We start from the raw sequence: 72,089 nt of genomic DNA, 5'->3' as shown, positions 1-72,089 counted from the left end.
ACTCTTACTTATTGAAAGGACTACGATAGATCCCCTATACTTGTGTGTCATCAAGACTCTTTTCTGGCGCCATTGCCAGGGAGTGAAGTGCCATTGGTAGGTTGAATTTGGTAAGGAAAAAATTTATATAGTGTGCTGAAATTTACTGTCACTTGTTACCATGGAAGGTAACCCTCTGAGGGGTTTGTTCGGGATATCTTCACCCCGACCAGTAGAGCAAAGAGTTGCTTCTCAACCTACTGAACCTACTGAAAATGAATATGAAAATGAAAATGCTTGCTATGAAGTTCCTCCGGGTATGATAGAAAAACTGCTAGCTAATCCTTTTTAGGAGATGGAACAAAACATCCTGATGAACATCTGATATATGTGGATCAAGTTTGTGGATTATTTAAGCTTGCAGGTGTACCCGGAGATGTTGTTAAGAAGAAGGTCTTCCCCTTATCTTTGAGGGGAGATGCATCGACATGGAATAGGCTATGTGATGATTTGAGGTCTTGGATATACAAATGATTGAAATAGGAATTTCATCAAAAGTTTTATCCTATGCATCTTGTTCATCGTGGTCGCAATTATATATATAATTTTTGGCCTCGCGAAGGAGAAAGCATCGCTCAAGCTTGGGGGAGGCTTAAATCAATGTTATATTCATGCCCCAATCATGAGCTCTCAAGAGAAATGATTATTCAAAAAATTTATGCTCGGCTTTCTGGTAACAATCGCACCATGCTTGATACTTCTTGTGCTGGCTCTTTTATGATGAAGACTATTGAATTCAAATGGGATTTATTGGAAAGAATTAAACGCAACTCTGAAGATTGGGACCTCGACAATGGTAAGGGGTCAGGTAGGACACCTAGTTTTGATTGTGTCAAATCTTTTATGGATACTGATATTTTTCGTAAATTTAGCACTAAATATGGACTTAACTCTGAGATAGTTGCTTCTTTCTATGAATCTTTTGCTGCTTATGTTGATCTCCCCAAGGAGAAGTGGTTTAAATATCATCCTCTCATAGAAGTAAAAGTAGCTGTACCTATTAAAGTTAAATAAAAGACTATCACTTATAGTGATCCTATTGTTCCTACTTCTTATGTTGAGAAACCACCTTTCCCTGTTAGGATAAAGGATCATGCTAAAGCTTCAATTGTGGTTCGTAAAAGCAATATTAAAACATATACACCTCCTGAGCAAGTTAAAGTTGAACCTAATATTGCAATTGTTAAAGATCTCTTGTCTGATAATATTCATGGGCATGTTGTTTATTTCTGTAATGAAACTGCTAGAATTGCTAAAGCCCGTGGTAAAGATAAACCTAGACCTGTGGTAGGCATGCCTATTATTTCTATTAAAATAGGAGATCATTGTTATCATGGTTATGTGATATGGGTGCTAGTGCTAGTGCAATACCTTATTCCTTATACAAAGAAGTTATGCATGATATTGCACCTGCTGAGATGGAAGATATTGATGTCACAATTAAACTTGCCAATAGAGATACTATTTCACCAATGGGAATTGTTAGAGATGTTAAAGTCTTGTGTGGGAAAACTAAATATCCTGCTGATTTTCTTGTTCTTGGTTCACCACAAGATAGCTTTTGTCCCATTATATTTGGTAGACCCTTCTTAAACACTGTTAATGCTACCATATATTCAAAAGAGATGTTGTTACTATCGGTTTAGATGATATGACTCATGAATTTAATTTTTCTAAATTTAGTAGACAACACCGTGAAGAAGAATTACCTAGTAAGGATGAAATTATTGGTCTTGCTTCTATTGCCGTACCTCCTAGAGATCCTTTAGAACAATACTTGCTAGACCATGAAAATGATATGTTTATGAATGAAAGAAGGGAATTAGATGAAGTATTCTTTAAACAGGAACCTATTTTGAAAAATAATTTACCTATTGAAATCCTAGGGGATCCTCCTCCACCCAAGGGTGATCCCGTGTTTGAGCTTAAACCGTTACCTGATACTCTTAAATATGCTTATCTTGATGAGAAAAAGATATATCATGTTATTATTAGTGCTAACCTTTCAGAACATGAAGAAGAGAGATTATTGAAAACTCTGAAGAAGCACTATGTTGATATTGGGTATACTCTTGATGATCTTAAGGGCATTAGTCCCACTCTATGTCAACATAAAATTAATTTGGAAGAAGATGCTAAACCAGTTTGTGATCATCAACGCCGGCTGAATCCTAAAATGAAAGAAGTGGTAAGAAATGAGATACTAAAGCTCCTTGAGGCAGGTATAATTTATCCCGTTGCTGATAGTCAGTGGGTAAGCCCTGTCCATTGTGTCCCTAAGAAGGGAGGTATTACTGTTGTTCCTAATGATAAAGATGAATTGATTCCTCAAAGAATTATTACATGTTATAGGATGGTAATTGATTTCCGCAAATTAAATAAGGCTACTAAAAAGGATCATTACCCCTTACCTTTTATCGATCAATGAATGAAGGTATTGTCTTGGGGCATAAAGTTTCTGAAAGAGGTATTGAAGTTGATAAAGCCAAGGTTGATGCTATTGAAAAGATGCCATGTCCCAAGGACATCAAAGGTATAATAAGTTTCCTTGGTCATGCCGGTTTTTATAGGAAGTTCATTAAGGACTTCTCAAAAATTTCTCGGCCTCTGACTAATTTGTTACAAAAAGATATACCATTTGTTTTTGACGATGATTGTGTAGAAGCATTTGAAATACTTAAGAAATCATTGATCTCTGCACCTATTGTCCAGCCACCTGATTGGAATTTACCCTTTGAAATTATGTGTGATGCTAGTGATTATGCTATAGGTGCTGTTCTAGGACAAAGAGTTGATAAGAAACTAAATGTTATTCAATATGCTAGTAAAACTTTAGACAATGCTCAAAGAAACTATGCTATTGCTGAAAAAGAATTCTTAGCAGTTGTATTTGCTTGTGATAAGTTTAGACCTTTTATTGTTGATTCTAAAGTAACTATTCACACTGACCATGCTGCTATTAAATATCTTATGGAAAAGAAAGATGCTAAACCTAGACTTATTAGATGGGTTCTCTTGCTACAAGAATTTGATTTGCATATTGTTGATAGAAAAGGAGCTGAGAACCTCGTTGTAGACAACTTGTCTAGGTTCGAAAATGTGCTTGATGACCCACTACATATTGATGATAGCTTTCCTAATGAGCAATTAAATGTCATAAATGCTTCTCATACTGGTCCATGGTATGCTGATTATGCTAATTACATTGTTTCTAAGTTTATACCACCTAGTTTCACATACCAGCAAAAGAAAAAGTTCTTCTATGATTTGAGGTATTACTTTTGGGATGACCCACATCTTTATAAAGAAGGAGTAGATGGTGTTATTAGACGTTGTGTACCTGAGCATGAACATGAATAAATCCTACGCAAGTGTCACTCCGAAGCTTATGCAGGACACCATGCTGGAGATAGGAGTGCACATAAGGTACTGCAATCTAGTTTTTATTGGCCTACTCTCTTCAAGGATGCCCGTAAGTTTGTCTTATCTTGTGATGAATGTCAAAGAATTGGTCATATTAGTAGACGTCAAGAAATGCCTATGAATTATTCACTTGTTATTGAACCATTTGATGTTTGGGGCTTTGACTATATGATACGTCCATTTTGCATCATGCTTTTATATCGATATTTATTGCATTATGGGCTGTTATTTCACATTATGTCATAATACTTATGGCTATTCTCTCTTATTTTACAAGGTTTACATAAGGGGGGAGAATGCCGGCAGCTGGAATTCTGGGCTGGAAAAGGAGCAAATATTAGAGACCTATTCTACACAACTCCAAAAGTCCTGAAACTCCACAGAACACCTTATAATAAATAATGAAAAATCCTCGCCAAAGATGAAGACCAGGGGGCCCACACCCTGATCACGAGGGCGGGGGGGGGGGGGCCTAGTGCACGCCCCCTTATATCGTGGGCCCCCTGGTGGCTCTCCGATGACCATCTTCTCCTATATGAAGTCTTTCGTCGAGAAAAAAAGAAGAAGCAACCTTTCAGGAAAAAACTCCACCGCCACGAGGCAGAACCTTGGCGGATCCAATCTAGAGCTCCGGCAGAGCTGTTCTGCCGGGAAACTTCCCTCCCGAAGGGGGAAATCATCGCCATCATCATCACCAATGCTCCTCTCATCGGGAGAGGGCAATCTCCATCAACATCTTCATCAGCACCATCTCATCTCAAAACCCTAGTTCATCTCTTGTATCCAATTCTTGTCTCCAAGTCCGGATTGGTGCTAGTAGGTTGCTAGTAGTGTTAATTACTCCTTGTAGTTGATGCTAGTTGGTTTAATTGGTGGAAGATCATATGTTCAGATCCTATATGCATATTAATACCCCTCGGATTATGAACATGTTTATCCTTTGTGAGTAGTTATGTTTGTTCCTGAGGACAAGGGAGAAGTCTTGCTATTAGTAGTCATGTGAATTTGGTATTGGTTCGATATTTTGATGAGATGCATGTTGTCTAGCCTCTAGTGGTTTTATGTGAACGTCGACTACATAACACTTCACCATTATTTGGGCCTAGAGGAAGGCATTGGGAAGTAATAAGTAGATGATGGGTTGCTTAAACCCTAGTTTATGCATTGCTTCGTAAGGGGCTGATTTGGATCCATATGTTTCATGCTATGGTTAGGTTTACCTTAATACTTTTGTTGTAGTCGCGGATGCTGGCAATAGAGGTTAATCATAAGTGGGATGCTTGTTGAAGTAAGAACAACACCCAAGCACCGGTCCACCCACATGTCATATTATCAAAGTACCGAACGCGAATCATATGAACATGATGAAAACTAGCTTGACGATATTCCCATGTGTCCTCGGGGGCGCTTTTCCTTATATAAGAGTTTGTCTAGGCTTGTCCTTTGCTACAAAAAGGATTGGGCCACCTTGCTGCACTTTATTTACTTTTGTTACTTGTTGCTCCTTACAAATTATCTTATCACAAAACTATCTGTTACCACTTATTTCAGTACTTGCAGAGAATACCTTGCTGAAAACTGTTTATCATTTCCTTCTGCTCCTCATTGCGTTTGACACTCTTACTTATCGAAAGGACTATGACAGATCCCCTATACTTGTGGGTCATCACTATATGGGACCTTTTCCTTCCTCTAATGGTTATACACATATTTTAGTTGATCTTGATTACGTTACTAAGTGGGTAGAAGCTATTCCAACTAGTAGTGCTGATCATAACACCTCTATTAAGATGCTTAAACAAGATATTTTCCAAGATTTGGAGTCCCTAGATATGTAATGACTGATGGTGGTTCACATTTTATTCATGGTGTTTTACATAAAATGCTTGCTAAATATGATGTGAATCATAGAATTGCATCTCCTTATCACCCTCAATCTAGTGGCCAAGTAGAATTGAGTAATAGAGAACTCAAATTAATTTTGCAAAAGACTGTTAATAGGACTAGAAAGAATTGGTCCAAGAAACTTGATGATGCATTATGTGAAGGAAATATGCCCTAGAGGCAATAATAAAGTTATTATTTATTTCCTTATATCATGATAAATGTTTATTATTCATGCTAGAATTGTATTAACCGGAAACATAATACATGTGTGAATACATAGACAAACAGAGTGTCACTAGTATGCCTCTACTTGACTAGCTCGTTGATCAAAGATGGTTAAGTTTCCTAACCATTGACATGGGTTGTCATTTGATTAACGAGATCACACCGTTAGGAGAATGATGTGATTGACTTGACCCATTCCGTTAGCTTGGCACCAGGTCGTTTAGTATGTTGCTATTGCTTTCTTCATGACTTATACATGTTCCTATGACTATGAGATTATGCAACTCCCGTTTACCGAAGGAACACTTTGTGTGCTACCAAACGTCACAACATAACTGGGTGATTATAAAGGTGCTCTAAAGGTGTCTCCGAAGGTACTTGTTCGGTTGGCATATTTCGAGATTAGGATTTGTCACTCCGATTGTCGGAGAGGTATCTCTGGGCCCTCTTGGTAATGCACATCACTTAAGCCTTGCAAGCATTGCAACTAATGAGTTAGTTGCGGGATGATGTATTATAGAATGAGTAAAGAGACTTGCCGGTAACGAGATTGAAACTAGGTATTGAGATACCGACGATCGAATGTCGGGCAAGTAACATACCGATGACAAAGGGAACAACGTATGTTGTTATGCGGTCTGGCCGATAAAGATCTTCATAGAATATGTGGGAGCCAGTATGAACATCCAGGTTCCACTATTAGTTATTGACCAGAGACGTGTCTCGGTCATGTCTACATAGTTCTCGAACCCGTAGGGTCCGCACGCTTAACGTTTCGATGACAGTTATATTATGAGTTTATATGTTTTGATGTACCGAAGGTTGTTTGGAGTCCCGGATGTGATCACGAACATGACGAGGAGTCTCGAAATGGTCGAGACATGAAGATTGATATATTGGAAGCCTATGTTTGGATATCGGAAGTGTTCCGGGTGAAATCGGGATTCTACCGGAGTACCGGGAGGTTACCGGAACCCCCCGGGGACTTAATGGGCCTTAGTGGGCCTTGGTGGAAAGAGAGGAGAGGCGGCCAGGGTATGGGCCGCGCCCCCTCCCCCCTAGTCCGAATAGGACAAGGAGAGGTGGGCGGCAGCCCCCCTTCCTTCTTCTCCTCCACCTCTTTCCCCTCTATATCCTAGTCCAACAAGGAAAAGGGGGGAGTCCTACTCCCGGTAGGAGTAGGACTCCTCCTGGCGCGCCCCTCTCTAGGCCGGCCGCACCCCCTTGCTCCTTTATATACGGGGGCAAGGGGGCATCCCAAAGATACAACAATTGATCGTCTGATCTTTTAGCCGTGTGCGGTGCCCCCCTCCACCATAGTCCACCTCGATAATACTGTAGCGGTGCTTAGGCGAAGCACTGCATCGGTAGAACATCATCATCGTCACCACGCCGTCGTGCTGACGAAACTCATCCCCGACACTTTGCTGGATCGGAGTCCGGGGATCGTCATCGAGCTGAATGTGTGCTAGAACTCGGAGGTGCCGTAGTTTCGGTGCTTGATCGGTCGGGCCATGAAGACGTATGACTACATCAACCGTGTTGTGCTAATGCTTCCACTTTCAGTCTACGAGGGTACGTGGACAACACTCTCCCCTCTCGTTGCTATGCATCACCATGATCTTGCATGTGCGTAGGAATTTTTTTGAAATTACTACGTTTCCCTACAGTGGCATCCGACCCTAGGTTTTATGCGTTGATGTTATATGCATGAGTAGAACACAAGTGAGTTGTGGGCAATATAGGTCATACTGCTTACCAGCATGTCATACTTTGGTTCGGCGGTATTGTTGGATGAAGCGGCCCAGACCGACATTACGCGTACGCTTACGCGAGACTGGTTCTACCGACGTGATTTGCACACAGGTGGCTGGCGGGTGTCAGTTTCTCCAACTTTAGTTGAACCGAGTGTGGCTACGCTCGGTCCTTGAGAAGGTTAAAATAGCACCAATCGTTGTGGTTTTCATGCGTAGGTAAGAACGGTTCTTGCTAAGCCCATAGCAACCACGTAAAATTTGCAACAACAAAGTAGAGGACGTCTAACTTGTTTTTCCAGGGCATGTTGTCATGTGATATGGTCAAGACATGATGCTAAATTTTATTGTATGAGATGATCATGTTTTGTAACCAAGTTATCGGCAACTGGCAGGATCCATATGGTTGTCACTTTAGTGTATGCAATGCAATTGCCCTGTAATGCTTTACTTTATCACTAAGTGGTAGCGATAGTCGTGGAAGCATAAGATTGGCGAGATGACAACGATGCTACGATGGAGATCAAGGTGTCACGCCGGTGATGATGGTGATCATGACGGTGCTTCGGAGATGGAGATCACAAGCACAAGATGATGATGGCCATATCATATCACTTATATTGATTGCATGTGATGTTTATCTTTTATCCATCTTATCTTGCTTTGATTGACGGTAGCATTATAAGATGATCCCTCACAAAATTATCAAAGTATAAGTGTTCTCCCTGAGTATGCATCGTTGCGAAAGTTCTTCGTGCTGAGACACCACGTGATAATCGGGTGTGATAGGCTCTACGTTCAAATACAACAGGTGCAAAATAGTTGCACACGCGGAATACTCAGGTTAAACTTGACAAGCCTAGCATATAACAGATATGGCCTTGGAACACGGAGACCGAAAGGTCGAGCGTGAATCATATAGTAGATATGATCAACATAGTGATGTTCACCATTGAAACTACTCCATCTCGCGTGATGATCGGACATGGTTTAGTTGATATGGATCATGTGATAACTTAGAGGATTAGAGGGATGTCTATCTAAGTGGGAGTTCTTAAGTAATATGATTAATTGAACTTAAATTTATCATGAACTTAGTACCTGATAGTATCTTGCTTGTCTATGTTGATTGTAGATAGATGGCCCGTGCTGTTGTTCTGTTGAATGTTAATGCGTTCCTTGAGAAAGCAAAGTTGAAAGATGATGGTAGCAATTACATGGACTGGGTCCGTAACTTGAGGATTATCCTCATTGCTACTCAGAAGAATTATGTCCTGGAAGCACCGCTAGGTGTACCACCTGCACCAGCAACTGCAGACATTGTGAATGCCTGGCAGACACGTGTTGATGACTACTCGATAGTTCAGTATGCCATGCTTTACGGCTTAGAACCGGGACTTCAACGGCGTTTTGAACGTAGAGCATATGAGATGTTCCAGGAGTTGAAGTGAATATTTCAAAAGAATGCCCGGATTGAGAGATATGAAGTCTCCAATAAGTTCTACAGCTGCAAGATGGAGGAGAATAGTTCTGTCAGTGAGCATATACTCATGATGCCTGGGTATTGCAATCACTTGATTCAACTGGGAGTTAATCTTCCGGGTGATAGCGTCATTGACAGAATTTTCCAATCACTGCCACCAAGCTACAATAGCTTCGTGATGAACTATAATATGCAAGGGATGGATAAGACAATTCCCGAGCTCTTCGCAATGCTAAAGGCAACGGAGGTAGGAATCAAGAAGGAGCATCAAGTGTTGATGGTCAATAAGACCACCAGGTTCAAGAAAAAAGGCAAAGGGAAGAAGAAGGGGAACTTCAAAAAGAACAACAAGCAAGTTGCTGCTCAGGAGAAGAAACCCAAGTCTGGACCTAAGCCTGAGACTGAGTGTTTCTACTGCAAGCAGACTGGTCACTGGAAGCGGAACTTCCCCAAGTATTTGGCGGATAAGAAGGATGGCAAGGTGAACAAAGGTATATGTGATATACATGTTATTGATGTGTACCTTACTAATGCTCGCAGTAGCACCTGGGTATTTGATACTGGTTCTGTTGCTAATATTCGCAACTCAAAATAGGGGCTACGGATTAAGCGAAGATTGGCTAAGGACGAGGTGACGATGCGCATGGGAAATAGTTCCAAAGTTGATGTGATCGCGGTCAGCACGCTACCTCTACATCTACCTTCGGGATTATTATTAGACCTAAATAATTGTTATTTGGTGCCAGCGTTGAGCATGGACATTATATCTGGATCTTGTTTGATGCGAGACGGTTATTCATTTAAATCAGAGAATAATGGTTGTTCTATTTATATGAGTAATATCTTTTATGGTCATGCACCCTTGAAGAGTGGTCTATTTTTGCTAAATCTTGATAGTAGTGATACACATATTCATAATATTGAAACCAAAAGATGCAGAGTTGATAATGATAGTGCAACTTATTTGTGGCACTACCGTTTAGGTCATATCGGAGTAAAGCGCATGAAGAAACTCCATACTGATGGACTTTTGGAACCACTTGATTATGAATCACTTGGTACTTGCGAACCGTGCCTCATGGGCAAGATGACTAAAACGCCGTTCTCCGGAACTATGGAAAGAGCAACAGATTTGTTGGAGATCATACATACAGATGTATGTGGTCCGATGAATGTTGAGGCTCGTGGCGGATATCGTTATTTTCTCACCTTCACAGATGATTTAAGCAGATATGGGTATATCTACTTAATGAAACATAAGTCTGAAACATTTGAAAACTTCAAAGAATTCAGGGTGAAGTTGAAAATCATCGTAACAAGAAAATAAAGTCTCTACGATCTCATCGTGGAGGAGAATATTTGAGTTATGAGTTTGGTCTTCATTTGAAACAATGCGGAATAGTTTCGCAACTCACGCCAACCGGAGCACCACAGCGTAATGGTGTGTCCGAACGTCGTAATCGTACTTTACTAGATATGGTGCGATCTATGATGTCTCTTACTGATTTACCGCTATCATTTTGGGGTTATGCTTTAGAGACAGCCGCATTCATGTTAAATAGGGCACCATCGAAATCCGTTGAGACGACACCTTATGAACTGTGGTTTGGTAAGAAACCAAAGTTGTCGTTTCTGAAAGTTTGGGGCTGCAATACTTATGTGAAAAAGCTTCAACCTGATAAGCTCGAACCCAAATCGGAGAAACGTGTCTTCATAGGATACCCAAAGGAGACTGTTGGGTACACCTTCTATCATAGATCCGAAGGCAAGACTTTTGTTGCTAAATTCGGAGTTTTTCTAGAGAAGGAGTTTCTCTCGAAAGAAGTGAGTGGGAGGAAAGTAGAACTTGATGAGGTAACTGTACCTGCTCCCTTATTGGAAAGTAGTTCATCACAGAAGCCGGTTTCTGCGACACCTACACCAATTAGTGAGGAAGTTAATGATGATGATAATGAAACTTTAGATCAAGTTGTTACTGAACCTCGTAGGTCAGCCAGAGTAAGATCCGCACCAGAGTGGTACGGTAATCCTATTCTAGAAGTTATGTTACTAGACCATGAAGAACCTACGAACTATGAAGAAGCAATGGTGAGCCCAGATTCCGCAAAATGGCTTGAGGCCATGAAATCTGAGATGGGATCCATGTATGAGAACAAAGTGTGGACTTTGGTTGACTTGCCCGTTGATCGGCAAGCAATTGAGAATAAATGGATCTTCAAGAAGAAGACTGATGCTGACGGTAATATTACTGTCTATAAAGCTTGACTTGTTGCAAAAGGTTTTCGACAAGTTCAAGGGATTGACTACGATGAGACCTGCTCACCCGTAGCGATGCTTAAGTCTGTCCGAATCATGTTAGCAATTGCTGCATTTTATGATTATGAAATTTGACAAATGGATGTCAAAACTGCATTCCTGAATGGATTTCTGGAAGAAGAGTTGTATATGATACAACCAGAAGGTTTTGTCGATCCAAAGGGAGCTAACAAAGTGTGCAAGCTGTAGCGATCCATTTATGGACTGGTGCAAGCCTCTTGGAGTTGGAATGAACGCTTTTATAGTGTGATCAAAGCATTTGGTTTTATACAGACTTTTGGAGAAGCCTGTATTTACAAGAAAGTGAGTGGGAGCTGTGTAGCATTTCTAATATTATATGTGGATGACATATTGTTGATTGGAAATGATATAGAATTTCTGGATAGCATAAGAGTTTTTCAATGAAAGACCTCGGTGAAGCTGCTTACATATTGGGCATTAAGATCTATAGAGATAGAGCAAGACTCTTAATTGGACTTTCACAAAGCACATACCTTAACAAAGTTTTGAAGAAGTTCAAAATGGATCAAGCAAAGAAAGGGTTCTTGCCTGTGTTACAAGTTGTGAAGTTGAGTAAGACTCAATGCCCGACCACTGCAGAAGATAGAGAGAAAATGAAAGACGTTCCCTATGCTTCAGCCATAGACTCTATCATGTATGCAATGCTGTGTACCAGACCTGATGTGTGCCTTGCTATAAGTCTAGCAGGGAGGTACCAAAGTAATCCAGGAGTGGATCACTGGACAGCGGTCAAGAACATTCTGAAATACCTGAAAAGGACTAAGGATATGTTTGTCGTTTATGGAGGCGACAAAGAGCTCATCGTAAATTTTTACGTTGATGCAAGCTTTGACACTGATCTGGATTATTCTAAATCGCAAACCGGATACGTGTTTACATTGAACGGTGGAGCTGTCAGTTGGTGTAGTTCTAAACAAAGCGTTGTGTGGGATCTACGTGTGAAGCGGAGTACATAGCTGCTTCGGAAGCAGCAAATGAAGGAGTCTGGATGAAGGAGTTCATATCCGATCTAGGTGTAATACCTAGTGCATCGGGTGCAATGAAAATCTTTTGTGACAATACTAGTGCAATTGCCTTGGCGAAGGAATCCAGATTTCACAAGAGAACCAAGCACATCAAGAGACGCTTCAATTCCATTCGGGATTAGTCCAGGTGGGAGACATATAAATTTGCAAGATACATACGGATCTGAATGTTGCAGACCCGTTGACTAAGCCTCTTCCACGAGCAAAACATGATCAGCACCAAGGCTCCATGGGTGTTAGAATCATTATTGTGTAATCTAGATTATTGACTCTAGTGCAAGTGAGAGACTGAAGGAAATATGCCCTAGAGGCAATAATAAAGTTATTATTTATTTCCTTATATCATGATAAATGTTTATTATTCATGCTAGAATAGTATTAACCGGAAACATAATACATGTGTGAATACATAGACAAACAGAGTGTCACTAGTATGCCTCTACTTGACTAGCTCGTTGATCAAAGATGGTTAAGTTTCCTAACCATTGACATGGGTTGTCATTTGATTAACAGGATCACGCCATTAGGAGAATGATGTGATTGACTTGACCCATTCCGTTAGCTTGGCACCCGATCGTTTAGTATGTTGCTATTGCTTTCTTCATGACTTATACATGTTCCTATGACTATGAGATTATGCAACTCCCGTTTACCGGAGGAACACCTTGTGTGCTACCAAACGTCACAACGTAACTGGGTGATTATAAAGGTGCTCTACAGGTGTCTCCGAAGGTACTTGTTAGGTTGGCATATTTTGAGATTAGGATTTGTCACTCCGACTGTCGGAGAGGTATCTCTGGGCCCTCTCAATAATGCACATCACTTAAGCCTTGCAAACATTGCAACTAATGAGTTAGTTGCGGGATGATGTATTACGGAATGAGTAAAGAGACTTGCCGGTAATGAGATTGAACTAGGTATTGAGATACCAACGATCGAATCTCGGGCAAGTAAGATACCGATGACAAAGGGAACAATGTATGTTGTTATGCGGTCTGACCGATAAAGATCTTCATAGAATATGTGGGAGCCAATATGAGCATCCAGGTTCCGCTATTGGTTATTGACCGGAGACGTGTCTCAGTCATGTCTACATAGTTCTCGAACCCGTAGGGTCCGCACGCTTAACGTTTCGATGACAGTTATATTATGAGTTTATATGTTTTGATGTACCGAAGGTTGTTCGGAGTCCCGGATGTGATCACGGACATGACGAGGAGTCTCGAAATGGTCGAGACATGAAGATTGATACATTGGAAGCCTATGTTTAGATATCGGAAGTCTTCCGGGTGAGTTCGGGATTTTACCAGAGTACTCGAGGGGTTACCGGAACCCCCCGGGAGTTAATGGGTCATAGTGGGCCTTAGTGGACAAGAGGAGAGGCGGCCAGGGCAAGGGCCACGCGCCCCTCCCCCCAGTCCGAATAGGACAAGGAGAGGGGGCGGCGCCCCCCCCTTCCTTCTTCTCCTCCACCTCTTTCCCCCCTCCACTCCTAATCCAACTAGGAAAGGGAGGGATTCCTACTCCCGGTGGGAGTAGGACTCCTCCTGGCGTGCCCCTGTAGGCCGGCCGCACCTCCCCCCTTGCTCCTTTATATACGGGGGCAGGGGGCACCCCAAAGACACAACAATTGATCGTTTGATATTTTAGCCGTGTGCGGTGCCCCCCTCCACCATAGTCCACCTCGATAATACTATAGCGGTGCTTAGGCGAAGCCCTGCATCGGTAGAACATCATCATCTTCACCACGCCGTCGTGCTGACGAAACTCTCCCTCAACACTCGGCTGGATCGGAGTTCGAGGGAAGTCATCGGGCTGAACGTGTGCTGAACTCAGAGGTGCCGTGCGTTCGGTACTTGATTGGTCGGATCCTGAAGACGTACGACTACATCAACCGCGTTGTGCTAACACTTCCGCTTTCGGTCTACAAGGGTACGTGGACAACACTCTCCCCTCTAGTTGCTATGCATCACCATGATCTTGCGTGTGCGTAGGAATTTTTTTGAAATTACTACGTTCCCTAACACCGACGCCCCGACCCTGACAAGCCAAGGTTGTTGGGGGCTGCAGGTCTAAGGATCCAATCACGGCAAGCCAAGGTTGCCAGGGGCTGCAACATCAGATATGTCTTTCTCCCCCACTCTGTGCCCCCGTATGAACCTTGAACGTATAAGGCTTTGCTCACTCTCGTATCATCTTGCTCCCTCTGTCCCATGTCCGAAAACCTTACTTTGGGTCGGAACTTGGTTGTAGTGCGATGGGAAGAGGGCAAGCGAAGGGCCTAAACCTACTCGGCCCCTACCTCTGCCAAGGGCGTGAGTGTAGCCGAGCAATAGAGCAGGAGGACGGCAAGGCCTGTTGCCGGGATACAATGTTTATCTTAAGATAACGAGGACGCGTTCCTCGGTGTGGCCCTCGCCCACGCGCAAACAAAACCCGAAAAACACCCTTCTTTTCATTCATACGTTGTAAACAAGTACAATTCATACGGAATGGGTACACGAGCGAGGGGATTGCAAGGTCTAAATTCTCCCAAGGCCCGTAGGCTTACAAACTAAAAAAAGATAAGTGCCCCGTGATCCCCGTTCTTGCCCTTTTCCTCCCAGGTGCGGCAGGTGAAGGCAAAAAGAGGGGCGATGGGGAATGCGCCGATGGAGAGCTTGACGAGGAAGGCCCTCGGAAGGGCATGTGGCCAAGGAAGGGGCGGCGCGGTCTGTCAGATTCGGCATTCCCCCGCTCGACACCCTCGCCGTCGCTGCCGATGTCCTCCTCGTCACTCCCGCTTGAGGAATATTCTTCGTCATCGGAGGAGCTCTCCACGCAGCACTTTAGGCGAGTTCCAAAGTTTACAAAGACCTTGACAGAGAGCAGGCCGTTCTCCATTAATTTGAAATAGAGAACGAGCCACAGCATCTGGCTATGGATACGAGCAAAAGTCTTCCATACACGACGAAGGTACATGACGTGAGGGGTGGGAAAGTCAACGTCAACCCGCGTGCCGCCGTTCCCGCAGCCCCTCATATGCAACCTCAGGGTCTGGGGCGGATCGAGCTCCATCTCCCGAGAGAATGGAGCAGGGAGATGGAGGCAACGGCGCGGTGCCCGGCGCGGCCTGATGAAGAACTCACGAGGTTGGTCCCCGACATGGCCCTCCATTGGGGGAGGCATCACTGGACCCTACGGGTTTGAGAACTATGTAGACATGACCGAGACACGTCTCTGGTCAATAACCAATAGTGGAACCTGGATGTTCATATTGGCTCCCATATATTCTACGAAGATCTTTATCGGTCGTCCGCATAACAACATACGTTGTTCCCTTTGTCATCGGCATGTTACTTGCCCGAGATTCGATCGTCGGTATCTCAATACCTAGTTTCAATCTTGTTACCGCACGGACATGATGAGGAGTCTCAAAATGGTCAAGACATGAAGATTGATATATTGGAAGCCTATGTTTGGATATCGGAAGTGTTCCGGGTGAAATTGGGATTTTATCGGAGTACCGGGAGGTTACCAGAACCCCTCGGGGGACTTAATGGGCCTTAGTGGGACTTGGTGGAAAGAGAGGAGAGGCTGCCAGGCATGGGCCACGCCCCTGCCCCTAGTCCGAATAGGAGAAGGAGAGGGGGTGGCGCCTGTCGTGGTTCTAACCCTGACAGTGATGTAGGGTTGTAAGTATGGAGAGGCGAGGTCTTAGCTATGGAGAGGTTGTAAGGACGCAAGGTTTACGAGTTCAGGCCCTTCTCGGAAGACGTAAAAGCCTTACGTCTCGGAGCCCGGAGGCGGTCGATTGGATTATGTGTGTATGAGTTACAAAGGTGCGAACCCTTGTCTCGGAGGAGGAGGGTGGCTTATATAGAGTGCGCCAGGACCCCGGCCAGCCCACGTTACGAAGGGTTCAATGTACATTAAGGTAGGGCGTTACTGATAACGCTAGTAATAAAGTGCTATGATGACCATAAAAGCTACTTAATGACCGACCGTTAGCGTGCGGAGTGACTTTAGGTCTCCTGGCCGTCGAGTGGTTGGATCTTGGTCGAGTAATTGCTTCTTGGTCGAATGCCTTGGAGTCTATCGAGTGGAACACCTCCAAGTCGATTGAAAGGTGATTTATTCAAGAGGTGTCCTTGGGTAGGGCAGTTAGGACAGGTCCGTGACCCTACCCTAGGTACATAGCTTCATCATTAGCCCCCGAATGGATCGAGGTTTGAGTGGGGAAGGAGTTGAGGACTTCTCCGACTCGTTTTCTATGCCGTGAGCATATCTTGTTTCGGATCAACGGACCTGAGTGATGACAGCAACTCCCTTTTCAGTCGCCTTGATCCATTCTTAATTCTTTGCCAAGTGAGTTTCTTTACTTGTAAGGCTCCGAGTGACGGTGCGGAGGAGATCTTTGGTCTGACAAGTTATTTGCTGCCCGCGGATTTAGTGGGATCCGAATTTTGGGAAGCGCGCGAGACGGGGGAGGCCGCAGTAATCAGATGAGATAGAGCGGAGCCGCCCCGATCCCCGCGCCACCTTTTTCGCCACATATTGCTCGTGCGGTCGTTACGGGTTTTGACAGAGCCATCTGGGCCTACCTGTCAGCCACTCGGAAGCGGCGTCATATAAGGCGTTGGACAATGCGCCCCATTATCTCTTTTCCTTCTCACGCCTCTTCTCTGCGCTCGCTCTCACTCCAGCGCCACCACGCCACACGCGTCTCGTCGGCGACAATGGTGAAGGAGAAGACAGCGGCTCTGGAGCGGGCAAAGAAGGCGACGGCGAGGTCAAAGGGGAAGGCGACGAGCCGGGGTGGATCTTCCTCGTGGACTGGCCTGTCGAAGGGTTGGATCCAGGGCGACTGGATCCACTTGAGGATCTCCCAAGAAGAACTCGACGACCTGGCCGAGGGAGGGCTGATCCCCTACGACTCGGCGCGGCTTCCGGGGAAGGAATCCGAGCCGCAACCCCAGGAGTGTGAGCGCGTTCTTCTTGCCACCCACGTCGACCGTGGGTTTTCGTTGCCTCCTCATCCTTTCTTCCAAGGGTTTCTGAACTTCTTTGGGGCTCAACTCCACCATTTTACCCCCAACTCAATCGTTTATCTTGCCGCGTTCATTTCCTTGTGTGAGAACTTCTTGGGTTGTCGACCTCACTGGGGTCTTTTCAAGCATATTATCACTTGTCGCTCCCAGACAGTGAAAAAGGCTAATCCTAGTGACGAGAGGACCCAAGTGATCTAGATGTGTGGGGTTCTTGGCATCCAGACGAGGGGAAAAAGCTCCTTTCAGGCCATGATTCTTCCCGATTCAGTTCACGGATGGCAGTCGACCTGGTTCTACTGCAAAGACCAGTCGACGCCAGGGCAATCGACTGGCCTCCCTCCCTTTACCATGGACCGAGTGGAGAAACCCTCCCCTTTGAAGGTGCTCCCGGAGGAGAAGGCGCACGTGAAGGTGTTGGTCAACCGAGTGGTCCAGCTCATTCGTGGCGGGGTCACTGGTATGGATCTCTTGGAGGTCTTCCTTCAGCGGCGCATCCAGCCTCTCCAAGCCCGAGACCACCCGATGTGGATGTATTCGGGTCTAGAAGACTCCACTCGGATCTACCCGGAGGAGGTCGATGACGACACGCTGGAGAAGTGGTTGTCGAGCATTACCGGGAACAAGGACAATCCCAGAGGAGCCAGGAGAGTTCTCCCATTCGACCAGTCGCGTGTGCCAGAGCAGGTCTGATTCTGAGTTTTTGCTTGTAATCCGAATTCACTCGCGCAGCTGTCTGTATTGCGTTGATTGACATTGTTCTCCCTGCTTTCTTTCAGGCCATTACTGAAATGTATTCGATGCCCAACGGGGAGCAAGAGCAAGCTCTGGAAGGCGAGGCGAGTGGTGGAGAAAGTGGCGAGTGGACTTCTGATGGTGAAGGGGATGGTGGAAGTGACGACTCAAGTGATGGGGAAGAAGTCAAGTCGCCTCCTCGCATAGAGAGACGATCCAAGCTTGACCAAGAACGGCCGAGTGCCCGCGACAAGGCAACTGCTCAGGCTGGCCAGTCTTCAAAGCGTCCTCGGGTCTCTTCACCAACCCCGACTGAGAAGGCGCCAAAACACCCCAAAGTTGCAGAGCCGAAGACTCGGAAGGCGCTGCCAAAGATCAAGATCGATATCCCTGTCGCCTCCGCGTGAGTGTCTCTCCTTGTATTCACTCGACGCTCCGCGCTGTTTGTTTTTCTTGTTTTAACTGGACGAACTTTGGAATTGTTAGCGCTGCCACTTCCGGGACCTCAGCTTACAGGGATGATGATGAGGTGATGGAGGATGCGGTCACTTCTAATCCAGGTATGATTTCCGCCATACTATCTTTCTTTGGTCGATTCAACTACATCGTGCATCATTGGGTGACGTGATTTTGGCAATTTGAACATTGCACAGCTCCCAACATTATTGACCTCCCTGATGATGATGAAGAGCCCGAGAGGTCTTTGACGAGGAAGAGTAGGCGAGCTCCTTCAAGTGAGGCGCTACAGTCGACGCCGAGGGCGGAACCAGTCGTTCAGGACACTAGTGACGTAAATCGGGGTTCTGTTACCTTCGTGGAGCCCTTGTCGAGTGCCTTGCCTTCTTCTTCGACTGCTCAGGCCCCTGTCGACCCGCCTTCAGTTTTTGCGACCCATCATGCCCCAGAGGACGAGGTGAATGCTGCTAGGGAAGCCATACGCCAGGCGGGCATTATGATGGAGAAGATGAAGATGGTGCGGGACGCCAGCCAAGCCGCCTATGATGCCAGCTCGGCTCTCCAGAGCAACGTTCAGGTTAGTCGGCTATCTGAAGATTCTTTCCGAAAATCTTTGCGTCTGTACACCCACTGGGTGCGTCGATTGAAGTTTTGGACTAGTGGAGACTACGGTGGACTGCTGGCATCGACTGTAGTCTTTGTATTTTGCCGAATGTATAAACCAAACTAGTAGTTTGTCTCTTCCACTCGACTTCGGCGGGCGGTCGAGTGGGATCAGAACCGGTGGGGGCACGCTAAGTGCACCCACTGGGTGTAGTCCCCGAGACTATGGTGGACTGCTGGCAGTCGACTATATCTGAGTTCTACTTTCTTTTTTTGTCGTTCGCGGGCGGTCGAGTGATAAACCGTGGGGCATAAGTGCCACTTGTAGTCCGAGACTATGTACTCTGTTTGCAGTCGCATAGTCTTAATTATTGCCTTTTTTTGCTGTAACGATAACTCTCCCTTTGATTTCAGAAATCTTGCGATCTTGGAGCTCGCTTTGCTGACTTGAGAAGCAGCAGATTCAACTGAACCTTGATCTGGAGCTGGCCAGGACAGAGCTGCAAAAAGGTCAGAGACAGGCACCGCGGGGTAAGATGATTTTGTCGACTGGTTAGTTTTTAGGCTTGAGTACCTTCTGCTATTCCCGAATCAATCATCATTTCTTTGCGAAAACGAGAGAAGCTCTGGGAAGAAGGATCAGGACTTGGCTGCTGCCCGTAAGGAGGCTGACGACAAGACCGCTCTGGCCGAACAGAAGCTGGCTTCGGTCGGCCAGTTAGAAGAAGAGAATACCAGGCTGAAGACCACTCTGAATGAAGCCAACAGGGAGTGTACACATTGGAAGAAGGATAACCTCAACCTGAACGAAAAGATGGAAGGCATCACTCGCAAGAGGGACGATCTGGAGAGCTACTTGAGGAGCCTCGCCAAGAAGTTGTACATCAAGCTTGAAGGTGCACATTCAGTTCCGACTGGTGTTTTTTTTGTGTCGACTCAGTGTATGAAAATTGACTTATCCTTGGATCGTGAATGCAGAGTTTTGCCAGAACTTTGAAGAGGAGACTGGACGGATCGAACCAGGTTTGGATCCAATCAACTCTCCCGTGAAAGATGAAACTGCCATGAATCTGCTCCGACTGGAATCTCGCATCGACGGTGCCGTGGACTACTTGGCTCGACTGAAGGTCTCCATGTCACGGATCGACCAGGCACTTTGGCCAGAGGCTACGCTCCGAAACGATCTCGAGTCTCTGATGACTCGACTTAACGGAATCCCTGACCGAGTGCAGGAGTGGAAGAAGTCTTCTGCTCGGTGTGGCGCTGATGTGGCTCTGTCCTTGGTTCGTGTCCACTGCAAGGAGGTGCGACAAGACAAGCTGGCAGCAATTAAGGTCGCCAACACCCAGAAGCATGACTTCCGAACCTTTATGGAGACTTTCATCGCTGCAGCCACACGGATAGCCGACGGCGTCGACCTGGATGAGTTCGTCGAGCCTGCCAGCCCTCCTCCCGTGGAGTGAACAAACTCTTATGTCCCACCTTAAATTTACCTCGGAATGCCGAGTGGTTTTTGTAACCGTTAAACTTGGTTGAGCTGGAGGCTCGAGTACCTTGATCTGCGGTCTAGATCCTTTGGATCTTATCTGAACTTGATTTATCGTTGAATATCTTCATGAATTATCTGTCGAGTGGAACTTCTTCTTCACTCAAAATAACTTTGTATTTGTGGTGTAGCTCCGAAGGAGAAGGTAGCAGTCGATTTGCACCTCGTCGTCCTTGCGGATTGGGATGTGTTCCGTACTTAGGCGAGCACTAGGCTGCAGCTAAGCCTCCGAGTGGGAGGTCTGCTCTCCACTCGGTAGGATTTTAAAAACTTAGGCGAGTACTAGACTACAGCTAAGCCCCCGAGTGGGAGGTCTGCTCTCCACTCGGTAGGATTTTTTTCAAACTTAGGCGAGTACTGGACTGCAGCTAAGCCCTCGAGTGGGAGGTCTGCTCTCCACTTGGTAGGATTTTTTCAAACTTAGGCGAGTACTGGACTGCAGCTAAGCCCTCGAGTGGGAGGTCTGCTCTCCACTCGGTAGGATTTTTTCAAACTTAGGCGAGTACTGGACTGTAGCTAAGCCCCCGAGTGGGAGGTCTGCTCACCACTCGGTAGGATTTTTTCAAACTTAGGCGAGTACTGGACTACAGCTAAGCCTCCGAGTGGGAGGTTTGCTCTCCACTCGGTAGGATTTTTAAACACTTAGGCAAGCACTGGGTTGCAGCTAAGCCTCCGAGTGGGAGTCGGGCTCACCACTCGGTAGGATTTTTAAACACTTAGGCGAGCACTGGGCTGCAGCTAAGCCTCCGAGCGGGAGTCCGGCTCGCCACTCGGTAGGATTTTTAAACACTTAGGCGAGCACTGGGCTGCAGCTAAGCCTCCGAGTGGGAGTCTGGCTCGCCACTCGGTAGGAATTTTAAACACTTAGGCGAGCACTGGGCTGCAGCTAAGCCTCCGAGCGGGAGTCCGGCTCGCCACTCGGTAGGATTTTTAAACACTTAGGCGAGCACTGGGCTGCAGCTAAGCCTCCGAGTGGGAGTCTGGCTCGCCACTCGGTAGGAATTTTAAACACTTAGGCGAGCACTGGGCTGCAGCTAAGCCTCCGAGTGGGAGTCTGGCTCACCACTCGGTAGGATTTTTAAGCACTTAGGCGAGCACTGGGCTGCAGCTAAGCCTCCGAGTGGGAGTCTGGCTCACCACTCGGTAGGATTTTTAAACACTTAGGCGAGCACTGGGCTACAGCTAAGCCTCTGAGTGGGAGTCTGGCTCACCACTCGGTAGGATTTTTAAACACTTAGGGGAGCACTGGGCTGTAGCTAAGCCTCCCAGTGGGAGTCTGGCTCACCACTCGGTAGGATTTTTAAACACTTAGGCGAGCACTGGGCTGCAGCTAAGCCTCCGAGTGGGAGTCTGGCTCACCACTCGGTAGGATTTTTAAACACTTAGGCGAGCACTGGGCTGCAGCTAAGCCTCCGAGTGGGAGTCTAGCTCACCACTCGGTAGGATTTTTAAACACTTAGGCGAGCACTGGGCTGCAGCTAAGCCTCCGAGTGGGAGTCTGGCTCACCACTCGGTAGGATTTTTAAACACTTAGGCGAGCACTGGGCTGCAGCTAAGCCTCCGAGTGGGAGTCTGGCTCACCACTCGGTAGGATTTTTAAACACTTAGGCGAGCACTGGGCTGCAGCTAAGCCTCCGAGTGGGAGTCTGGCTCACCACTCGGTAGGTTTTTTTTACAAACTTAGGCGAAACGGATTCGCAGCTAAGCCACCCACTGGGGGATTTCACACGCAAACAAAAGCAACAACAATTATAGGAAAATTTGTAACACTCTTGTCTTTGATAAATAGACTATAGAAGTTTTTCTTATTACATCTCATCCGAGTGAGAATTCAAGTGTGAAAGGGGCGGAGCAGTTCTGCATTCCAAGCTCGTGGCTCATCGATCTGGCGATCGACATTGTAAAGGTGATACGCTCCATTGTGGAGGACTCTGGTAACGATGAAGGGACCTTCCCAAGTAGGAGCGAGCTTGTGTGGTTTCTGTTGATCCACTCAGAGGACCAAATCTCCTTCTTGGAAGGCTCGACTCTTCACATTTCTGGCATGGAATCGACGCAAGTCTTGCTGATAAATGGTCGATCGGATCATAGCCATTTCTCTTTCTTCTTCCAGGAGGTCGACTGCGTCTTGCCGGGCTTGTTCTGCTTCATCTTCGGTATAAAGCTCGACTCGGGGTGCATTGTGAAGTAGATCACTCGGCAGGACTGCTTCCGCTCCGTAAACCAGAAAGAACGGAGTTCTTCCAGTCGACCGATTCGGGGTAGTCCTCAATCCCCACAGAACCGACGGAAGCTCGTCGACCCAAGCGCCTGCTGCGTGCTTGAGATCACGCATCAGCCGAGGCTTTAGTCCTTTGAGAATCAGACCATTTGCCCTTTCTGCTTGTCCATTCGACTGGGGGTGGGCGACCGATGCGTAGTCGACTCATGTGCCTTGAGAGGCGCAAAAAGCTCTGAACTTGTCTGAATCAAAGTTTGACCCATTGTCGGTGATGATGCTATGCGGGACTCCATATCTGAATGTTAACTCTCTGACGAAACTGATAGCAGTGCAAGCATCAAGATTCTTGATAGGCTTAGCTTCAATCCATTTGGTAAACTTGTCGACTGCCACAAGCACATGTGTGAAACCGCTCCTGCCTGTTCTCAATGGGCCAACCATGTCCAGTCCCCAAACAGCGAAGGGCCAGACGAGTGGAATGGTCTTCAGGGCTGATGCAGGCTTGTGCGACATGTTGGAGTAGAACTGGCACCCTTCACACTTGTCGACTATCTCTTTTGCCATTTCATTCGCTCTTGGCCAGTAAAATCCCGCTCGGTATGCTTTAGCCACAATGGTCCGAGAGGACGCATGATGACCACAGGTCCCCGAGTGGATATCATCAAGGATTATCTGACCTTCTTCTGGTGTTATACACTTCTGACCGACTCCAGTCGCGCTTTCTCTATACAACTGTCCCTTTATGACTGTAAAGGCCTTGGATCGACGGACGATCTGTCGAGCCTCTTCTTCGTCCTCCGGGAGTTCCTTTCTCAGGATATACGCGATGTACGGTATCGTCCAGTCAGGGGTGATTGCCAAAACTTCCATGATTAGGTCGACCACTGCCGGAATTTCAACTTCAGTCGGATCTGTGGCACTCTTTGGCTGCGGGGCTTCATCTGTAAAAGGATCTTCTTGGACTGATGGCGAGTGGATGTGTTCCAAAAACACATTGCTGGGGATGGCTTCTCTCTTGGAGCCTATCTTTGCCAAATCATCAGCCGCTTGATTTTTCAGTCGGGGGATGTGATGAAGCTCTAACCCCTCGAATTTCTTCTCTAACTTTCTCACTGCATTGCAATAACCAGTCATAGCTGGACTTCTGACGTCCCATTCTTTCATCACCTGATTAACCACCAAATCTGAGTCGCCATAGACCATGAGGCGACGGACGCCGAGTGAAATGGCCATGCGCAACCCATACAAAAGTGCTTCATATTCTGCTTCGTTATTGGAGGAATCGAAGTGAATCTGGAGAACATATCTGAGCTTATCTCCTCGGGGGGAAACCAATACTACCCCAGCACCGGAACCATTCAACATCTTAGATCCATCGAAGAACATGGTCCAGTGCTCCGAGTGAACTTGAGTCGGAAGTTGCTGTTCGATCCACTCGGCGACGAAATCTGCAATTGCTTGGGACTTGATAGCTTTCTTTGCCTCAAACTTGATATCTAGGGGAAGAAGTTCAATCGCCCATTTGGCCACTCGACCAGTTGCATCTCTGTTGTGCAAAATCTCTGATAGTGGAGCGTCGCTGACGACTGTAATGGAATGATCAGAGAAGTAATGTGCAACCTTCTTCGTGGTCATATAAATCCCATATACAAGCTTCTGGTAATGAGGATATCTTTGCTTTGAAGGAGTCAAAACTTCAGAAACATAATATACTGGGCGCTGAACTTTGAAGGCCTTTCCTTCTTCTTCCCGCTCGACCGTAAGTACTGTACTGACAACTTGTCCTGTGGCTGCAATGTAAATCAGCAAAGGCTCCTTGCTGATTGGGGCAGCAAGCACCGGCTGGGTGGAGAGCAGAGCTTTGAGCTCTGTAAACGCTGCATCAGCTTCTGGAGTCCACTCGAACTTGTCGGACTTCTTCATCAGTCGGTAAAGAGGCAATGCCTTTTCACCGAGGCGAGAGATGAATCGACTTAAAGCGGCCAAGCATCCTGTAAGCTTCTGGACGTCATGCACACGCACAGGACGTTTCATCCGGAGTATAGTACCAATTTTTTCAGGATTGGCGTCGATTCCCCGTTCGGAAACGAGAAAACCGAGTAACTTCCCACCTGGAACTCCGAACGTGCACTTTGACGGATTGAGCTTGATATCATACCTCCTGAGGTTGGCAAAGGTTTCAGCAAGGTCAGTCAGCAGGTCGGAACCCTTCCGTGACTTGACCACAATATCATCCATGTATGCCTCCACATTCCGACTGATTTGAGTGAGCAAACACTTCTGAATCATCCTCATGAACGTGGCTCCGGCATTCTTGAGGCCGAACGGCATGGTGACATAACAGAAGCACCCGAATGGAGTGATGAAAGCTGTTTTGATCTCGTCGGGCCCGTACAGACGGATCTGATGGTACCCGGAATAGGCGTCTAGGAAAGACAAACGCTCACATCCCGCAGTCGAGTCGACTATCTGGTCGATGCGGGGGAGAGGAAAATGATCTTTCGGGCAGGCCCGATTGACATGCTTGAAATCAATGCACATGCGAAGTGACTTGTCCTTCTTGGGGACCATGACAACATTGGCGAGCCACTCGGAGTGGTAAATTTCTCGGATGAACTCCGCTGCTAAGAGCCGAGCCACCTCCTCGCCAATGGCCTTCCTCTTCTGGACGGCGGACCGTCGAAGATGTTCTTTCACAGGTTTAAATTTTGGGTCGACTCGTAGACGGTGCTCAGCCAGCCCCCTGGGAACTCCAGGCATGTCAGCAGGCTTCCATGCGAAGATGTCCCAGTTCTCACGGAGGAACTGGATGAGCGCTTCTTCCTATTTGGAGTCGACCGTCGTTGAGATGTGAGTCGGAGCAGCGTTTGGATCGGTCGGGTGAATGTGAACTGCCTTCGTTTCACCGGACGACTGAAAAGCTGATTCTGAAGCAGGCTTCTTAGCTCGTAGCAACTCACTCGGATCTGCAGTCTTCTGATACTCTTGCAGCTCGACCACCGCCATCTGAGCGTCAGCAATCTTTGAGCCTTTCTGAAAACACTCTTCTGCTTTCTTCCGATTGCCTGTAACAGTGATCACACCTTTGGGACCAGGCATCTTCAATTTGAGATACACATAACATGGTCGAGCCATGAAGCGTGCATAAGCTGGCCTGCCCAAAATAGCGTGATAAGCACTTTGGAAATCCACAACTTCGAATGTCAACTTTTCCTTGCGGTAATTCTTGGAATCACCGAAAACCACATCAAGAGCAATTTGGCCGAGTGACTCGGCTTTCTTCCCAGGAATGACTCCATGGAAACTCATGTTACTGGTGCTGAGCCTGGACATCGGAATGCCCATCCCTTTCAATGTTTCTGCATACAGTATGTTCAAACCGCTGCCTCCATCCATCAGGACTTTGGTCAGTCGAGTGCCTTCGACAACTGGGTCGACCACCAGAGCTTGCCTCCCAGGGGTGGCAATGTGCGTAGGGTGATCAGACTGGTCGAATGTGATGGCAGTCTGGGACCACTTCAGATAATTGGGTGTTGCCGGAGCAACCATATTTACCTCACGGTTAATAACCTTCAGTCGACTTTTGCTCTCAACATCAGCAAAAATCATCAGGGTGGAATTGACCTGGGGGTACCCATCGTCACTATCTTCCTTGTCCTCAACTTTGTCCGACTCCTTTTCCTTATCTTTGGACTGCTTGCCCTGAAACTGCTGGATCAGAAGCCGACACTGTCGAGTGGTATGCTTTGGGTAAATGAGTTTACCCTCTTCATCTTTCTTGGTGTGGATGTGACACGGTAGATCCAAAACATCATTTCCATCTTGGTCTTTAACTTTCTTGGGGTTCCAAGGTCCTTTGGGTTTTCCCTTAAATTTTCCCTGGGTTACGGCCAGGGCCTCCCCAGGAGCGGCTGGCTCGGCTTTCCGCTTCTGTTTCCGACTGGAATTTCCTCCGGTTTCCTGGGCGACTGCTTTATGCTTGCCACTCCGGAGTCGATCCTCATCTTCACCATTAGCGTATTTGGTGGCAATCTCCATCATCCGATTCAGAGACATCTCTCCGGTTCGACCGAACTTCAGATTCAATTCTCTGTACTTAACGCCTTCTTTAAAGGCACAAACTGCTTGATGATCTGGTACATTTTCAACTGTGTGATGCAATGTGATCCACCTCTGGATGTAATCCCTCAGAGTTTCATTCGGTTTCTGCACGCAAGACCGCAATTCCGTAAGGCCTGCAGGTCGCTTGCATGTTCCTTCAAATGTGGTGACAAACACTCGGGAGAGATCCTCCCAAGTGTAAATGCTGCTGGGTGCTAACTGATTCAGCCACGCTCTGGCCGAGCCTTCTAACATGAGAGGCAGGTGCTTCATGGCTACCTCATCGTTCCCACCGCCAATCTGGACAGCCACTCGGTAATCTTCGAGCCAAGTATCGGGCTTGGACTCACCGGTGAACTTACTAACTCCAGTCGCCAACCTGAAGTTGGGAGGAATTACAGCGGCTCTGATGGCTCGACTGAAACACTCCGGCCCTGAAACATGTACTCTGCTACTGGTAGGCGCATCTCTGTCGTGGCCTTCTCGGTGAGCTCTATTCCTGTCGACCAAACCTTGAACGAGAATGGATCTCGCATCAAAGCCTGGTTCCCTGGGGTCGACTGGAATTCTCCGCCCAACACTATGAGGGCGTCTGTCCACCTGCTGTCGAGGCACATATGATCCACTCCTCGGGGGAGGGGTTGGCACTCGACGTCGATCATCACGATCGAATCGGTGATCATACTGCTCATTCCTTCTGTACTGATCACGCCGGTCTCCACGTCCCTCACGCCTCGGAGGCGATCTTGGGCTGTGAGCCGACTGGACTGTATCCGCTGCAACGGATCGACTGTGGATCCTGTTCCGCGACTGAGAAACAGCGGAATTCTGGTCTCCCGCTGCCCGGAGCAACGCTCTGATTTGCAACAAGCCTCTGCCAGCCTCTGACTGGGAGGGCTGAATCGACTCTGCTATACGGGCCGCAGCCGCCAAATTCTGAATCGGAGTACGATATACCTGCGGGGGCGGAAAGAGTTGACGTCGACTGGATTCTGGAGCCCGTTGACGCGCTCGCCCGTCGAGTATTCGCTGGAGATTCTCCAGTCGAGTGCGCTCGGCCAAGTTAGCCAAGCGCGCGTCCTCCAAGGCTCGGGCCTCGGGGGTTTCTCCAACGATAGGAGTGTGGAGTGCATCCATGTTCCGGCGGCGAAGTTCCTCCCGCTGCAACGACGTGAGAGGCTCGGGGAGATACTCCTCGTGAGGACGCGACGGGTCGCCCCCATCCGCGCCTCCGTCAGCGCGGGGGAAACCGGGAGGACTGTGTGGCCCATCGATCACCAGAACCTCTGCAGCTGGGTCACTGCTGTCGCATTCGGATGCGGTCTCTGCGGAGCCAGTCGAACAGGCCGTAGAGGGATTCGTCGGGCTCGATTGCCGCGACTTGTGGGGTGGCCGACTGGCGGGCCACCGCATGCCTCACCCACCTCTGAAGCCTCGACCGACCGGAGCGCTTGCGCCGGCGAGAAACAGGGCGGGGAGATGCCACGGGAGCCGACCGATACTGGGTCGACGGCTGCCGCAGGAGGACACCACGGACGCATGCGCGAAAGTGCGTCGCCCCGCGGACGGGGAGCGCGTCGACGTCGAGTGGAGCCTCCTGAAGCCAAGCGGAGTCGTCGGCGATGAACGTGAGCGCGCCGAGACGGATCTCGCGGCCCTCCACCAAAGCTCCGCCCGAAACCATGATCAAGGAGATCGGAAAAAATCGCAACTTCTCAAACTAGGCGCTAAGACTCCTAGCCCCACGGTGGGCGCCAACTGTCGTGGTTCTAACTCTGACAGTGATGTAGGGGGGTAAGTATGGAGAGGCGAGGTCTTAGCTATGGAGAGGTTGTAAGGACGCAAGGTTTACGAGTTCAGGCCCTTCTCGGAAGAAGTAAAAGCCCTACGTCTCGGAGCCCGGAGGCGGTCGACTGGATTATGTGTGTATGAGTTACAGAGGTGCGAACCCTTGTCTCGGAGGAGGGGGTGGCTTATATAGAGTGCGCCAGGACCCCGGCCAGCCCACGTTACGACGGGTCCAATGTACATTAAGGTAGGGCGTTACTGATAACGCTAGTAATAAAGTGCTATGATGACCATAAAAGCTACTTAATGACCGACCGTTAGCGTGCGGAGTGACTTTAGGTCTCCTGGCCGTCGAGTGGTTGGATCTTGGTCGAGTAATTGCTTCTTGGTCGAATGTCTTCAAGTCTGTCGAGTGGAACACCTCCAAGTCGATTGAAAGGTGATTTATTCTAGAGGTGTCCTTGGGTAGGGCAGTTAGGACAGGTCCGTGAACCTACCCTGGGTACATAGCTTCATCAGCGCCCCCCTTCCTTCTTCTCCTCCACCTCTTTCCCCTCTCTCTCCTAGTCCAACAAGGAAAAGGGGGAGTCCTACTCCCGGTAGGAGTAGGACTCCTCCTGGCGCGCCCCTCTCTAGGCCGGCCGCACCCCCCCTTGCTCCTTTATATACGGGGGCAAGGGGGCACCCCAAAGATACAACAATTGATCATTTGATCTTTTAGCCGTGTGCGGTGCCCCCCTCCACCATAGTCCACCTCGATAATACTGTAGCGGTGCTTAGGCGAAGCCCTGCATCGGTAGAACATCATCATCATCACCACACCGTCGTGCTGACGAAACTCTCCCTCAACACTCGGCTGGATCGGAGTTTGAGGGACGTCATCGGGTTGAACGTGTGCTGAACTCGGAGGTGTCGTACATTCGCTACTTGATCGGTCGGATCATGAAGACGTATGACTACATCAACCGTGTTGTGCTAACGCTTCCGCTTTCGGTCTACGAGGGTACGTGGACAATACTCTCCCCTCTCGTTGCTATGCATCACCATGATCTTGCGTGTGCGTAGGAAAGTTGAAATTACTACATTCCCCAACATTATGGGCCTATAGAACTGCATATAAAAATCCAATGGGTATGTCTCCGTATAAACTGGTCTATGGAAAAGCATGTCACTTTCCTCTCGAACTAGAACACAAGGCTTATTGGGCTATTAAAGAACTTAACTATGATTTTAAACTTGCCGGTGAGAAGAGGTTATTTGATATTAGCTCACTTTATGAATGGAGAACCCAAGCCTACGAAAATGTCAAGTTGTTTAAAGAAAGTGTTAAAAGATGGCATGACAAAAGGATACAAAAGCGTGAGTTTAATGTAGGTGATTATGTATTGCTATACAACTCTCGTGTAAGATTTTTGCAGGAAAACTTCTCTCTAAATGGGAAGGCCCTTACATTATCGAGGAGGTCTACCGTTCCGGTGCCATAAAAATCAAAAACTTCGAAGGCACCAATCCGAAGGTGGTGAACGGTCCAAGAATCAAACACTATATCTCAGGAAATCCCATAAATGTTGAAACCAATGTTATCGAAACTGTAACCCCGGAGGAATACATAAAGGACACTTTCCGGAACATTTCAGACTCCAAAAAGGAATAGGTATGTGGTACGGTAAGTAAACCGACTCCAACACAGTTTTAAGGCAATATTTCTCCACTTTGGAATATTTAGAAAAATAGAAAAATAAGCAGTAGTCCGGGAAGGACACGAGGGTGGAGGGCGCGCCCTACCCTACTGGGCGCGCCCCCCTACCTCGTGGGCACCTCGTGTGCTATCCGGACTCCATTTTCGTACACAACACGTATTTTGGTCGGTAAAAATTCATTATATAATCTCCCAGGGGTTTTGACTCCCATATCACGCAAAAATCTCCTGTCTTTGTTTCGAGTTGTTTTCTGTCAGGGTTGTCAAGGCCAGGCACTATGTCGTCTCCCTCCTCCTCCAACCATGAGGGCAATGATGCTTGGCTAATGAAGATAGAGCTGAAGAGAGAAGAACCTATGGAGATCAACAAGGATGAAGGGATCAAGAAGGCCATGGAGGACCAAGTTCCAGCAACAGAAGACACCCTTCACCTGCATCACAATCTTCTTACCCCAACAGAAATCGAAGCTTTCAAGATGATTGAGTTGGCTCGTATACAAAATAAGTATCTCACACGTGAAAATATTTTGTTGAAGGAGCATATCATCGCACTCTACGGCATTAACCGCAAGTTAGAAGACCTCCTACGCTTGATGTGCGACTATCCATCATCAACAACCCCACCTTCTTCACCAGCAAAGGAGACATAATCACATGGGTATGGGGACTCCACTTGGCAACTGCCAAGCTTGGGGGAGTTCCCCAATATCGTACCACCATCACTTTTATCTTTACCATTTTTCTTAGTTCGATCCTTTTGGTAATATCTTGATCTAGTAGAATAAAAGTTCTTAGTATGATTTAGTTATGAGTTTTTCTTTATTATCCTTCTATGTAATCGAGTCCGTGAGCTATATAATAAAGATTAGTGTTGATTCAAGGGCTTGCTTATTTTGCCATGATCGTAAGTGAATAAAAGAAAAGAGAAAGAAATAAAAAGAAACAAAGAGATCATGTGAGTCTTATGGAGAGTAATGAGCTCACATAGAAAGAGTATGATGAATAAAAGTTGTTGAGGATTGACAAACACAGTTTTGGTCATCGTTGCAATTAATAGGAAGTAATAAAGAAAGAAAGGTATTCACATATAAATATACTATCTTGGACATCTTTTATGATTGCGAGCACTCATTAAAATATGACATGCTAAAGAGTTGATATTGGACAAGGAAGACAACATAATGGGCTATGTTTTCTTATATCTAAGATGAATTATATTGTCTTGGATCTTCCAACATGATGAGCTTGCCTTTCCCCCTCATGCTAGCCAAATTCATTGCACCAAGTAGAGATACTACTTGTGCTTCCAAATACCCTTAAACCAGTCTTGCCATAAGAGTCCACCATATCTACCTATGGATTGAATAAGATCCTTCAAGTAAGTTGTCATCGGTGCAAAGCAATAAAAATTGCTATTTAAATATGTATGATTGATTGGTGTGGAGGAAATAAGCTTTATACGATCGTGTGATATGGAAGTAATAAAAGGGACAGAGTGCATAATAAAGGTCCATATCACAAGTGACAATATAAAGTGACATTCTTTTGCATTGAGATTTTGTGCATCCAACCATAAAAGCGCATGACAACCTCTGCTTCCCTCTGCGAAGGGCCTTTCTTTTACTTTTATCTCCTACATTGCATAAGAGTCATGGTGATCTTCACCCTTCCTTTTTACACTTTATCCTTTGGCAAGCACAATATGTTGGAAAGATCCTGGTATATATGGCTAATTGGATGTGAGTTTTCATGAACTATTATTGTTGACATTACCCTTGAGGTAAAATGTTGGGAGGCAAAACTATAAGCCCCTATCTTTCTTTGTGTCTGTTTAAAACTCCATACCCATAAGTATTGCGTGAGTGTCAGCAATTGTGAAAGATTATATGATAGTTGAGTATGTGGAGTTGCTGAAAAGCTCTTATACATTGACTCTTTCCTATGTTATCATAAATTGCAACTGCTTCAATGACGGAGATTGTAGCTTGTTAGTTTTCAATGAAGTTTATGATTCATACTTGATATTGTGATTGAATTACTACTCTAGCATAAGAGATTATATGGAAAGAATTATATAAGTTGTTGTTCTAAGAATGATCATGATGCCCTCATGTCCGTATTTTATTTTTATCAACACCTCTATCTCTAAACATGTGGACATATTTTTCGATTTTGGCTTTTCGCTTGAGGACAAGCGAGGTCTAAGCTTGGGGGAGTTGATACGTCCATTTTGCATCATGATTTTATATCAATATTTATTGCATTATGGGCTGTTATTACACATTATGTCACAATACTTATGCCTGTTCCCTCTTATTTTACAAGGTTTACATAAAGAGGGAGAATGCCGACAGCTGGGATTCTGGGCTGGAAAAGGGGGAAATATTAGAGACCTATTCTGCACAACTCCAAAAGTCCTGAAACTTCATAGAAGATGTTTTCCAAATATATAAAAAATACTGAGAGCAAGAACTTCACCAGGAGGGCCACACCCTACCCACGAGGGTGGGGCACGCGCCCTACCCCCTGGGCGCGCCTCCCTACCTCGTGGGCCCCCTGGTGGCCCTCCACTGGCCATCTTCTACTACATGGAGTCTTTCGATGGAAAAAAATCATAAGCCATCTTCTCAGACAAAACTCCGACGCCACGAGGCGGAACCAATCTAGAACTCTGGCGGAGCTGTTCTGCCGGGGAAACTTCCCTCCCGGAGGGGGAAATCATCGCCATTGTCATGATCAACACTCCTCTCATCGGGAGAGGGCAATCTCCATCAACATCTTCATCAGCACCATCTCATCTCAAAACCCTAGTTCATCTCTTGTATCCAATTCTTGTCTCCAAGTCTGGGATTGGTGCTAGTGGGTTGCTAGTAGTGTTAATTACTCCTTGTAGTTGATGCTAGTTGGTTTAATTAGTGGAAGATCATATGTTAAGATCCTATATGCATATTAAAACCCATCTGATTATGAACATGTTTATGCTTTGTGAGTAGTTACTTTTGTTCATGAGGACATGAGAGAAGTATTGCTATTAGTAGTCATGTGAATTTGGTATTCGTTTGATATTTTGATGAGATGTATGTTGTCTCTCCTCTGGTGGTCTTATGTGAACGTAGACTACATGACACTTCACCATTATTTGGGCCTAGAAGAAGGCATTGGGAAGTAATAAGTAGATGATGGGTTGCTAGAGTGACAGAAGCTTAAACCCTAGTTTATACGTTGCTTCGTAAGGGGCTGATTTGGATCCATATGTTTCATGCTATGGTTAGGTTTACCTTAATACTTTTGTTGTATTTGCGGATGCTTGCAATAGAGGTTAATCATAAGTGGGATGCTTGTCCAAGTAAGGGCAGCACCCAAGCACCGGTCCACCCACATACCAAATTATCAAAGTACCGAACACGAATCATATGAACATGATGAAAACTAGCTTGATGATAATTCCCATGTGTCCTCAGGAGCGCTTTTCTCTATATAAGAATTTGTCCAGGCTTGTCCTTTGCTACAAAAAGGATTGTGCCACCTTGCTGCACTTTATCTACTTTTGTTACTTGTTGCTCGTTACAAATTATCTTATCACAAAACTATCTGTTACTTATGATTTCAGTGCTTGCAGAGAATACCTTGCTGAAAACCGCCTATCATTTCCTTCTGCTCCTCGTTGGGTTCGACACTCTTACTTATCGAAAGGTCTATGATAGATCCCCTATACTTGTGGGTCATCAGTGAGGCGCGAGTCACTAATTGGGATCCCCAGATAAGTCGTGGGGAAAGAACCCATGCGGCAGTTAAGCCGGTCCGCAATGCCCTGGGCCTCCTCCGGGGGGATCCTAGAATCATCACTTTGCTCTTATCGAAGTTGATGGTAAGACCGGACATCTGTTGGAAGCATAGGAGGAGAAAATTCAGGTTGGCAATATCGGACGCGGAGCCCTCAACCATTATTCTGGTGTCGTCGGCATATATATTGGAGGAGGGATACCCCACCCCCTCCTACTAGGTGTGGGACCATGCCGTGAATGTGACCGGCTGATTTGGCCTTGTCAAGAATGTCCGCAAGAGCGTCAACCACCATGTTGAACAAGAACGGTGAGAAAGGGTCGCCTTGGCGAACCCCACATAGTGTGGGGAAGAAGGGGCCAATCTCACCATTAATGTTAATAGCGGTCCGACTGCAGGAGACAAGCTGCAAAACTCCGGTCACCCAACGGTCATCAAAGCCCTTGCGGAGTAATACTTCCCGAAGGAAGGACCAGTGAACAGTGTCATAGGCTTTATGGAAGTCGAGCTTCAAGAAGACCGCCCATTGGTGCTTGGAGCGGACTTCATGAAGGACCTCGTGGAAGACCAACACCCCATCCAGGATAAAACGACCCTGAATGAAAGCCGACTGATTGAGGTGAGTGATCGAGTTGGCTAGCAGGGTCACCCTATTGGCGTACCCTTTGGCCAGGATCCGGAATATAACATTGATCACAGTGATAGGTCGGAATTGGCGGATGTCCGTCGTGCCCGGAACTTTGGGGATAAGAGTTACGACCCCATAGTTCAGGCGCCCAAGATACATGGTCCCCAAGAAAAACTCGCCGAAGAGAGCCATGACCTCAGGTTTGATGGTCTGCCAGAATGCTTTAAAAAAGGACACTGGCAGTCCATCCGGCCCCAGCGCCGAGGAGGCGTTCATGCCCTTAATCGCCGCGAGGACCTCCTCCTCGGAGAACTGGGCAACTAAGGTGGCATTGTCCGCATCAGACACAAGCTGGGTGCCCGACCAGATGTCGGTCGCCAGAGCGACCCCACCCCGAAGGGTGGGGGAGAAAAGGGCTTTGTAGAAGCCATCTACATGTGCCCGGATGTGCTGGGAATCACCATCCCACAAACAGTGGATGGAGTTCCGACGTCGCCGCCCATTTGCGATCGCCTGGAAGTATGTTGTATTAGCGTCGCCCCGCAGCACCCATCGCTGGGTACCGCGGAGCCTCCAGTATGCTTATTCATCCGTATAGATGGTGGCGAGCTGATCCTCAAGATCATATCGCAACATCCACTCATCCGGGGAGATCCCGGAAGTGTCCGTGCGGGAGTCCAAGGCCTGGATGGCAGATAGGAGGGCTTTTTTGCATTCGTGGAGGTCCCGGCCAAGGTTAGCGCCCCACCCCTTCATAAATTGGCGGGCGAGCTTGGCGCAAAACTGCCAAGAGTCCATAGACGATATGGACCGGTGGGGGGAGGAGTGCGCAGAGGTCCACTTGGCCGCGACCGCCTCCCTGAAGCCCACTTGGTTGAGCCAGAAGAGCTCGAACCTAAAGCGAGGCGGGGTGGGAGGGTGTTCGTCGGCGGTGGAGAGGAGGAGAGGGACGTAGTCTGACCCAATCCGGGTAATCGCACGGAGCGAAGCCAAGGGGCATCTAAGTTCTCATTCTGGGGAGACTAGGACGCGGTCCAGGAGGGAACACGTTGATATGTCTCCAACGTATCTATAATTTATGAAGTATTCATGCTATTATATTATCAACCTTGGATGTTTTATCTGCATTTATATGTTGTTTTATATGATTTTTGGGACTAACCTATTAACCTAGTGCCCAGTGCCAGTTTCTGTTTTTTTCCTTGTTTTTGAGTTTTACAGAAAAGGAATATCAAACGGAGTCCAATTGACGTGCAAATTTTTGACAATTTTGTTGGACCAAAAGAAGACCCCGGAGTAAAAGAGTTGGGCCAGGAGAGTCCCGGGGCATCCACGAGGGTGGGGGCGCCCCCCCCCAGGCGTGTGGGCCTGCCTCGTGGACGCCTCGAGCACCTCCTTGAAGTGAGACCAACGCCAAAAATTCCTATAAATACAGAAACCTCGAAAAATTAACCTAGATTGGGAGTTTCGCCGCCAGAAGCCTCTATAGCCACCGAAAACCAATCTAGGCCCTCTCTGGCACCCTGCCGGAGGGGGCCATCATCACCGGAGGGCATGGAGGAGGATCCTGGAGGGGCCATTATCGTCATGAAGGCCAAAGACCAGAGGGAGAACCTCTCCCCATCCAAGGGGGAGGCCATGGAGGAGGAAGCACAAGGGGGAGAACCTCTCCTCCTCTCTCTTGGTGGCACCAGAGTGCCATCGAGAGGGGAATCATCGCTGCGGTGATCGTCTTCATCAACATCACCATCATCATCACCATCCTCATATCTTTTACGCGGTCCACTCTCCTGCACCCTGCTGTAATCCCTACTTGAACACGGTGTTTTATGCCACATATTATGATCCAATGATGTGTTGCCATCCTATGATGTTTTGAGTAGATATCTTTTGTCGTTGGGTTGATTGATGATCTAGATTGGTATGAGTTGTATGTTTTACTTTGATGTTGTCCTATGCTGCTCTCCGTGTTGCGCAAGCGTGAGGGTTCCTGCTGTAGGGTGTTGCAATACGTTCATGATTCTCTTATAGTGGGTTGGTGAGTGACTGACACACAAACCCGAGTAAGGGGGTTGTTGTGTATGGGAATAAAGAGGACTTGATGCTTTAATGCTATGGTTGGGTTTTACCTTAATGATCTTTAGTAGTTGCGGATGCTTGCTAGAGTTCCAATCATAAATGCATATGATCCAAGTAGTGAAAGTATGTTAGCTTATGCCTCTCCCTCATATGAAACTGCAATAGTGATTACCGGTCTTGTTAACGATTGCATAGGACAATTACGCACACCAATCCACCATTATTCCACACTCGCTATTTATAATATTTACTAATATATTCTAACTTTATGATAACAACACCTACTTTTATATTTTAGCTCTCCGATATCATACAAAGTTATCCTCTTCATACCCACAACATAGTTTTATTTCTCGTTGCTAGTTGGAAGCAAACGTTCGGTGTACGTAGAGTCGTATCAGTGGCAGATAGGGCTTGAGAGAATATTGATCTTACCTTTAGCTCGTTGTGGGTTCGACACTCCATACTTATCACTTCCACCTTTGGAAATTTCTACGATGATTCCCTGCACTTGGGGATTATCAAGCTCTTTTCTGGCGCCGTTGCCGGGGAGCAATAGCGTGGGGTTGATATTCTCGTGTGTGCTTGTTTGCTTTCTTCACTAAGTAGATTTTGTTTCTCCTTTTTGTTTATGTTTAGTTGTGGGTGAAACATACAAAAAAAATTAAGATTGAAAATACAAAAAAATTACTTGCCTCTCATACCTAAAAAGTTTTTCAAAAAGAGAAGTGATTGGAAAGTTATGCATTGAAGAAGTGAGGGTCGACCATGAGCACTTGTGTTCATGCTCACGGAAACAATGTAGAATTTTTCATGGAAGTTTCTCTGTAAATAATTATCCCCTTATATATATCCATTGTATTAAAAAAAATGTGCCAAGCTTTGGTTTTAGGATGATTAGATTGCTTGTTTACTATGTGCAGAACAAAAACAGAAACTTTGGCTGTAGCGCGTGATTTTATATTTTTTACTGGAAAGTCAAATGGGTCTGAAACTTTCTGAACACTACTTATGTAAAAATTGTTCAAATTGTCAAATTTATTTCATAATATTTGGAGTTACATAAGTTTACTAAACCTCCAGATTACTACAGACTGTCCTGTTTTAGACAGATTCTGTTTTTCGTGTGTTGTTTGCTTATTTTGATGAATCTATGGGTAGTATCGGGGGGGGGGGGGTATTAACCATAGAGAAGTTGTAATACAGTAGATATAGTTCTAATATGAAATTGTAATGAGTTTGAAATAGTACTTAAAGGTAGTGATTTGCTTTATTATACTAACAGATCTCACAAAGTTTTTGTTAAAGTTTTGTGTGGATGAAGTGTTCAAAGATCGAGGAGCTATCAATATGATAATAATAAACAGAGGCAAGAGCTTAAGCTTGGGGATGACCAAGGCACCCCAAGTAAATATTCTAAGGATACTCAAGCATCTAAGCTTGAGGATGCCCCGGTTGGCATCCCATCTTTCTTCTTCAACAAATATCGGTATACCTTGGTTTTTGTTTTGTTCACATGATTTGTGTCCTTTGTGTTTTTCTTTTTCTTTAAGAACCATGCTAGTATAAGATGTCCCTTCATTAATTTATAGAATACTTCATGTTCTTCACTTATATCTTCTAAGTATGATCCTATAGAATTGCTCTTTGAGCTTCACTTAAATCTTTTGAGTATGGCTTTATAGAATGCTTCGTGTGCTTCACTTATACATTTTGAGCTTGGATATTGGTTAGTCTATATTAATTGTAGAACTCTCCATGAACTTCACTTATATCTTTTGGAGCATGAATAACACTATCATCTAAAGCGGGTTTGGAAGAGTGTCAACTTTAGGAACTAGTGATCCCGCTATTCCAAATGAGGAGAATTTTGCTTATGTGGAGAGTAGTAAAATTTCTATGCTCGTAGATCATGAAAATAATGCTTTATGTGAAGGTAATATTGTTGAAATCATTCATGATGCTACCGAAAATTATTATGAGGGAGGAATACATGCTTGTAGGAGTTGTAATAATATCAAGTTTCCTCTCTATGTGCTTAAAGTTTTGAAGTTATATTTGCTTTGCCTTCCTATGCTAGTTGATTCTTGTTCCCATAAATTGTGTGCTCAAAAAATCCCTAGGTATAGTAAGTGGGTTAGATTTAAATATGCTAGTCATATTCATCATTATGCTCTCTTTATGTTTCAATTCTTATCTTTTATGTGAGCATCATTGAAATCATCATGCCTAGCTAAAAGGTATTAAAGAAAATCGCTTGTTGGGAGACAACCCAATATTTATCCTTACTGTTTTTGGGTGTTCTCATCATTAAGCTACTGTAGTAATCATGTTTTATAGCTTTTTTCAATAAAGTTCCAAGTAAGACCTTTGGGAAGACTTGGGTGAAAGTTAATGTGATCTTGCTGTAAAAAACAGAAACTTTGCGCTCACGAGATTAGCTGCCATTTTTTTACAGAAGAGTGCTTTGGTGCTGATTCTTTTTGCAGAAGATTAATAGAAAACTTCCTCACGCCCACCAATATATTTCATAATTATTTTAGTAGCAGAAGTATGGTTAGTGTTCAGATCATTACAGACTGTTCTGTTTCTGACAGATTCTGTTTTCATTGCATAGTTTGCTTGTTTTCTAGTTTCTATGGCTTATATTTCTCAATATAAATTGTAGAAATGATATGGTACAGTAGGCATTGTGTGAGAACAATTATGAGCCTTGTCTTTGACAGTACCAAAGTGAATGGTTTACTCTTTATCATACTAACCTATCTCACGAAGTTCCGTTAAGTTTTGTGTGATTGAAGTTTTCAAGCTTTGGGTGAGATATCGATATGAGGAGAATAAGGAGTGGAAAGACCCTAAGCTTGGGGATTCTCAAGGAACCCCAAGGTAATATTCAAGGAAGACTCAAGCGTCTAAGCTTGGGGATGCCCCGGAAGGCATCCCCTCTTTCGTCTTCAAAACTATCGGTATACCTTACTCGGAGCTATATTTTTATTCGTCACATGATATGTGTTTTGTTTGGAGCGTATTTTCAATTTTACTTGCTGTTTGAATAAAATCATTGGATCTGAAATCTTAAATGAAAAAGAATCCTCCCATGGCTAGTTAATTATTTGACCACTCAGTGTTCTTCACTTATATCTTTTGGAGTAGTTTATCATTTACTCACGTGTTTCACGTATATCCTATGAGTAAATGATTGAATAACTGAATATCATAAATCTGAATTTATATATGTTTCATATGCTTATACCATGGGGAGTAATGACTTCACACTAGAATAAGTATAGGTAGTAAACTTATTGAAAGTTAGCAAACATAGAATTGGTCACTTGAACAATTCATGAAAGAATATTGAAGGAAGAGAGATTTCACATATAAATATACTATCTTGGACATCTTTTGTAATTGTGAGCACTCATTAAAATATGACATGCTAAAAGGTTAATGTCGGACAAGGAAGACAACGTAATGGGTTATGTTTTCTTATATCCGAAATAAAGTATATTGTCTTGGATCATCCAACATGTTGAGCTTGCCTTTCCCTCTCATGCTAGCCAAATTCTTTACACCAAGTAGAAATACTACTTGTTCTTCCAAACATCCCTTAAAACGAGTTTTGCCATGAGATTCCACCATACCAACCTATGGATTGAGTAAGATCCTTCAAGTAAGTTGTCATCGTTGCATGCAATAAAAATTGCCCTCTAAATATGTATGATCTATTAATGTGGAGAAAATAAGCTTTATACGATCTTGTGATGTAGAAGAAATAAAAGTGACAGATTGCATAATAAAGGTCCATATCACAAGTGGCAATATAAAGTGACGTTCTTTTGCATTAATATTTTGTGCATCCAACCATAGAAGTGCATGACAACCTCTGCATCCCTCTGCGAAGGGCCTATATTTTACTTTTATCTTCTACCTTATGCAAGAGTCATGGTGATCTTCACCTTTCCTTTTTACATTTTATCCTTTGGCAAGCAAATTGTGTTGGAAAGATCCTGATATATATATCCAATTGGATGTAAGTTATCATGAACTATTATTGTTGACATTACCCTTGAGGTAAAAGGTTGGGAGGCGAATCTATAAGCCCCTATCTTTCTCTGTGTCCGATTAAAACTTTGAACCCATAAATATCACGTGAGTGTTAGCAATTGTGAAATATTAAATCATAGTTGAGTATGTGGAGTTTGCTAAATCAAAGCTCTGACATAGACCCTTCCTAGAAATAAGATGAATTGCAATTGTTTGATGACTGGGAATATAGTTTGTTAGTTTCAAGAAAGTTTATGATCTATACTTTAACATGTGAATAGCTTGTTACTTGATCATGAAAAGTTTTATGAAGATGAGCTACTGTTATGATATATAATGATGCTATAAAAAGTGATTGAAACTATCATTGATGAAACTTATGCACTTGCTAGCATTCACACTTCATAAATTATTTCTTTTACCATATACCTACTCGAGGGCGAGCAGGAATTAAGCTTGGGGATGCTGATATGTCTCCAACGTATCTATAATTTATGAAGTATTCATGCTATTATATTATCAACCTTGGATGTTTTATATGCATTTATATGCTATTTTATATGATTTTTGGGACTAACCTATTAACCTAGTGCCCAGTGCCAGTTTCTGTTTTTCCTTGTTTTTGAGTTTTACAGAAAAGGAATATCAAAGAGAGTCCAATTGACGTGCCAATTTTTGATGATTTTTTATGGACCAAAAGAAAACCCTGGAGTAAAATAGTTGGGCCAGGAGAGTCCCAGGGTGTCCACGAGGGTGGGGGGCGCGCCCACCTGTTGGGGAACGTAGTAATTTCAACAAAAATTCCTGCGCACACGCAGGATAATGGTGATGTATAGCAACGAGAGGGGAGAGTGTCGTCCACGTACCCTCGTAGATCGTTAAGCGGAAGCATTATGACAACGCTGTTGATGTAGTCGTACGTCTTCACGATCGACCGATCCTCGGTACCGAACGTACGACACCTCCGCGTTCAGCACACGTTCAGCTCGGTGACGTCCCATGAACTCACGATCCAATAGAGCTCGGGGAAGAGTTTCGTCAGCACGACGGTGTGGTGACGATGTTGATGAAGCTACCGTAGCAGGGCTTCGCCTAAACACCGCTACAGTATGACCGAGGTGGATTATGGTGGAGGGGGGGCACCGCACAAGGCTGGGAGAGATCTTTGTGATCAACTTGAGTGTCTAGAGGTGCCACCCTGCCCCCGTATATAAAGGAGCAAGGGGGAGGCCGGCCGACCCTTGTTGGCGCGCCTAGGAGGAGGAATCCTCCTCCTAGTAGGAGGGGGAAATGCAGGGAGAGAAAGAGAAGGAAAGGGGGCCGCCGCCCCCCTTTCTCCTAGTCCAATTCGGATAGGGGGAAGGGGGCGCGCTGCCTGCCCTAGGCCGGCCCCTCTCTCTTTCCCTTATGGCCCAACAAGGCCCATTAACCCCCGGGAGGTTCCGGTAACCCCTCCGGTACTCCAATAAAATCCCGATTTCACCCAGAACTATTCCGATGTCCAAATGTAGGCTTCCAATATATCAATCGTTATGTCTCGACCATTTCGAGACTCCTCGTCATGTCCGTGATCACATCCGGTAATCCGAACTACCTTCGGTACATCAAAACATATAAACTCATAAAACCGATCATCACAGAACTTTAAGCGTGCGGACCCTACGGGTTCAAGAACTATGTAGACATGACCGAGACACGTCTCCGGTCAATAACCAATAGCGGAACCTGGATGCTCATATTGGTTCCTACATATTCATAGTAGATCTGAACCTATTATATTTTCATGAATATATGTGAGTTCTTGATCCTATCTTGCAAGTCTATAGTCACCTACTATGTGTTATGATTCGGCAACCCCGAAGTGACAATAATCGGGACCACTCCTGGTGATGACCGTAGTTTGAGGAGTTCATGTATTCACTATGTGTTAATGCTTTGGTCCGGTACTCTATTAAAAGGAGGCCTTAATATCCCTTAGTTTCCGCTAGGACCCCGCTGCCACGGGAGGGTAGGACAAAAGATGTCATGCAAGTTCTTTTCCATAAGCATGTATGACTATATTCGGAATACATGCCTACATTACATTGATGAATTGGAGCTAGTTCTGTGTCACCCTAGGTTATGACTGTTACATGATGAACCACGTCCGGCATAATTCTCTATCACCGATCCATTGCCTACGAGCTTTCCATATATTATTCTTCACTTATTTACTTTTCCGTTGCTATTGTTATCATCACTATAAAACACCAAAAACATTACTTTTTCTACCGTTACTTTTGCCACCATTACCACTGCTATCATATTACTTTGCTACTAAACACTTTGCTGTAGATATTAAGTTTCCAGGTGTGGTTGAATTGACAACTCAGTTGCTAATACTTGAGAATATTCTTTGCCTCCCCTTGTGTCGAATCAATAAATTTGGGTTGAATACTCTACCCTCGAAAACTGTTGCAATCCCCTATACTTGTGGGTTATTAAGACTATTTTTTGGTGCCATTGCCGGGGAGCATAGCTCTATTCTTTGAGTCACTTGGGATTTATATCTGCTTATCATTATGAAGAACTTGAAAGACCCAAGAACCAAGATTTATCCCTCAACTATGAGTGGAGGTAAGGAACTGCCATCTAGCTCTGCACTTGATTCACCTTTTGTTTTGAGTAAGCTTGCGACACCTAAACCTGCTTCTGCTATTAATTTTGATATGTCGCATATTATTGATGATGCCACTTCTGCTATGCATGATACTTATGATGAAACTACTTCTATGCTTGATACTACTATGCCACTTGGTGAATTTCTTGATGAACAACTTGCTAGGGCTAGAGAGAATGAAATTATTGAAACTGATAATATTGATGAAAGTGATGATGAAGGCTCTCCCAATAAATATGAATTACCTGTTGTGCCTGAGGGCTATGTTATGGATGAAGAAACTAAAAGAGACTTTCTTTCATGCAATGATAGAAATGATCTTAAGAAATTATTAGCTAAGCTTAAACAAAAAACTCTAAATGCTAGAGTGAAATATTATCCTGCTTATGTTACTTCACCTATCTTTGTTACTGATAAGGATTATGAATTCTCTATTGATCCTGATATAATTACTTTGGTTGAATCTTTTACTGATAAGGATTATGATCATTATGGCTAAAAATGATAGGACTTTGCATGCTTCTAGTGAACCTGTTATTGACACCTGAGAATCCCAATGATATCTCTATTTCTGATGCTGAAACACAATCTAGTAATGAGCATGAACCTAGTGATAATGTTAATAATGATGTTCATGGTGATGCTCAACCTAGTAATGACAATGATGTAGAGATTTAACCTGCTGTTGATCTTGATAACCCAAAATCAAAGAATCAACGTTAGGATAAGAGAGACTTTGTTGCTAGGAAACACGGTAATGAAAGAGAGCCTTGGGTTCAGAAACCCATGCCCTTTCCTCCTAAGTGATGACCCACATGTATAGGGGATCTATAGTAGTCCTTTCGATAAGTAAGAGTGTCGAACCCAACGAGGAGTAGAAGGAAATGGTAAGCGGTTTTCAGCAAGGTATTCTCTGCAAGCACTAAAATTATAGGTAACAGATAGTTTTGTGATAAGATAATTTGTAACGAGCAACAAGTAACAAAAGTAGATAAAGTGCATCAAGGTGGCCCAATCCTTTTTGTAGCAAAGGACAAGCCTGGACAAATTATTATATAGAGAAAAGCTCTCCCGAGGACACACGGGAATTATCATCAAGCTAGTTTTCATCATGTTCATATGATTCGCATTCGGTACTTTGATAATTTGGTATGTGGGTGGACCGGTGCTTGGGTGCTTCCCTTACTTGGACACACATCCCACTTATGATTAACCTCTATTGCAAGCATCCGCAACTACAACAAAAGTATTAAGGTAAACCTAACCATAGCATGAAACATATGGATCCAAATCAGCCCCTTACGAAGCAACGCATAAACTAGGGTTTAAGCTTCTGTCACTCTAGCAACCCATCATCTACTTATTACTTCCCAATGCCTTCCACTAGTCCCAAATGATGGTGAAGTGTCATGTAGTCGACGTTCACATAACACCACTAGAGGAGAGACAACATACATCTCATCAAAATATTGAACGAATACCAAATTCACATGACTACTAATAGCAAGACTTCTCCAATGTCCTCGGGAACAAATGTAACTACTCACAAAGCATATTCATGTTCATAATCAGAGGGGTATTAATATGCATATAGGATCTGAACATATGATCTTCCACCAAATAAACCAACTAGCATCAACTACAAGGAGTAATTAACACTACTAGCAACCCATAGGTACCAATCCCAGACATAGAGACAAGAATTGGATACAAGAGATGAACTAGGGTTTCAGAGAAGATGGTGCTGGTGAAGATGTTGATGGAGATTGACCCCCTCCCGATGAGAGGATCGTTGGTGATGACGATGGTGACGATTTCCCCCTCCCGGAGGGAAGTTTCACCGGCAGAACAGCTCCGCCGGAGCCCTAGATTGGTTCTGCCAAGGTTCTGCCTCGTGGCGGCGGAGTCTCGTCCCAAAAGCTTTCTTATGATTTTTTCCTCAACGAAAGACTCCGTATAGTAGAATATGGGAATTAGAGGGCCACCAGGGGGCCCGCGAGGAAGGGGGCACGCCCAGGGGGTAGGGCGCGCCCCCACCCTCGTGGCTGGTGAGTGGCCCCCCTCTGGTACTTCTTGCGCTCAATATTTTTTATATATTCTGAAACGTGCTCCCGTGAAGTTTCAGGACTTTTGGAGATGTGCATAATAGGTCTCTAATATTTGCTCCTTTTCCAGCCCTGAATCCCAGCTGCCGGCATTCTCCCTCTGTATGTAAACCTTGTAAAATAAGAGAGAATAGGCATAAGTATTGTGGCATAATGTGTGGTAACAGCCCATAATGCGATAAATATCAATATAAAAGCATGATGAAAAATGGATGTATCACTAAGCCATCCAAGAAAAAGGATGATGAGGATTTTGAGGGTTTGCTGAAATGATTAGACCTATCTTTTTGCATATGCGTTTGACTGATATGCTTAAAATGAATCCTAATGCTAAGTACATGAAAGATATTGTTACTAATAAAAGAAAGATACCGGAAGCTGAAATTTTCACCATGCTTGCTAATTATACTTTTAAAGGTGGAATACCTAAGAAACTAGGAGATCCTGGAGTACCAACTATACCATGCTTCATTAAAAGAAACTATGTTAAAACTGCTTTATGTGATCTTGGAGCCGGTGTTAGTGTTATGCCTCTCTCTTTATATCGTAGACTTGATTTGAATAAGTTGACACCTACTGAAATATCTTTGCAAATGGCTGATAAATCAACTGCTATACTTGTCGGTATTTGTGAGGATGTGCCTGTTGTGGTTGCAAACATTACAATTTTAACGGAATTTTTTATTCTTTATATTCCCGAGGACGATAGTATTTCTATTATTCTTGGAAGACCCTTTTTGAATACTGCAGGGGTTGTTATTGATTGCACCAAAGGCAATGCCACTTTTCATGTTAATGGTAATGAGCATACGGTACACTTTCCGAGGAAACAACCTCAAGTTCATAGTATAAACTCTATTGGAAAAATTCCATCGATTATTTTTGGAGGTTTTGAATTTCCTCTTCCTACTGTCAAGAAGAAATTTGATATTCTTATTGTTGGGGATGTGCATATCCCCGTTGAGGTAACCTAGTGTTATTCGAAAATTCTCTGGTTCCATGTTATTCGGAATGAGTTTGTTAACAAGACCTGGTTAACCTTGTTAGTGGATTCCTTTTGATGAGCATGAGATGGATGAATTTAGAAAACACAACTCTCTGTACCCTCTTTTTACTTTCTGTTATTTATATTAAATAAAGAAAAAATAGTAATTTCTGTCTATTTTCTGAATTATCCATGGAATAAAAAACAGCCCGAAAATAAAAGTTCTCCAAATTCCCTGCCAAATATGATTTTTTCTAGAATATTTGAGAATATCTGGCACTGAGAACACAGCAGGGGGAGCAAGCACCTGGCCACGAGGGTCTAGGGCGCGCCCACTCCCCTGGACGCACCCCCCTGCCTCGTGGGCCCATGGTGGCTCCCCTCCACTTATTCCTGCACCCACACACTTCTTCCTCCCAAAAAATCACCATCCAGCTCAAGCACGAGTTCTAGCTCATTTTGCTGCGATTTTTGATCTCCTTGCTCAAAGCACCTCTCACAAAACTGCTTTGGGGGATTGTTCCTTGGTATGTGACTCCTCCATTGGTCCAATTAGTTTTTGTTCAAGTGCTTTATTCATTGCAAATTTTTGCTGCCTAGGTGACCATGTTCTTGAGCTTGCATGTCAAATTTATATGGTTCCAAGTAGTCCAGATGCATGATATAGGCTCTAGGCACTTGTAGGAGTAGTTGCTATCAATTTTGTTGAGTTTGGTTTACTTTTATTTGAACTTACTAAAAATTTCAGAATTTTTCAGAAAATAATGAAGAGATTTTTGAGGGGCTCATCGAGCTGAAGCTCGAAGGAAAAGCAAAATGAAGAAGCAGAGAGGCCCAAATATAATCTGCCTCGCACCGCGGAGGTTCGGCCGTGTAAATGGCCTTCCGATGATTTCTTGAGAGCAGCCGGGATTTATGATGATTTTTATGAATTGGCTAAGAATGGAGGCCTCACCGACTTCCTCCGCGACCAACACAAACAGTATCTCTTAATCACCAATACTTTTGTGCAAAACTTCTACTATTATCCTAGGGAATCACCTCCTTCAGTAGAGTTTCATTTATATGATGTGGTTAAGAAGATGTCACTATATGAATTCTGCAGGGTTTGGAAAATACCTTTTGAGGGTAGCCTAGAGGAACCACATCGTAGAGATGTGGACGGGTTTATTGACACTATTACTGTAGGGGAAACTAGGAAAGTTTCTGATGCAAGAATCACTAGCATACATTTTCCTGTTTTACGCTACTTTGCAATATTTGCTAGTCGTTGCTTAATTGGTCGCGGAAACTGTGGAAACCTTAGTGTTCATGATATTTTTTTTTTTCCATGGTTTATTCCGTGATGACTCTGTTAGTATGGGCGGTATTATTGCTAAACGGTTAAGTCTGAACCGTACAAAGGGCCCCATCTTTGGAGGTGTCTATGCTTCACGCCTTGCTGCATACTATAACATACCTATTAGGCACTATGAAAAAGAAGAAAATTTGTTGCCTACTGTTTATTTAGATTATAAGAGTATGGTAGTGCATGATTTTATTGTAAAGAATAGGGAAAGGGAGCTTAAATACAAATTGTTCTTTGATAAACATCATCCTGAGACTATCACCTTGCCTGCTCCTTCCTTATTTGATTTATCTACAGGCCAGTATCTCGTTCCGCTGGAGGCTATTCACGCCTACCGGAACCCTACATCAGCCACAGAGCCAGAGTCGGAACCACAATTTGATCCTCCACGACAGTCTAATTACCAGTGGGATCCGGAGATGATTGCCGACCAGTGGCAATCAGAGTCTTCTTCTTCGCAGTACAACCCCAACTATTACTTTGGATATTCGCCAGGCCAGTCGTGGCCATAGACCAACTTAGGCCAAAAGCCTAAGCTTGGGGGAGTACGTATTTCCCACCGACATTACATTCATGTTCACACACTCATTTCTAGTTGTCGGTGCTCATACTTTTTCATTGTATCATCCATACTAGTTTATTTCCTTTTTATGCTTTCTTCTTGTGTGTTTGATAAACCTTAAGAAAAAACAGAAAATTAGTTGTAGCTTTTAGCTAGCTTTAATTTTATGCCTGTAGTAGTAATTAAAAAGAAAACCCAAAAAGATTTCATGTTCTTCTTTTGCTTGTTGGGAGCTTTCCCATGTAAATAGTTTTATTTCTTTTCTTTTCTTTGGGGGTCGATACGAGAAGACCATAATGAAAATGTTGAGTGGCTCTTATATGCATTATTGTTGATCTAACAAAGAGCCCATATTGCCTTGTCTTCTCCTGTTTATTGAATACTTGCAGATTCCAGCTTAGTCCAATGCACTTGCACTGTTATTATTATTCACATCATTCGGTCGTGCAAGTGAAAGGCAATTATGACGATATATGATGGACTGATTGAGATGGGAGAAGCTGGTATGAACTCGACCTCTCTTGTTTTTGTAAATATGATTAGTTCATCGTTCCTGATTCAGCCTATTATGAATAAACATGTTTGCAATGACAATTAGGGATTATAGTTTCTTATGCCATGCTTAATTAGCTAGGAGCTTATAATGGTTTACCTTGTGTGCCAACATGCTATTAAAATGGTTGTGATGTGGTATGATAGGGTGGTATCCTCTTTTGAATGATTTGAGTGGCTTGACTTGGCACATGTTCACGCATGTAGTTGAAACAAAATCAACATAGCCTCTATGATATTTATGTTCATGGTGCATTATATCCTACTCATGCTTGCATTCGATGTTGATTAATTTTAATGCATGTTCATGACTGTTGTCGCTCTCTAGTTGGTCGCTTCCCAGTATTTTGCTAGCCTTCACTTGTACTAAGCGGGAATACTGCTTGTGCATCCAATCCAATAAACCCCAAAGTTATTCCATATGAGTCGACCATACCTACCTATATACGGTATCTACCTGCCGTTCCAAGTAAATTTGTATGTGTCAAACTCTAAACCTTCAAATAAATATTTTGTTTTGTATGCTCAAACAGCTCATGTATCAACTAGGGATGTCCGTATCTTCCATGTTAGGCGGGTTATTCTCAAGAGGAGTGGACTCCGCTCCTCACTCACGAGAAAATGGCTGGTCACCGGGATGCCCAGTCCCATGCTTTATGCAAATCAAATCAAAAATAATTGCAAACAAAACTCCCCCGGGACTGTTGTTAGTTGGAGGCACTCGTTGTTTCGACCAAGCCATGGATTGATGCTTGTTGGTGGAGGAGGAGTATAAACTTTACCATTATGTTTGGGAACCGCCTATAATGTGTGTAGCATGGAATATATCGCCATCTCTTGGTTGTTATGTTGACAATGAAAGTATACCGCTCAAAATATTATTCACCTCTATTTCAAAACCGAGCTCTGGCACCTCTACAAATCCCTGCTTCCCTCTATGAAGGGCCTATCTATTTACTTTTATGTTGAGTCAGCATCCTCTTATTAAAAAGCACCAGTTGGAGAGCACTGATGTCATTTGCATTCATTACTGTTAGTTTACATTGAGTATGACTTGACTGGATCTCTTTTACCATAAATTAAAATGTCTAGTCAGTCCTTAATCTTTAAAGGTGCTCTACATTTATGTTTTGCGGTCTCAGAAAGGGCTAGCGAGATACCATCTTGTTATATCATATCATGATTGTTTTGACAAAGTGTTGTCATCCGAGATTTATTATCATTGCTCGCTAGTTGATTATGCCATTGATATGAGTAAACATGAGACCTAAATGTTATTGTGAATATGGTTAGTTCATAATCTTTGCTGAAAACTTGAATGCTGGCTTTACATATTTACAACAACAAGAGCAAACAAAGTTTGTAAAAGTTTTTCTTTATCACTTTCAGTTTGTCAACTGAATTGCTTGAGGACAAGCAAAGGTTTAATCTTGGGGGAGTTGATACGTCTCCGTCGTATCTACTTTTCCAAACAGTTTTGCCCTTGTTTTGGACTCTAATTTGCATGATTTGAATGGAACTAACCCGGACTGACGCTGTTTTTAGCAGCATTGCCATGGTGTTATTTATGTGCAGAAACAAAAGTTCTCGGAATGACCTGAAACTCCACGGAGATTATTTTTGGAAATAATAAAAAATACTGGCAAAGAATCAAGGCCAGGGGGCCCACACCCTAGCCACAAGGGTGGGGGGCGCGCCTGCCCCCTGGGCGCGCCCCCTGCCTCGTGGGCCCCCTGGAGCTCCACCGACCTCAACTCCAACTCCGTATATTCGTGTTTGGGGAGAAAAAATCAGAAAGAAGGATTCATCGTGTTATACGATACGGAGCCACCGCCAAGCCCTAAACTCTCTCGGGAGGGCTGATCTGGAGTCCGTTTGGGGCTCCGGAGAGGGGAATCTGTCGTCGTCGTCATCATCAACCATCCTCCATCACCAATTTCGTGATGTTCACCGCTATGCGTGAGTAATTCCATCGTAGGATTGCTGGACGGTGATGGGTTGGATGAGATTTATCATGTAATCGAGTTAGTTTTGTTAGGGTTTGATCCCTAATATCCACTATGTTCTGAGATTGATGTTGCTATGACTTTGCTATGCTTAATGCTTGTCACTAGGGCCCGAGTGCCATGATTTCAGATCTGAACCTATTATGTTTTCATGAATATATGTGAGTTCTTGATCCTATCTTGCAAGTCTATAGTCACCTACTATGTATTCTGATCCGGCAACCCTGAAGTGACAATAATCGGGATCACTCCGGTGATGACCGTAGTTTGAGAAGTTCATGTATGCACTATGTGTTAGTGCTTTGGTCCGGTACTCTATTAAAAGGAGGCCTTAATATCCCTTAGTTTCCGCTAGGACCCCGCTGCCACGGGAGGGTAGGACAAAAGATGTCATGCAAGTTCTTTTCCATAAGCACGTATGACTATATTCGGAATACATGCCTACATTACATTGATGAATTGGAGCTAGTTTTGTGTCACCCTAGGTTATGACTGTTACATGATGAACCACATCCGGCATAATTCTATATCACCGATCCATTGCCTACGAGCTTTCCATATATTGTTCTTCGCTTATTTACTTTTCTGTTGCTATTGTTATCATCACTATAAAACACCAAAAACATTACTTTTGCTACCGTTACTTTTGCCACCGTTACCAGTACTATCATATTACCTTGCTACTAAACACTTTGCTGCAGATATTAAGTTTCCAGGTGTGGTTGAATTGACAACTCAGCTGGTAATACTTGAGAATATTCTTTGGCTCCCCTTGTGTCGAATCAATAAATTTGGGTTGAATACTCTACCCTCAAAACTTTTGCGATCCCCTATACTTGTGGGTTATCACCTGCCAGTCCCACACACGCCGGCACGGGTGGTTGAGCTCAGCCTCAATCATCTCCGGGGAAGCAACACCCACCCCCACGACGGTGACGATTGCCTGGAGCGACGGGGAGGGGGTGGTAAATCCTCCACCTCGATGTGAAAGAACCCGAGGCCCTCGATGCCATGGCCATACATCATGAGCTCATCAGTCAGCGGACGGTCCGGGCATAGGGCCACTGGGTGCCCAGTATCCTTGCAGAGGTAGCACAACGGAGGGTTGGTGCACTCAACTTGGTAATGGCCCGCGATCCCGCAGTTGAAGCAAGGGGCGGGTCACGAGTAGCAACAACATCGACCAACGCCGAGGTCACGGGGGAGGGGGCCGGCATAGCAGGGGGGCGAGCCGGACCCCGCTTCTTCTTCTTCTTCGCGCCCTGACACCCTCGCCCCTCATTGCCTCCATTGGCAGGAGGGAAACTGGGCTGGTTGTGGGGGGGTAGATAGCAGCGCGAGGGCGCGTCGGAAGCAGGTAGAGCGGAGGTGCGGGCCGGAGACGGGGAACGGGCCCGATGCCGCTCCGGCGAGGGGGACCGTCGCCGGTCAGAGCGCCACGTCTCGACCGCAGGAGACCGGGGATGGTCTCGGCGGTCGTCGCGAGGCGAGGAGCGGCGGTCGTCCCGGGCCGGCGAGCAGCGGCTATCACCGCCGGGGGAGCGCCGAGACTCGCGCGGAGGAGAGCGGCGCGGGTCCCTGGAGTCCAGCTCGCGGCGCAGATCAGCCTCCCGGCGGAGGCCCTCGGGCGACGAGCGGGGCTGGGCGCGGCGGTCGTCCAAGCTACACCTTGGCCGGCCGGAGTTGCCCCCCCCCACTCGCGCATCATCTCCCGCGAGGGGACGGCGTCGAGAGCGGGGGAGGGAGGGAGGACTGAAGCAGCTGGGGCGGACCGAGGTGGCGAGGAAGGAGATGTCGAGCGAGGGGAAAACGAGGGGCAGGGGGAGCGTGGCGGCTGGACTGGGAACCCTTGTGGAGGCCAGATCGAGCGTGGCGGGGCAGGCCGGGGGAGCAGGCTCTGGGATGGGCCGGCACCCCCCGTGGGCCGATGCATCTCCAGGCCCAGGGCCAGTCCAGCCGCAAGCGCCGCGCTAGACGACCCAGCCTGGAAGGGACGATTGTCACATCCTAGTTAGCCATGCATTAGAGTGTTGCATCATGTCTACTTTTTCATCAGAAACTTGAAATGGGGATGACAGAACCCCCAGTCCCCTCTGAAACCAACTAGGGTTTACTAAAAAACTTTTCAATGAACCTGAAATGCCCTTCTAAAATGCCCATCATTTTTGTCTTGGTTCAGAACCTCTGCCAAAAGTGGTGCACATTTTCCTAGGCCATCTTAGGGTTTTTGAATTAAATCATAAATATTTGAATTTGGGCATTTAAAATTATATAAAATATTTAAATGCTCAAATATCTCCAAACTAAAATGTTTCATGTTGGAAATAATCCAACTATGGACCAGGAGTAATTTGGTGATTTTAGGAGTTGCCTAAGTATTTTATTTAATTCAACAAAGTTGCAGAAGTATTAAAAAAACAGAAACAGAAAGAAAAAGGGAAAACTTACCTGGCGCCACCACAGGCCCACCAGCCAGCCCACCTGGCCGGCCCAGCCCGGCCACCGCTCGAGCGAGCTGCTTGGCTTGCCAGGCAAGCAGCCAAGGTGCTCGGCGGCGGCACCGCAGCTCGCCACGCAGCTGCACGCCGCCCTGCCTCCCCCTCTCGCCGCCCTGATGGCCTGGACGAGCTCCACATCGCGCCCCTACCCTCCTGGACACCTCCATTCGCCCCCAGTTCCTCTCCCTCGCGCTCCCACGCCATGGCCGACGCCACCGTCGCCGCACCGCCGCCGTAGCCGTGCTCCCCTTCGTCTCCACGCCGCGCCACCGTGTCCAGAAGCTCCGCCGTCCTCTACTTCTTCGAGCTAGCCGAGCCCCGAGCGCTCGCGTGCCCCGAAGCCGCCGCACCAACCTCGCCCGAACCGCCATTGCCGGAGATCCCCTTCACCGTCGCCGCCGCAGCAGCTCGTCCCCGACCATGCCGTCCTTTCCATCAAGACCGCAGTGAGCTGGGCTAACTTCCCCTTCCTCTCTTTCTCTCTCTCGTGCACTACAGCGAGCACACTAAGCTCACCCGCACGCGTCGTCGCGGACCTCTTCGCCGACGTGCCCCCGGCCATCCTTCGGCCACCTCGCCTTGTCCATCGCACTCACCACGCCGCGTTGGGGCTAACCATGCACTCCCCGCACCTCACCGCACACTCTAGCCACGAGTTCGTCTTCAACCGAACTCCGGCGGCCGCCAAAGTCGCCGCCGGCGCCAACTCCGGCCACCCCGAGCCCAACCACCACCACCAATAGTCGCGGCTCAACCTCAGCAACACGTAGATGCCTTCCGCCGTCCATTTGGTTGCCGGAATGGCAAAAAGCACTTTCGCCGCCGCGTCGGGCTCGCCGGCGGCTAGACGCCGGCGTGTTTGACTCTGACTTTGACCACGGGTGGGCCCCGGTTGACCCCCTGGGTCTATGACATGTGGGGCCCCCTCTGTTAATTAATCCAGTTAGTTTAAATCTAATTTAGTTAAACTAATTGAATACTGACATGCGGGACCCACTAGTCAGTTTGACCTGGACCAGCCCGTTGACCACTGACGTCATCATGACGTAGTGCTGACGCAGTAATTTAATTACTGGAATTATTTTTACACAGGAAATTCCAGAATATTATTTAAACTTCAAAAATTCATAACTTTTATTCTGTAACTCCAAATTGGACAAATTATATATGAAAAATGATCAGAAAAATCCAATCTTTCCATCTGTACTGGTTTCATGCATGTTTAAACAAGCTAACCTGCTGATTATCACAGAACAAGATCAAACACCTTAAATGGCAACTTATGAGTTTGAACTTTGAATCAATGGTTCAAATTAGTTCAAACCCATCTGTTCTTAGTTACATTAGCCCAATACACTCATTTTGCCATGTCTCATGCATGCATCATATTGTTGCATACTGTTTGGTAATGTTTGTGTATCGGTGCTCTCTGCGGCAGGTTCTGCCCCCGAGGAGTACCGTGATAACCCCGACGAAGAGCAATACCAGTGCACCAACCCGTCAGGCAAGCAACCAACCATTTGATCATATCGATACAATCCCATGTTCTCGCTCCTGCTCTCTTTTACTGCATTAAGACAACGCGTTTCAAACTGCTGTGTGCTACGGTAGTTGAACCCATTTCCTCTGCATGACCTGTCATTGCCACAGTAACTAGATGAAACCCACTAGCATGTGTAGGAGTTGTTTGAGCCATATGTATGTGTTGTTCCTACCTTGCTATGCCTGCTATGCTTAGAGTCGTGTCAGGTCTGGTTCATCTGGGTGATGGGCTAGAGTGAAATGTTTATGTCGGTAATGAGAGTGGTGTGGTGAACACGATTTGGTAAAGGTATCGATGAGAGGCCATGTAGGAGTACATGGTGGGTTGTTTCATTGAAGCCGACCTTAAGCACTGAGATCTGTATGTGTGATTTAAGAATCAGCTACTACCATGCATTGGGCCCGAAACCAATGGACCCTCTCGGCTTCTTATTCACCCTAGTTCTCCGTCCAGGAGTTGCAAGTAGTTTCTGGTGTTTGTAGCCTACTGGAGGCCGTGGACAGCGCTGACCGTAGGGGTGGGCTGTGATGCGGTAGGTACGTGGCACGGTGTACCGAATACCCGTTAGGTATCTCGGGAACCCTGTTCACATCGTTCGGGGCCGTATGGGAAACCTCGGCCGGACTCCCTGCGGATGGAACCTGGATAGGCGATAAACCTGGACTGTAGGCTTAGGTGATTAGGTAGGTCGTGGCCGACACCCACGTTGGGCTTTCGCTTGAAGGTTGCCGAGTACATGTCGTGTAAACGACGGTAAGTGGTGAGAGCGTGTATGAAGGAGTACACCCCTGCAGGGTTAACATGATCTATTCGAATAGCCGCGTCCGCGGTAAAGGACTACTTGGTTGCCTATACAGTTCATAGACAAGTAAATGGAAACTGTTAAAAGCCTCAAGATAAGTGTGAGTGCCGAGGATGGCTCTTCCGTAGGAAGACGGAGGTGGATCCTCGGTAGTGTATTGAAGTGGTGAGTAGTGGACTCGTGTGTGCAAAACCATTTCAAGTTGGAGTATCGTAGGATAGTCTAGCCAAGAGTCAAAGCTGGCTTGCTGCAATAACTCCACCAACCCTTCTTGATAATATGCATGTATGTAGGTTCTGATGTAAGTCTTGTTGAGTACCCTTGTACTCATGTTGCTATAATTTACATTTTTACAGAAGACGCTGCAACCCCTTCTGATGGGTTCTATGTAGACATTGACATCAACGAGTAGGCTAAAGGCCCAGGTGGTGACCCTGAGCTTGTGAAGGACCACGTAGTATAGCTAGGCTTTCCAAGCCTCTTTTATTTTACTAGTTGTCTGTACTCAGACAATGTACTTCCGCTGCTGGTTTGTATGACTGTATGACTTGTATGTTGGGTCGTGAGACCCGTACCTTTGTGTATGTTATGTATGGCTCCCTGAGCCTTAAATAAAGTACTTGTGTCGTAGAGTCATGTTGTGATGCTTCGTTGTATTTGCACATATCGAGCATATTGTGTGTATGATTGAAATGCTTGGTATGTGTGGGATCTGACTATCTAGTTGTTTATCTTCAGTAGCCTCTCTTACCGGGAAATGTCTCCTAGTGTTACCGCTGAGCCATGGTAGCTTGCTACTGCTCTGGAACACTTAGGCTGGCCGGCATGTGTCCTTCTTCGTTCCTGTGTCTGTCCCTTCGGGGAAATGTCACGCTTTGAGTACCGGAGTCCTGTTAGCCCGCTACAGCCCGGTTTACCGGAGTCCTGCTAGCCCAGTGCTACAGCCCGGACCCACTTGCTGATGACCGACACGTTCGAAGCTGGGTCATGGATGCCTGTCCCTGTAAGTCTGTGCCACTTTGGGTTTACGACTAGTCATGTCAGCCCGGGCTCCTTATCATATGGATGCTAGCGACACTATCATATACGTGAGCCAAAAGGCGCAAACGGTCCCGGGCAAAGGTAAGGCGACACCCGTGGGGATACCGTGCGTGAGGCCACAAAGTGATATGAGGTGTTACCGGCTAGATCGATGTGACATCGAGTCGGGGTCCTGACAGCATTGGCATCAGAGCCGGACTGCCTGTAGGTTCTCCAAGCCAAACTGGTCGATGTTGAGTCTAGAAATTCTTTAGTTATATGTAGGGGAATTGTTTGTGGGTTGGAACGTAAGGCTCTTTTTACTCCTTTATCTTATGAGATTCTGATCTGAGTCAGTCCATTCTTCCACCGGGGGTTAAGGAATTAGGATCTATACTCTCTATCAGGATCACGTGTTACTAATCGGTAGTACCTTATAAGTTTGATGGATACAAGCCTAGTTCAGTTCTACTACCACATTATGTTGTTAGAATGGATTCAGAACTTTGATATGATGATGTTGAGTGTGTACGAAATCCTTTGTCAAATGTCTCAAATCCTTCTTGAGCATTTACAGCTGTTATGCTGCCAAAATTTTGCTAGAAATTCTAATGCCTTTGCATTATGATTGTGCTTTTAGATGGCCACTCGCGACCTCAATCAAGTGGTTCGCCTGACTCGATGCCTAGATGTACCCGGCCATACTGCCAAGTTGGTCAGGGTAATGACTGAGGCTGGATATCGCTGGTATCCTGAGTACACGGTCGAAGAGCAATTCCGAGATTTTAATCAAAGCCAGTATCTCTGCACTGTCCGGATATTTCCATCTTATCCTGGATCCATCGAGCCCCTTCACTGCTCCTATGGACTCGGGGTTACTATTGAGATGGCTGTGCAGGACGCCGCCTACTCTATGATGACCATCATGCGAGTCAGATCTGGTCTATTTCGGGACTCTGATTTCCGGTATATGCCAGGATCACTTCCGGGAGCACAAGGGTATCTCCAAGCTATCTATGCTGACCCCACCCAGGAGGATTCACGGACTCGCACCACTGCTGAGATGCTCGAGGATAAGGACCGTGAAAATCGGGCCTTGAGGTTAGAGCTCTTCAATACCCGTGCTGACCACTGGGCCACTTTGACTCGGTTCACACCGGCGGTGCAAGCTGGATATTCAGATATGCGCGATCTCTATCCTGTGAGATCTGCTCTGCCAGACGTGATGGTTTGGCGTGATGTAGGAGGCATCACCCCACCTCGCGGTCCCCGCAGGCCACCGTCTGTTGGTCCAAGACCTCATCCTAGCCCCTATGGTCCACAAGCTCCGCGAGATCGTCTGTTTCCGGATGATCATGTTGAGCTTCCAGGCTATGGAGGTGACTTCTACGAGGACTACTACGGATCGGTCTGAGTTAGTGGTAGTATCACTAGTTCGCACTAGCTGTGTCGTCTATCGTCCCGCGTGACTCGTGGGATATGACCTAGTTTGTACTCTTTCCGGAGGTGTAGAAAAATAATGTATAGGAGCTTGGGATGCCTCCGATGAGATGTAATCCTCTTTTCACCGTAATAGTACTTTGTTTGGTCTTGTACTAAACCCTGTATGGTGTGTATGACGATGGAATAAAAGAAGCAGTTTCTGTATCTACCATGTCATACGGATGATCATCTTGCATTCTGAGTTATTCCTTACATTTTGTATCCTATGTTGGAATTTTATCATCCTGACTAAATCATTGTCTTGTTTACCTAGGATGGTCAACACGCGCGCTAACCCTGCTTCTCAAGAGCAGGCCGAAGGCAGTGAAGTCAGGGATGCAAATCTGCCTCATCTTCCTTCACTAGCCGAGGTTATGATGGAAGCTGAGAGAAACAAGCGGGAGACCAACCGTTTGTTGGAGCGTATTGAACAGAACACAGCACACCATCAGAGGACTAACGTGGTGTCACTCAGTGATTTTATCAAATTACATCCACCCACGTTCCACCACTCCGTCGAGCCTCTCGACGCTGATGACTGGCTTCGCAGTATCGCTCACAAACTGCGTTCCGCGCTGGTAGCGGAGGCTGACAAGGTCACCTTTGCTGCATATCATCTTGAAGGCCCCGTCAGTCTATGGTGGGAGAATTATGGAGCTATGCGCCCGGCGGGCCATGTCACTACTTGGGCTGAGTTCAGTGAGGCTTTCCGTGAACATCACATTCCGGAGGGTCTCATGGACCGTAAACGTGAAGAATTTTGCAGTTTCACCCAAGGCCGACTTTCTGTGGATGCTTACAGCAGGGAGTTTGGTAATCTCGCACGATATGCAACTGAGGAAGTGTCTACTGATGCCAAGAAGCCAGCAAGGTTCCGTAAGGGACTTAGTCCTGAGCTTCGTCGTGACCTCCGTCTGCATGAGTGCACATCTTTTCAGAAACTTGTCAACAAAGCCATCAGTGCTGAAACTGGTCAGACTTACTATGATGCAACACGCAAGCATGGCCGTGATATGGATCCCTCATCCGGTGCTGGTCCTCAGAAGCGCCGCGTGTGGGTACCCAACACCGCCCTGCCACCCAGGTTCACACCGAGGCCATCCTTCCAGGCGTCTCGCCCCGTTCAACAGTCTGCACCGGCCAAGCCCTATGGGGGTCCAACCAACAATGTTCCTCCACGTACCAGCTCCGTGACTTGTTTCAAGTGTGGGGAATCTGGTCACTATATGCGTGAGTGTCCCCAGACCAACCCCAACCAGTCTGCTAAAGCTGTTGGCCGTGGCAAGCCGATAGGGAAAGTGTTCCACGCCAAGCCGGTCACCGCTTCACGTGGCCATGTCAACTGCATCTCTGCCGAAGAAGCTCAAGAGGATCCCAACGTCGTTCTCGGTACGCTTCTTGTCAATTGCCACCCGGCATCTGTTCTTTTCGATACAGGAGCCTCTCATTCTTTTATATCTGAAAACTATGCTCGCTTGCATAACGTCGCATTCGGTGATATGCCAACCTCTATGGTAATTCAAACTCCGGGATCCAAATGGCAAACTTCTAGAGTAAGCCATGGAAATGAAATCCAAGTCGACAGACTTGTTTTCCTCGCGTCTTTGATAGCCCTTAAATCTTCAGATATTAATATCATTTTGGGTATGGACTGGATGTCAGCTCATCAAGCCAAAATTGATTGCTTCTCTAGGACTGTTCAACTCACCCATCCTTCGGGGAAGATAGTCAATGTCTTGACCCGAATAGCCAAGCGACAATTATATTCTCTTAACGCCAGCCCTTTGCCAGACCTTGAGGACGTGCCGGTAGTCCATGACTTCCCGGATGTCTTCCCAGAGGAATTGCCAGGTGTTCCACCTGACAGGGATGTTGAGTTCATAATAGACCTCATCCCCGGAACCGTTCCGATTGCTAGAAGACCTTATAAGATGGCACCCCTAGAACTAGCTGAGCTTAAGAAACAACTCGATGAGTCCTTGAAAAAGGGTTTCATCCGACCTAGCTCATCTCCGTGGGCTTGCCCCGTCCTCTTCGTCAAGAAGAAGGATGGTACGGACCGGATGGTTGTAGATTACCGACCTGTCAATTTGGTCACAATCAAGAACAAATATCCGCTTCCCAGGATCAACGACCTGTATGATCAGCTCGCTGGATCCTCAGTCTTCTCCAAGATGGATTTGAGGTTGGGCTACCATCAAATCAAAATCAGAAACGGGGACATTCCTAAAACGGCCTTTGTTACTCGTTATGGCCAATACGAGTACACCGTCATGTCCTTCGGTTTAACCAACGCTCCAGCCACCTTTTCTCGGTTAATGAACTCAATCTTCATGGAGTATTTGGATAAATTCGTCGTGGTTTACCTCGATGATATACTCATCTACTCCAAGAACGAGGAAGAACATGCCGAACATCTAAGGCTAGTGTTGAAGAAACTTTGAGAGCATCGCCTTTATGCCAAATTTTCTAAATGTGAATTTTGGTTGTCAGAAGTGACCTATCTGGGTCATGTAATATCTGGTAAAGGTATTGCTGTTAACCCTGAGCGAGTTCAAGCCATCCTTAATTGGACTCCACCTGAATTGGTCAAGCAAGTTCGGAGTTTTCTGGGCTTAGCGAGCTATTGTCGTCGCTTTGTCGAGAACTTCTCCAAAGTTGCCAAACCTCTAACTGAACTTCTCAAGAAAGATAAGAAGTTCGAGTGGACTCCACAATGTGAGCACAGCTTTCAGGAACTGAAAAGACGCCTGACTTCTGCTCCTGTACTGGTACCGCCAGACTTCTCCAAGGACTTTGTTATCTACTGCGACGCCTCGCGACAAGGACTAGGTTGCATTCTCATGCAAGATCGACACGTAATTGCCTACGCTTCACGGCAATTGCACCCACATGAGGAGAATTATCCTACTCATGATCTAGAGCTTGCAGCCGTAGTCTATGCACTTAAGACCTGGCGACATTACCTCCTCGGTAACCGTTGCGAAATACTCACTGATCACCAAAGTCTGAAGTACATTTTCACCCAACCGGATCTGAATCTCAGGCAAAGACGTTGGGTTGAGTTGATCACAGACTTCGACTTAGGAATAACCTACACCCCAGGGAAAGCCAACGTCATGGATGTTGCGCTAAGTCGTAAATCTTATTGTAACAATCTGATGTTACAACAAAGTCAACCGCTTCTCCATGAGGAATTTCGGAAGCTTAACCTTCACATTGTTCCTCAAGGTTTTCTTTCCACCTTGGTGGCAAAACCTACCCTTACGGATCAGATTATCAAAGCACAGAAGGTAGATCCGGGAATCTTCCGCATCAAGAGAAACATTCAGAAAGGAATTGCGAATTGCTTCTCCATTAATGATCAAGGGGTCGTATACTTCGGGAATCGACTAGTGGTTCCCAAAGTGCGAAACCTGAGGCGTTTGATCCTTAAGGAAGCTCATGAATCTCCTCTCACCATTCATCCCGGTAGCACTAAGATGTATCAGGACCTACGCCAGAGGTTCTGGTGGACTAGGATGAAGAGAGAAATTGCTCAGTTTATTGCAAATTGCGACGTCTGTCGTCGTGTAAAAGCAGAGCATCAACGACCTGCTGGCACCCTTCAACCCTTAGCTATTCCTGAATGGAAATGGGATAAAATTGGTATGGATTTCATTACCGGTTTTCCCAGGACCAAGAGAGGGAATAATGCTATTTTCGTCGTGGTCGATCGTCTTTCCAAAGTAGCCCATTTCTTACCTGTTCGTGAGAGTATAACCGCTAGCCAGCTGGCAGACTTATACATCTCCCGAATAGTGTCCCTCCATGGTGTTCCTTTGGAAATTAACTCGGATCGAGGAAGTCTTTTCACCTCTCGATTTTGGGAAAGTTTCCAAAATGCTATGGGAACCCGTCTCTCCTTTAGCACCGCCTTCCACCCTCAATCGAGTGGTCAAGTGGAACGCGTCAACCAGATTCTAGAAGACATGCTTCGAGCCTCTGTTATCTCATTCGGAATGGACTGGGAGAAGTGCCTTCCATTTGCCGAATTCGCTTACAACAACAGCTATCAATCTAGCTTGGGTAAAGCCCCTTTTGAAGTTCTCTATGGACGACGGTGTCGAACACCCCTTAACTGGTCAGAGACCGGGGAAAGACAATTCTTTGGCCCGGATATGATTCAGGAAGCAGAAGAACAAGTTCGTATCATTCGTGAAAAGTTGAAAACAGCCCAATCTCGTCAAAAGAGTCAATATGACCGAAAACATAAGGCTATGACTTTCGAGGTTGACGAGAAGGCTTATCTTCGGGTCACCCCTCTGAAGGGAACCCATCGTTTCGGTATCAAAGGCAAATTGGCTCCTCGTTACATTGGACCGTTTCGCATTCTCGCCAAACGAGGGGAAGTTGCCTACCAATTGGAACTACCTCCGCACCTCTCCAGAGTCCACGATGTCTTCCACGTTTCTCAACTCAGGCGTTGCTTCTCGGATCCTATCCGTGGAGTGGACCACGAAACGCTTGATCTCCAAGATAATCTTACATATCGAGAGTACCCCATTCGTATCCTCGATCAGGCCGAACGTACCACCCGACGTCATAATATCAAGTTTCTCAAAGTTCAATGGTCGCACCATTCTGAGGATGAAGCAACTTGGGAAAGGGAAGATCGTCTTCGACTCGAGTATCCCGCCTTCTTCCCGGAGGAACCCAAATCTCGGGACGAGATTCTTTTGAGTGGGGGTGAGTTGTCACATCCTAGTTAGCCATGCATTAGAGTGTTGCATCATGTCTACTTTTTCATCAGAAACTTGAAATGGGGATGACAGAACCCCCAGTCCCCTCTGAAACCAACTAGGGTTTACTAAAAAACTTTTCAATGAACCTGAAATGCCCTTCTAAAATGCCCATCATTTTTGTCTTGGTTCAGAACCTCTGCCAAAAGTGGTGCACATTTTCCTAGGCCATCTTAGGGTTTTTGAATTAAATCATAAATATTTGAATTTGGGCATTTAAAATTATATAAAATATTTAAATGCTCAAATATCTCCAAACTAAAATGTTTCATGTTGGAAATAATCCAACTATGGACCAGGAGTAATTTGGTGATTTTAGGAGTTGCCTAAGTATTTTATTTAATTCAACAAAGTTGCAGAAGTATTAAAAAAACAAAAACAGAAAGAAAAAGGGAAAACTTACCTGGCGCCACCACAGGCCCACCAGCCAGCCCACCTGGCCGGCCCAGCCCGGCCACCGCTCCAGCGAGCTGCTTGGCTTGCCAGGCAGGCAGCCAAGGTGCTCGGCGGCGGCACCGCAGCTCGCCACGCAGCTGCAAGCCGCCCTGCCTCCCCCTCTCGCCGCCCTGATGGCCTGGACGAGCTCCACGTCGCGCCCCGACCCTCCTGGACACCTCCATTCGCCCCCAGTTCCTCTCCCTCGCGCTCCCACGCCATGGCCGACGCCATCGTCGCAGCACCGCCGCCGTAGCCGTGCTCCCCTTCATCTCCACGCCGCGCCACCGTGTCCAGAAGCTCCGCCGTCCTCTACTTCTTCGAGCTAGCCAAGCCCCGAGCGCTCGCGTGCCCCGAAGCCGCCGCACCAACCTCGCCCGAACCGCCATCGCCGGAGATCCCCTTCGCCGTCGCCGCCGCAGCAGCTCGTCCCCGACCACGCCGTCCTTTCCATCAAGACCGCAGTGAGCTGGGCTAACTTCCCCTTCCTCTCTTTCTCTCTCTCGTGCACCACAGCGAGCACACTAAGCTCACCCGCATGCGCCGTCGCGGACCTCTTCGCCGACGTGCCCCCGGCCATCCTCCGGCCACCTCACCTTGTCCATCGCACTCACCACGCCGCGTTGGGGCTAACCATGCACTCCCCGCACCTCACCGCACACTCTAGCCACGAGTTCGTCTTCAACCGAACTCCGGCGGCCGCCAAAGTCGCCGCCGGCGCCAACTCCGGCCACCCCGAGCCCAACCACCACCACCAATAGTCGCGGCTCAACCTCAGCAACACGTAGATGCCTTCCGCCATCCATTTGGTTGCCGGAATGGCAAAAAGCACTTTCGCCGCCGCGTCGGGCTCGCCGGCGGCTAGACGCCGGCGTGTTTGACTCTGACTTTGACCACGGGTGGGCCCTGGTTGACCCCCTGGGTCTATGACATGTGGGGCCCCCTCTGTTAATTAATCCAGTTAGTTTAAATCTAATTTAGTTAAACTAATTGAATACTGACATGCGGGACCCACTGGTCAGTTTGACCTGGACCAGCCCGTTGACCACTGACGTCATCATGACGTAGTGCTGACGCAATAATTTAATTACTGGAATTATTTTTACACAGGAAATTCCAGAATATTATTTAAACTTCAAAAATTCATAACTTTTATTCTGTAACTCCAAATTGGACAAATTATATATGAAAAATGATCAAAAAAATCCAATCTTTCCATCTGTACTGGTTTCATGCATGTTTAAACAAGCTAACCTGCTGTTTATCACAGAACAAGATAAAACACCTTAAATGGCAACTTATGAGTTTGAACTTTGAATCAATGGTTCAAATTAGTTCAAACCCATCTGTTCTTAGTTGCATTAGCCCAATACACTCATTTTGCCATGTCTCATGCATGCATCATATTGTTGCATACTGTTTGGTAATGTTTGTGTATCGGTGCTCTCTGCGGCAGGTTCTGCCCCCGAGGAGTACCGTGATAACCCCGACGAAGAGCAATACCAGTGCACCGAACCGTCAGGCAAGCAACCAACCATTTGATCATATCGATACAATCCCATGTTCTCGCTCCTGCTCTCTTTTACTGCATTAAGACAACGCGTTTCAAACTGCTGTGTGCTACGGTAGTTGAACCCATTTCCTCTGCATGACCTGTCATTGCCACAGTAACTAGATGAAACCCACTAGCATGTGTAGGAGTTGTTTGAGCCATATGTATGTGTTGTTCCTACCTTGCTATGCCTGCTATGCTTAGAGTCGTGTCAGGTCTGGTTCATCTGGGTCATGGGCTAGAGTGAAATGTTTATGTCGGTAATGAGAGTGGTGTGGTGAACACGATTTGGTAAAGGTATCGATGAGAGGCCATGTAGGAGTACATGGTGGGTTGTTTCATTGAAGCCGACCTTAAGCACTGAGATCTGTATGTGTGATTTAAGAATCAGCTACTACCATGCATTGGGCCCGAAACCAATGGACCCTCTCGGCTTCTTATTCACCCTAGTTCTCCGTCCAGGAGTTGCAAGTAGTTTCTGGTGTTTGTAGCCTACTGGAGGCCATGTACAGCGCTGACCGTAGGGGTGGGCTGTGATGCGGTAGGTACGTGGCACGGTGTACCGAATACCCGTTAGGTATCTCGGGAACCCTGTTCACATCGTTCGGGGCCGTATGGGAAACCTCGGCCGGACTCCCTGCGGATGGAACCTGGATAGGCGATAAACCTGGACTGGAGGCTTAGGTGATTAGGTAGGTCGTGGCCGACACCCACGTTGGGCTTCCGCTTGAAGGTTGCCGAGTACATGTCGTGTAAACGACGGTAAGTGGTGAGAGCGTGTACGAAGGAGTACACCCCTGCAGGGTTAACATGATCTATTCGAATAGCCGCGTCCGCGGTAAAGGACTACTTGGTTGCCTATACAGTTCATAGACAAGTAAATGGAAACTGTTAAAAGCCTCAAGATAAGTGTGAGTGCCGAGGATGGCTCTTCCGTAGGAAGACGGAGGTGGATCCTCGGTAGTGTATTGAAGTGGTGAGTAGTGGACTCGTGTGCACAAAACCATTTCAAGTTGGAGTATCGTAGGATAGTCTAGCCAAGAGTCAAAGCTGGCTTGCTGCAATAACTCCACCAACCCTTCTTGATAATATGCATGTATGTAGGTTCTGATGTAAGTCTTGCTGAGTACCCTTGTACTCATGTTGCTATAATTTACATTTTTACAGAAGACGTTGCAACCCCTTCTGATGGGTTCTATGTAGACATTGACATCAACGAGTAGGCTAAAGGCCCAGGTGGTGACCCTGAGCTTGTGAAGGACCACGTAGTATAGCTAGGCTTTCCAAGCCTCTTTTATTTTACTAGTTGTCTGTACTCAGACAATGTACTTCCGCTGCTGGTTTGTATGACTGTATGACTTGTATGTTGGGTCGTGAGACCCGTACCTTTGTGTATGTTATGTATGGCTCCCTGAGCCTTAAATAAAGTACTTGTGTCGTAGAGTCATGTTGTGATGCTTCGTTGTATTTGCACATATCGAGCATATTGTGTGTATGATTGAAATGCTTGGTATGTGTGGGATCTGACTATCTAGTTGTTTATCTTCAGTAGCCTCTCTCACCGGGAAATGTCTCCTAGTGTTACCGCTGAGCCATGGTAGCTTGCTACTGCTCTGGAACACTTAGGCTGGCCGGCATGTGTCCTTCTTCGTTCCTGTGTCTGTCCCTTCGGGGAAATGTCACACTTTGAGTATCGGAGTCCTGTTAGCCCGCTACAGCCCGGTTTACCGGAGTCCTGCTAGCCCAGTGCTACAGCCCGGACCCACTTGCTGATGACCGACACGTTTGAAGCTGGGTCATGGATGCCTGTCCCTGTAAGTCTGTGCCACTTTGGGTTTACGACTAGTCATGTCAGCCCGGGCTCCTTATCATATGGATGCTAGCGACACTATCATATACGTGAGCCAAAAGGCGCAAACGGTCCCGGGCTTAGGTGATTAGGTAGGTCGTGGCCGACACCCACGTTGGGCTTCCGCTTGAAGGTTGCCGAGTACATGTCGTGTAAACGACGGTAAGTGGTGAGAGCGTGTATGAAGGAGTACACCCCTGCAGGGTTAACATGATCTATTCGAATAGCCGCGTCCGCGGTAAAGGACTACTTGGTTGCCTATACAGTTCATAGACAAGTAAATGGAAACTGTTAAAAGCCTCAAGATAAGTGTGAGTGCCGAGGATGGCTCTTCCGTAGGAAGACGGAGGTGGATCCTCGGTAGTGTATTGAAGTGGTGAGTAGTGGACTCGTGTGCGCAAAACCATTTCAAGTTGGAGTATCGTAGGATAGTCTAGCCAAGAGTCAAAGCTGGCTTGCTGCAATAACTCCACCAACCCTTCTTGATAATATGCATGTATGTAGGTTCTGATGTAAGTCTTGCTGAGTACCCTTGTACTCATGTTGCTATAATTTACATTTTTACAGAAGACGCTGCAACCCCTTCTGATGGGTTCTATGTAGACATTGACATCAACGAGTAGGCTAAAGGCCCAGGTGGTGACCCTGAGCTTGTGAAGGACCACGTAGTATAGCTAGGCTTTCCAAGCCTCTTTTATTTTACTAGTTGTCTGTACTCAGACAATGTACTTCCGCTGCTGGTTTGTATGACTGTATGACTTGTATGTTGGGTCGTGAGACCCGTACCTTTGTGTATGTTATGTATGGCTCCCTGAGCCTTAAATAAAGTACTTGTGGCGTAGAGTCATGTTGTGATGCTTCGTTGTATTTGCACATATCGAGCATATTGTGTGTATGATTGAAATGCTTGGTATGTGTGGGATCTGACTATCTAGTTGTTTATCTTCAGTAGCCTCTCTTACCGGGAAATGTCTCCTAGTGTTACCGCTGAGCCATGGTAGCTTGCTACTGCTCTGGAACACTTAGGCTGGCCGGCATGTGTCCTTCTTCGTTCCTGTGTCTGTCCCTTCGGGGAAATGTCACGCTTTGAGTACCGGAGTCCTGTTAGCCCGCTACAGCCCAGTTTACCGGAGTCCTGCTAGCCCAGTGCTACAGCCCGGACCCACTTGCTGATGACCGACACGTTCGAAGTTGGGTCATGGATGCCTGTCCCTGTAAGTCTGTGCCTCTTTGGGTTTACGACTAGTCATGTCAGCCCGGGCTCCTTATCATATGGATGCTAGCGACACTATCATATACGTGAGCCAAAAGGCGCAAACGGTCCCGGGCAAAGGTAAGGCGACACCCGTGGGGATACCATGCGTGAGGCCGCAAAGTGATATGAGGTGTTACCGGCTAGATCGATGTGACATCGAGTCGGGGTCCTGACAACGATCCACGCAAGGGCGGCCCAACACGCGAGGCCGGGACGGGCACTCGGCGAGGGCACTAGTAGAAAAAGGGCCTATTGTCCCGGTTCCTAAGGGCCTTTTGTCCCGGTTCTTGAACCGGGACTAAAGGGTCGGTACTAATGCCCTGTCCCTTTAGTCCCGATTAAATCCAGAACCGGGACAGATGGGCCTCCACGTGGCCTGTGCGCGGAGCCCAGGCAGGAGGGCCTTTGGTCCCGGTTGGTGGCACCAACCGGGACCAATAGGCATCCACGCGTCCGCATTTCTATGGCTGGGGTTTTTGTTTTTTTTTTGAAAGGGAGGGTGATTTGGGGGGTTAATTTAGGTGTTTCATATATTGTGTTAGCTAGCTATAATTAATAGAGAGAAGTGTCCTCTCTTATGTCCGTGCTTGGTCGACGCTACGTACTATACATACGTATAGAGAGGACTAGACACGCTAGCTAGCTAGTAAGCAAACGAAGGAAACAGAAGATTGTCATGAACATATATGCATACAGAGAGAAGTGATATCGACCACCCCTCCTTCTCTGAGAGATTGGTCGAACAACAAGTTCTCGTATATCTATCCGACACTACCGGCTACATATATACAATAATTATCTCGTACAAATATAATCTCCTAACATACGGACGCATGGTCCACATAGTATTCTCCATCTTCAGCGATCACGTGGTCAAGAAAGAATGCCGCCAATTCCTCTTGAATTGCTCGCATGTGAGCTGGTGCTAGGAGTTCATCCCGCTTCCGAAACATCTAATTTGAAGAAGGGAGTCAATACATATATATATGAATGAATGAAACTCAACACAAATGATGGTAATAAAATAAAATTGTGAATGTTGTTATTTACGCACTTCATATTATTCTTCAGAGTAGCCCCGCTCACAGGTTGTGTGGCGGATGGACTCACAAACGTAGTATCCACAGAAATCATTCCCTTGTTCCTGCCACAACCACTTTACAAGAAATAGAGGTCAATCAAACTGATAAGCAAGAATGCCAAATGGTATTGATGAAACTAGTGCTTGAATCACTAGGAGATGCACGGAACATGCTACTATAGTACTTACTTTTGGGTGTCTAAATTGCAGCTTCTTCGGCAGTCTCGGAGCTTTTTTGGTGAATTTTCTCCAAACCCTGCCAGACAAAGAAAACAATTACTTGATATATCAGGAAATGAACAAAGTTGCTGATATGGTGGATAATGATCGATTTAACTTACTTCTCTATCATTTGAGTCATGTCCGCATAGTCCTGGGGATCTTTTCGTCTCGAGTCTAAGACGGTTACTAGTCCCTGCTCAAGCTTAATCCCTAGGAGAATATAGTGGAAACTGCACACGCATGCATAACTCATCAATTACATTACTATAAAAGGGCATCCCTAGTGCATGTAGCTCCCGCTTGCGCAGGGTCTGGGGAAGGGTCCGACCACTTTGGGTCTATTGTACGCAGCCTTTCCCTACATTTCTGTAAGAGGCTATTTCCAGGACTTGAACCCGTGACCTCATGGTCACAAGGCAGCAGCTTTACCACTGCGCCAAGGCTCCCCTTCAATTACATTACTATAACCTTGACTAATATATAAGGGAAACCGAATATGCACAAGACAGTAACACTCACTTGAAGTTGTAAGGAAAGAGTATTATATCTTTGTTTTCATTTATTACCAACGATCGTAGGAAGTTGGCCTCGGTATCTGCGACATGAAATTTAACCTGAGTTGCATCTATGAGATTTGTGTTAATGAACCCAATATCACCAATTTGTATTTTCTTCAATTCGACGATCTTCAATCTGCATAATATAATGAGGATAATTATAAATACATGCAATGAAAGAGCTGAGCTATATAGAGAGACTTAATGACAGAAGTAGTACTACTTACAGACAGTAGCAGGTGACCGTTGCTTTATCGAGGGCCAATTGATTGAAAAACTGAAAGAACTCCTCAAATGGAACAGGCAACAGTTCAATTCCAATGAGGTCATGCTCCTTTTTAACTCTCACATACAAAGTACTCCTCCCCCCAGACTCTCTGCAGATTTTCATGTACCAATCATGCAATCTTCGCATCATCGTTGATAGAGATCTTTCATCTTTGACGAGAGGCTTCCCGTACTCGTATCTTTGTATCTGCACCTCCATGAAATCATAATGTACATCGTCGGGCAGGTAATCTCCAAGATTGCTATAACCGGGCACCATCCTCGGATCATTAGCGACGATGTCGCTAGGCACCTTGAGCGGGGGGCATGATTGCTTCGCTTGTTCGCCGAGCTGGGCAATTTGTTTCCCAGCTCGTCGTTGTTTCAGCCTTTGATCACTGATAGTACTTCCCGACCGCTCCGCTTCGGCAAATTCCTTTCCAATAATGCGCTCATAGTTGTCTTTTGGCGGATACTTGGGTGGTTTTGTCAGGGCAGCCAGAGTGCGCTTCGCTTTCACCGGATCTACCTTGTCCTCCGGAGGTCGATGTTTCTTTGCTTTCACCCCTTCAAAGAAGTTCCTCACTTCTTCTCGCGCAATCTCGGCGTTCTCCTCCGGGGTCCTCTCGTATGGTAACTTCTCTGGAGTCTTCAGAGAAGGACCGAATCTGTATGTCCTCCCGCCTCTGGCTGTACTGCTAGACGCCGGCAGAGCAGACGAAGCGGTTGTCTTCTTTACTTGCTTACGAGGTGGAGGAGAAGGACTACGACGCGCCTGAGCAGCCGGAGCGGCGGCAGGTCTCTTCCGCCCTTGCTGACGAGGCGGAGAAGGAGGAGGCTGGCTGCTCGGGCGCGCCGACGCGGGCGGAGAAGGAGGCGGAGTGCCGCCACGCGCTTGAGAAGGAGACGACTGAGTTCCCTGATCATCACTCACTGGAGGAGGAGGCGGTGGAGGAGGCGGAGTGCCCTGACTCGCCAGAGGAGGAGGAGGAGGCGGAGGCATCCAGTTCGGAAGGTTGATGAGCTCCTTCCGCCATAGGCATGGAGTCTTCAGAGCAGAACCCAGCCGAGTCTCCCCTTCACCGGTAGGGTGGTCAAGCTGGAGGTCCTAAAATCCCTCCGTTATTTCATCCACCATCACCCTAGCATATCCTTCTGGAATCGGCCGGCAGTGAAAAGTTGCACCGGGTTCAGTAGGAAAAACAGAGCCAACAGCCGCCTTGACCTTCATATTAATCCATTGCGTCATATGGTGGCAATTTCGAGACTCCGTGACAGCATCCACGGGATAGCTGGCAGGAGCCGTCAAGACATCTTCCGACTGAAGCAGCTCGGTGGAAGCCACGCTGCCTCTCCGCTGAGATGGCGGGGTATCTTTGGGGGAAGCTTTGGCAGTTCGTTTGCTACGATTTGCTTCTCGTTCCTTTATCGCTTGTACCCTAGCATGCAGCGCCTGCAGTTGGGTCTGCTCCACTTTCTTCCTCCTCTCGTGGCATTTGTAACCGCCTGTGTCCGGAAACCCAGCCTTCCACGAAATGGAGCCTGGCATGCCTCGTGTCCGTCCAGGGTCCTCAGGATTCCCGAGGGCCATTGTGAGCTCGTCGTTCTCTCTGTCTGGAATGAACGTCCCTTGCTGCGCTCTTCG

Source organism: Triticum aestivum, chromosome 6A, assembly GCF_018294505.1.
Source record: "Triticum aestivum cultivar Chinese Spring chromosome 6A, IWGSC CS RefSeq v2.1, whole genome shotgun sequence".
Taxonomy (NCBI): Eukaryota; Viridiplantae; Streptophyta; class Magnoliopsida; order Poales; family Poaceae; genus Triticum; species Triticum aestivum.
The sequence above is the reverse complement of the archived record's forward strand: the minus strand, read 5'-3'. Positions refer to the sequence as shown.